At 53.6% G+C, this 70,995-nt stretch overlaps 2 protein-coding genes across 4 annotated transcripts in view; both read right to left on the bottom strand.

Moving 5' to 3' along the window:
* The window catches only part of trappc14 (trafficking protein particle complex 14), a 73,742-nt gene extending 68,090 nt beyond the window's left edge, over positions 1-5,652 (bottom strand). Inside the window, exon 1 of the mRNA XM_038786903.1 lies at positions 5,214-5,652. Coding sequence (XP_038642831.1) covers positions 5,214-5,651 — 438 coding nt within the window. The 5' untranslated portion in view covers position 5,652. The remainder of the gene's footprint in view (positions 1-5,213) is intronic.
* A 23,152-nt stretch (positions 5,653-28,804) lies between these two features.
* LOC119958407 (galactose-3-O-sulfotransferase 2-like) lies at positions 28,805-64,151 on the bottom strand. 3 transcript variants are annotated; one of them, XM_038786923.1, is made up of 4 exons: positions 63,970-64,151; positions 40,063-40,173; positions 34,044-34,353; positions 28,805-29,839 (listed from the first exon to the last, which is right to left on the bottom strand). In XM_038786923.1, coding segments are annotated over exons 1-4 (1,233 nt in total). In that variant the 5' UTR covers positions 63,972-64,151; the 3' UTR covers positions 28,805-29,029. The 3 variants fall into 3 exon arrangements, with proteins under 3 accessions (XP_038642851.1, XP_038642850.1, XP_038642852.1); XM_038786922.1 differs by lacking the exon at positions 63,970-64,151 and adding an exon at positions 47,155-47,366; XM_038786924.1 differs by lacking the exon at positions 63,970-64,151 and having other exon boundaries at positions 34,044-34,355; positions 40,064-40,173.
* Between the last annotated feature and the right edge of the window lie 6,844 nt (positions 64,152-70,995).

Here is a 70,995-nt window from a genome sequence, read left to right as displayed (position 1 = left end):
GCTTACGATGCGAAGACAGTCACTAGGTAGTGTAGAACTTGCCTCCCGCCAGGTTATCTAGGCCACATATCCCAACAACTGGCTGATCGAATCAAATGGCTTTCGTACGGACCGTACTGAACAGCCCTGGGCTGGCATGGCCTGGTTTGCTGACGGCACGATCGTAGTGGGTCGGATCTCAAACAACGCCGAGTCAGAGTACAGGAGGGAGCTAGAGAACCGAGCGGAGTAACAACAACAATCTCTCCCTCGGCGTCAGAACAATCGAGGAGCGGATCATCGACTTCAGGAAGCGGAGTATCGCACACACCCCTGTCTGTATCAACGGGGCCGAGGTGGAGATGGCTGACAGCTTCAAATTCCTAGGTGTGCACATCACCAACGATCGGTCCTGGTCCACCCACGTCGACGCTACGACCAAGGAAGCACAACAGCGCCTCAACCTCCTCAGGAAACTAAGGATAGAATTTGCAATAACAGATTCAAAAACAGCTTCTCCCCCACTGCTTACGGGGTGAATTAATCTCTCGACACATCTTCTCGACTGAATAGCACTCCAGTCCGTATGCTTCAGCCGATTTCTGTGTCTATGTATCGGCATTGTGTGCCTATCGTACGTCCTGTTTTTCACGTATGGAACGATATGTACATGCAGAACAATACTTTTCACTGTACCTCGGTACACGCGACAGTAAATTCAAATCTAAATCAAAAACAAAATGTCTATTATCCAGATATGATTCTGTGCTGCACAATCCTGAGTGCGCTACTAGCTACCTGAACAACCAATTTCAGATAATCCCTCGAATTGTAACGTGGCTCATTTACACTTGCTCGAAGCTACGCACATTCATAGCAGGGGCCCAATCTCTGCCAACAAAAGGAACATGCTCAAGCCCTGTTCAGATCTTGGAAGTGAAAGGGACAGTCTCTCTCGCTGAAAAACTGCTCTGTTGTTCTAAAACCAGCGAGTGCCCGGCGCATCCATTGCTGGAAGCTTGAACTAATCCAGAATCTGCAGAGAGGGTAGACAACCTTGCCAGAGAAAAACCAGTAAGAAGTCTCGCAACACCAGGTTAAAGTCCGGCAGGTTTGTTTCGAATCACTAGCTTTCGGAGCGCAGCTCCTTCCTCCTAGGGGCTGGTTTAGCTCACTGGGCTAAATCGCTGGCTTTGAAAGCAGACCAAGGCAGGCCAGCAGCACGGTTCGATTCCTGTACCAGCCTCCCCGGACAGGCGCCGGAATGTGGCGACTAGGGGCTTTTCACAGTAACTTCATTGAAGCCTACTCGTGACAATAAGCGATTTTCATTTCATTTCATTCAGGTGAATGAGAAAAACCATGTCAAGGTTGGAAGTACAGAAATGAAAGGTTGAACTCCAAAAAGGAATGAACAGGAATCCATCCCAGTGCATCCACAAAATAGTTTCTTCCTCTCTGAATCATCTTTCTCCCCCACTGTTTATAACATCTAATTTCACTTATCATAGAATTTACAGTGCAGAAGGAGGTCATTCGGCCCATCGAGTCTGCACCGGGCCCCGAGGAAAGAGCACCCCACTTAAGCCCGCACCTCCACCCTATCCCTGTAACCCAGCAACCCCATCTAACTTTTTTGGACACCAAGGGGCAATTTACCATCGTCAATCGACCTAACCTGCGCATCTTTGGACTGTGGGAGGAAACCGGAGCACCCGGAGGAAAACCCACGCGCGCACACCCCACACAGAGTGACCCAAGCTGGGAATCAGACCTAGGACCCTGGAGCTGTGAAGCAATTGTGCTAACCACTATGCTACCATGGCTAGGATTGACGGCATACTCGCGTGACTACCTTACATGGATGGCCCCCAATTCTGGACCTGGCCCCACAGTGGAAACGTCCGTCTCGATGTTTGCCTCTTTATTGGCTTTTCACAGTAGCTTCATTGCAGTGTTAATGTCGGCCTACTTGTGACGCTAATAAAGATTGTTATAATTATTATATCAGGTGACGATCAACATTCTCCTCGAGTGTAAAGCGGCCCATCCTTTAGTCTGCCTTCACATGAGGAAGCTGGACAAGTGCTTGAAAAGGTAGAATCCAAAAAGAGACACAGGGAGGGGGAATCAGCTGAAAGAACAGTATCCAGGACAAGGCTCACTCGACAATGCACCCCCCCCCCCCCCCCCCCCCGCCCCCCGCCCCCTGCACTACAGCCAATGCAGTGGCTGTGGCAAGCCCTATTCTTCTGCTTATTTTCCTTGCAAATACAATTCAGGAAAGATTTCAAGTCCTGTGACCAGGATACAGGATGCGCACATCCTGAAGGAGAGGACTGGATTCTGGGTCAGAGGCTGCAGAGCGAACAGGTGCTGCAGGTGGGATCGATGGGATCTTCCCGATTTGCACTCGGGCTCGGGGGGGGGGGGGGGGGGGGGGGGGGGGGGCTTCTTCAAACACGTGGCGCAGGCAAAAAATAAAATGGGCGCGATGGCCTGCCCTTGCCCCGCATCAGGAGATGGCAAGGGACTAAGTGGTGCAGAACAGAAAGGAACACCGCCACTTGCACAACGTGTCACTGTGCCCTCATTGAGCGCTTTATGACTAATTAATTACTGTTGAGTCAATAAACAAGACGGGCAAATTTGCACACGCAGGTCAATCCCACAAAACACAAGTGAACAAAACGATAAAGCAGATGGATCAGTTCAGGGTGTTAGTTGACGGAGGATTTGCCAAGGCGGCGCTAGAGAATTTCTATTACGATGCGGCACAGGATATTTTGCGTCCCCCCCCCCCCCCCCCTCTCCCGCCGCAAACCCAGGCAGATGGGAGTTTGCGATGCAAAACGTTCATTTGCAAAGTGTCTGCCTCTGCTCTGTCCTCAAGTCTGAAACGGGGTTCGAAGCCACCAGCACTGAATCAGAGCCGGGAATGTGACCGGCCAAACCGGTTTCTGGTGTGGGAGGCATCCAGCTACACAGCGGGCCACTCGAAGGAAGCTGGGCTCTTAACCATTTATTACACAAGGAACATACCTCTCCATTCACCTGAGGAAGGAGCAGCGCTCCGAAAGCTCATGTTTGAAACAAGCCTGTTGGACTTTAACCCGGTGATGCAAGACTTCTCACTGAATCCACCTACCCTGCACATCTTTGGGGAGCAAGACCCACGCAAACACGGGGAGAATGTGCAAACTCCACACGGACAGTGACCCAGAGCCGGGATGGAACCTCGGCGTCGCGAGGCAGCAGGGCTAACCCACTGCGCCGCCGTGCTGCCCTACACTGGATGTGCGAACCAACCCCTGGACTGCGGATGCCACATTCTCCCTCTCGTCCCAAGTGGAGGCAGATTAACCGGCTGGAAGTGGAAATGATAGCGGTTTACTCTGACGGGTAACTACACGTCCCAATTCTGGCGGAGTGTCTTACTTCAGCACACATGGATCAATGGTTCTGGAGTGCAGACACTCCAGATACTCAAATACAATAACCCCTCTTCATTTTGCACTGCCTGATGTGGGAATGTCAACAGCTGAAAATAGATGCAAAATGCCATCAAAATGAGGCAACAAACAAACTTTGATTTGTACTAACGCTACAAACACGCTGGAAGGCGCACAATTCTCAACAATGAGGAACCTCAGTGACTGCAGGGAATCATCCCAAGTGTTACCAATACCGAGGATAAACCAGGAAGTGGGGTCAACCCCAGCCAGTTTCATTAGTCAAGTCAACAAATACATCTCTTCAGGCAAAAAGAGGTGTTCACCAACTTAAGGCGGCATTTGAAAAATGAATGAAATTAAAATCGCTCATTGTCACGAGTAGGCTTCAACAAAGTTACTGTGAAAAGCCCCTAGTCGCCACATTCCGGCGCCTGTCCGGGGAGGCTGGTACGGGAATCGAACCGTGCTGCTGGCCTGCTTGGTCTGCTTTAAAAGCCAGCGATTTAGCCCAGTGAGCTTGAACCACAGAACAATTAATAACCTTCACAGACACCCCACTGCCAACACTCCAGACAGGATTAACTGGTGTCAGAGCATGAAGTTCTTAAACTGGAGGCATCCTCCTGTTAACGTCAGTACAGCTGTGCCAACACCATGTAGACACATTCAACCACCCACCAGCACCGTGACAGGGTTTGAAGCAACAGGCACCAACCAGGAGACTTCAGCACACAGACAATCAGCTGGCACCCTGCCCTCCACCCAATGTGCCCAGATGTCACACACCCACATTGCCACCCAGCTCTCACTTCCCCCCCCAATCGCCACCCAGCCCACACTTCCCCCCCATCGCCACCCAGCCCTCACTTCCCCCCCCCATCGCCACCCAGCCCTCACTTCCCCCCCCCATCGCCACCCAGCCCTCACTTCCCCCCCCCCAATCGCCACCCAGCCCTCACTTCCCCACCCAGCCCTCACTTCCCCCCCATCGCCACCCAGCCCTCACTTCCCCCCCATCCCTCACTTCCCCCCCATCGCCACCCAGCCCTCACTTCCCCCCCATCGCCACCCAGCCCTCACTTCCCCCCCCATCCCCACCCAGCCCTCACTTCCCCCCATCCCCACCAGCCCTCACTTCCCCCCCATCCCCACCCAGCCCTCACATCCCCCCATCCCCACCCAGCCCTCACTTCCCCCCTATCCCCACCCAGCCCTCACTTCCCCCCTATCCCCACCCAGCCCTCACTTCCCCCATCCCTCCCCAGCCCTCACTACCCCCCAATCCCCACCCAGCTCTCACTCACCCCCCATCCCCAGCCCTCACTACCCCCCAATCCCCACCCAGCTCTCACTCACCCCCCATCCCCACCCAGCCCTCACCCACCCCACCCTCAGCCCCTTCTCCCCCAATCCCCACCCAGCCCTCACTACCCCCCATCCCCAGCCCTCACTACCCCCATCCCCAGCCCTCACTACCCCCCATCTCCAGCCCTCACTACCCCCCATCTCCAGCCCTCACTACCCCCCATCTCCAGCCCTCACTACCCCCATCTCCAGCCCTCACTACCCCCCATCTCCAGCCCTCACTACCCCCATCCCCAGCCCTCACTACCCCCCATCCCCACTCAGCTCTCACTTCCCCCCCCCGTCCCCACCCAGCCCTCACCCCCATCCCCACCCAGCCCTCACCCCCTCCCCACCCAGCCCTCACCCCCATCCCCACCCAACCCTCACCCCCCTCCCCTCCCCTCACCCCCCCCCCCCCCGGGCCCCACTCACCGGCCTGCCGCCGCCCTCCTTGCCGTCCCCCCCGGCTCCGTGCGCCAGCAGCGGGCGGCAGTCCCGGAAGCCGCCGGGCTCCCTCCTGCCCCCCGGGCGCCGGTGGCGGCTCCTGTCCTCGGGCAGGGAGGCCCCGCGGAGGCCGGGCCGCTCCTCGTCCTCCTCCTCCGGCTGGGCCTCCTCCTCCTGGGCCCGGGCCGGCTCCCGGAGCCCGGGGCTGACGCTGGCCAGGGCGGACAGCGAGGCGCACAGCTGGGGCCAGCCAGCCGCTCCCCCCGGCGGCGAGCCCTCCTCCCCGGGCCGGCAGCGCACCACCAGCACCAGGCGCGCCGTCTCCCCCAGGTACAGCTGGGCCCGGCGGGGGAGGCTCCGGTAACGGCTGTAATCCGGCACCGGGCCGGCCGGGAAATACATCAGGTACTCGCACAGCGACTCCATCAGTGCGCATGCCCGGGGCTGACCCCGCCCCCAGAGCCCGGGCCCCGCCCCCAGAGCCCGGGCCCCGCCCCCAGAGCCCGGGCCCCGCCCCCCAGAGCCCGGGCCCCGCCCCCAGAGCCCGGGCCCCGCCCCCAGAGCTATAGCCCCGCCCCCCGGCACCTGGCCCCGCCCCCAGAGCCCGGGCCCCGCCCCCCGGCACCGGGCCGGCCGGGAAATACATCAGGTACTCGCACAGCGACTCCATCAGTGCGCATGCCCGGGGCTGACCCCGCCCCCAGAACCCGGGCCCCGCCCCCAGAGCCCGGACCCCGCCCCCAGAGCCCGGACCCCGCCCCCAGAACCCAGGCCCCGCCCCCAGAGCCCGGGCCCCGCCCCCAGAGCCCGGGCCCCGCCCCCCGGCACCGGGCCGGCCGGGAAATACATCAGGTACTCGCACAGCGCCTCCATCAGTGCGCATGCCCGGGGCTGACCCCGCCCCCAGAACCCGGGCCCCGCCCCCAGAGCCCGGACCCCGCCCCCAGAGCCCGGACCCCGCCCCCAGAGCCCGGGCCCCGCCCCCCGGCACCGGGCCGGCCGGGAAATACATCAGGTACTCGCACAGCGACTCCATCAGTGCGCATGCCCGGGGCTGACCCCGCCCCCAGAGACCGGGCCCCGCCCCCAGAGCTATAGCCCCGCCCCCCGGCACCGGGCCCCGCCCCCAGAGCCCGGGCCCCGCCCCCCGGCACCGGGCCGGCCGGGAAATACGTCAGGTGCTCGCACAGCGACTCCATCAGTGCGCATGCCCGGGGTTGACCCCGCCCTGAGAACCCATGCCCCGCCCCCAGAGCCCGGGCCCCGCCCCCAGAGCCCGGGCCCCGCCCCCAGAGCCCGGGCCCCGCCCCCAGAGCTATGGCCCCACCCCCCGGCACCGGGCCCCCCGCCCCCAGAGCCCGGGCCCCGCCCCCCGGCACCGGGCCGGCCGGGAAGTACATCAGGTACTCGCACAGCGACTCCATCAGTGCGCATGCCCGGGGCTGACCCCGCCCCCAGACCCCGGGCCCCGCCCTCAGAGCTAGGGCCCCGCCCCCAGAGCCCGGGCCCCGCCCCCAGAGCCCGGGCCCCGCCACCGGGCCGGCCGGGAAGTACATCGACTCCATCAGTGCGCATTCACGGGGCTGGCCCCGGCCCTAGAGCCCGGACCACGCCCCCAGAGCCCGGACCCCGCCCCCAGAGCCCGGACCACGCCCCCAGAGCCCGGACCCCGCCCCCCTGCACCGGGCCGGCCGGGAAATACATCACGTACTCCATCTGTGCGCATGCCAGGGGCTGGCCCCGCCCCCATAGCCGGGGCCCCGCCCCCTGCACCGGGCCGGCCGGGAAATACATCAGGTTCTCGCACAGCGACTCCATCAGTGCGCATGCCCGGGGCTGACCCCGCCCCCAGAGCCCGAACCCCGCCCTCAACCCCGCCCCCAGAGCCCGAACCCCGCCCCCAGAGCCCTCAACCCCGCCCCCAGAGCCCGAACCCCGCCCCCAGATCCCGGACCCCGCCCCCAGAGCCCGGATCCCAGAGCCCGGGCCCCGCCCTCAACCCCGCCCCCAGAGCCCGGACCCCGCCCCCAGAGTCCGGCCCCGCCCCCAGAGCCCAGGCGCCGGCACCAGGCCGGACGGGAAGTACATCAGGTACTCGCACAGCGACTCCATCAGTGCGCATGCCCGGGGCTGGCCCCCGCCCCCAGAGCCCGGGCCCCGCCCCCAGACCCCGAACCCCGCCCCCAGAGCCCGGGCCCCGCCCCCAGAGCCCGGGCCCCGCCCCCAGAGTCCGGCCCCGCCCCCAGAGCCCGGGCGCCGGCACCAGGCCGGACGGGAAGTACATCAGGTACTCGCACAGCGACTCCATCAGTGCGCATGCCCGGGGCTGGCCCCCGCCCCCAGAGCCCGGGCCCCGCCCCCAGAGCCCGGGCCCCGCCCCCAGACCCCGAACCCCGCCCCCAGAGCCCGGGCCCCGCCCCCAGAGCCCGGGCCCCGCCCCCAGACCCCGAACCCCGCCCCCAGAGTCTGGGCCCCGCCCCATTAACCGGGCTGGGACTGCTGCCCCCCCGCCCCTTTGTCCTGGCCCCGCCCCATTGTCTGGGTCCCGCCCCCTTGTCTGGGCCCCGCCCCTTTGCCCAGGCCAAGCCCCCTTCTCCAGGCCACGCTCCCTTGTCCGTGTCCCGCCCCCTGTCTGGGCCCCTCCCCTCTTGGTGACGAAAAAAATGTAACATGCTCTGAGTCTATTTGTAGTTGGTGATGAAAGTGTTGGGGGGGGGTGGGGAGGTCCCGCGCGATGTTTAAACTTTCCTCCCCGCGGTGTGGGCATCGCTGACCGGGACCTGCGTTTATTGCCCGTCCCTCTCTGCCCCTCGGCTAGGTGGTGGGTGAGCCGCCACCTTGAGCCGCTGCAGTCCCGTGTGGTGTAGGTACACCCCCTGTGCTGTTAGGGAGGGAGTCCCAGGATTTTGGCCCCAGCGACAGTGAAGGAACGGCCGATATATTTCCCAGTCAGGGTGGTGGAGTGACTCGGCCGGTGTGAATGCTGCCCTGCGCAACATCTAGTTCTTGACTAGTTTAAATAATTTATTAGAAAACAGAAGCGTGGTAAAGATAACTGCAATAAATATATTACCACTGCTAACACTAACTAATGATTCTTGAACTTCTGCAAAATACGTCTGTCCACAAACACCACTTACTCCCAACTCCCCAAGTTTTATGGGAGGGGCGTTTTCAGAACCCCAAAATGTATCATGCAGTTCAATCAACCCCCACCTTTAATGTATTGTTGCTTTTGAAGCACGCGGCTTGTTCTCCAGGTGTGGTATTACAATTATGGACACGTGGGTTTTTAAACACAAAACAATGTTTATTCCATGAATTCAACTTAACCCTTTTAAATAAACATTGGATCACTTACCACCCCTTTCTTCAAAGATAACCCCGGAAATAATTCAACACTAAATAATCCCTCAAAATGTTCCTTCAAACCTCCAAAAGACTTAACACCTTTAAACAGAAACACATCAGGTTGAAGACATTACTATTATGAGTTTAAATCACCCAAATGATTCAGAGATAGTCTTTCCTGGCAGAGATCACAGCAGATCCAGCTCACTGCAAACACAGACACATCCAAGCTCTTTTTCTCAAAACTGGCTTGCTCCTTTCAAACAGCTCACAGCAAACCAGCCAGGCACTTTTCAGCTGCTCTCTCTCAAAACTGAAACCAAAACTCCCAAAAAGCAGAAGTGAGCTCAACTCAGCCACCCTACACTCTGACATCACTTCAGGAATATGAGCTGCTTCATTTCTTAAAGGTACATTGCTTAAACATCCATTTCTTAAAGGTACTCACATGACACAAGGCACTTGGTAGACCTACACTGCCACCTGCTGGTCGGAGGTTGTTTACATCATTATATACCAGATTACTTATGCATATGACAGGAGGGGAAACTGTGGCTCTGAGAGTTGGTATTGCACAGGTTGAAAATAAATGTCTCTCTGTCTTTATTTCAAAAGCTGTTTCCAGACTGCTTGATAACTTAAAATAAATAATTGTTTTCTGGAAGGAACTCAAACTTGCTGTTTTGGAGAGGAAAGAAAAGCATCCATACCAGGTTGTGTGCTGGGCTACACATTTGAAAAGGACTTTCTGGTTCTACTTGGATTTTGTTATTGAATTGGAACAGTTAAGGGGGAATTCATTAAGGGTTACACATAGATTACTGTAGCTGTGTGGAGTATTTACGTTTGTAGTTGACAGTGTGTTTATACAAATGTTAACTAAATTCATGGAATAAAGCTTGTGTATTGATTAAAAGCGCCTAAGAACTCTGTTGAATAACACCTGAAAGACAGGCTCTTGTGCTCATTGCAACCAAAATCAATAAACAGTTGTAGGTCAGGTGAACTCCATGATATACTCTGGGGTTTTCTAAACCTTGGCCCATAACGATGGAATTCCAGTATTACTGGTGTCAATATTGCTGATTTCATGATATTGGATAGCCACAGGGAGCACACCAGAATGACATTGAGTTGGATAGCTCGATCTTTGTTTCAGACAATGCTCGGCACAACATCGAGGGCCGGAGGGCCTGTTCTGTGCAGTACTGTTCTATGTTCCATGACGGAACGCTGTCTTTCTTTCTGGGACTTGAGTAGCAAAGAACTTGCTTTCCAATTACCAGTGCTTCACGATGATGGAGATGCCAGACGACCAATGGGAAAGTGTACAGCGGTGGGCCTGGAGGCCAGAGCAGGCACAGCATGCACAGGCAACCTCCCGGGATACGCAGGGCAGAATTGGCAGCCCAAGCAGCAACTGGGATTGCAGACCCTCCAGGATTGGCCTGGAGTCTTCAGTAATTGAAGGTCGATCCGCCGGACACTGCTGTGTGAATACCCGCAGGGGCCGTTGAGAAACAGTTGTGTCACTTCCTCTGAACCTTTCTCTTCAGCAGATACTGAAATGATCCAGAGATAGTCTTTGGATGGCAGAGATCGAAATTGGAGGGGGGAGGAAAGGTTGCTTGGCTGACACACCGGCGATAACAGCTTTTAATTCACGTTTTCAATGTTTTTTATATTTGGTAAGGAGAAAGGAGCACGGTAGCATGGTGGTTAGCATCAATGCTTCACAGCTCCAGGGTCCCAGGTTCGATTCCCGGCTGGGTCACTGTCTGTGCGGAGTCTGCACGTCCTCTCCGTGTCTGCGTGGGTTTCCTCCGGGTGCTCCGGTTTCCTCCCACAGTCCAAAGGTGTGCGGGTTAGGTGGATTAGCCATGCTAAATTGCCCTTAGTGTCCTAAAAAAAATAATGTTAATGGGGGTTGTTGGGTTACTGGTATAGGGTGGATACGTGGGTTTGGGTTGGGTGATCATTGCTCGGCACAACATTGAGGGCCAAAGGGCCTGTTCTGTGCTGTTCTAATTCTAAAAAATGTTCGGGAAATGCCAAAATAATAATAATAATCTTTATTGTCACCAGTAGGCTTACATCAACACTGTAATAAAGTGACTGTGAAAAGCCCCTCGTCACCACATTCCGGCGCCTGTTCGGGTGCACAGAGGGAGAATTCAGACTGTCCAATTCACCTAACAAGCACGTCTTACTGGACTTGTGGGAGGAAACCGGAGCACCCGGAGGAAACCCACGCTGTCATGAGAATGTCGCTTTAAGAAATGGTTGGCAAGGGCAGCACGGTGGCCTAGTGGTTAGCACAACCGCCTCACGGCGCTGAGGTCCAAGGTTCGATCCCGGCTCTGGGTCACTGTCCGTGTGGAGTTTGAACATTCTCCCCGTGTCTGCGTGGGTTTCGCCCCCACAACCCAAAAATGTGCAGAGTAGGTGGATTGGCCACGCTAAATTGCCCATTAATAGAAAAAATAATTGGCTAATCTAAATTTAAAAAAAAAGAAATGGTTGACTGCTCATGTTACTGCAGTGATGTCAGAGTGTGGGTGGAACTGAGCTCCGGTTCTGCTTTTTAGTTTCACTTTAAGAAAAAGCTTGGGTGTGCCTGGGTTTTCCAGTGAGCTGCAGCTAAAGTTGTCCTGTTGATCTCGGCCATCCAAAGACTATCTCTGGATCATTTGGCGAATTCAGAATTATAAATGTTCTCAATAGTGAATGTGGAGCTAATGTGCTCCTGTTTAAAGGTTTGTTAAGTCTTTTGGATGTTAAAAGAACAGCTTAAAGGATTACTTAGTGTTGCATCCTTTGGGGGTTGTATTTGAATTAATGGTTGCTAAGATATTCACTGTTTGTTTTAAAAAGGTTAACTTGAGTTCATGGAATAAACATTGTTTTGTTTTAAATAAATACTGGTCCATTTCTGCTGTACCACACCTGTAGAGTGGGCCGTGTGCTCCCCATACCGCAATCTATTAAAAGTTGTGGGTCAGGGGAACTCTATGGTACACTTTGGGGTTCTCTAAACACTGGCCCATAACAAGGCAGACACGGGGAGAACGTGCCGACTCCGCATAGACAGTGACCCAGCGGGGAATCGAACCTGGGGACCCATGAGCTGTGAAGCAACAGCTAATCACTGTGCAAACTAACGCCCCAATGATTGTTCTCCAGGCCTGCACACAGCAGTGTTTTGGAGATTGATTTCAATTTGTGGAGACTCCAGGCCAGTGCTGGTGGGTTGACCATCATCCAACTGGGTAATGAGTATTTGTGAGTTCCAATTGGCATTGGAAGTGATTCAGATGAAGGAACACGCTCCTGACTTCAGGCCGGGGCTGGCTATTCTGCAGCTTGGGGACAGAGATGATTCGAACCTGTACATGTTACCTGTTTGGGCAGCATTGTGGATAGCACAATTACTTCACAGCTCCAGGGTCCCAGGTTCAATTCCGGCTTGGGTCACTGTCTGTGCGGAGTCTGCACATCCTCCCCGTGTGTGGGTGGGTTTCCTCCGGGTGCCCCGGTTTCCTCCCACAGTCCAAAGATGTGCAGGTTAGGTGGATTGGCCGTGCTAAATTGCCCTTAGTGTCCAAAACTGCCCTTAGTGTTGGGTGGGGTTACTGGGTTATGGGGATAGGGTGGAGGTGTTGACCTTTGATAGGGTGCTCTTTCCAAGAGCCGGTGCAGACTCGATGGGCCGAATGGCCTCCTTCCGCACTGTAAATTCTATGATAATCTATGATAAAAGAATGTGCTGGCTATGACCGATTTCAGAAGACATTTATTTCTGATAATCATTTTCAGAGAGAGAGACAATCTAGTTAGTAGTTTAGGAAAGTGTGCGTTATTTCAGTCCACATATAGCCCCATCCATCACGGGCAGAACGGTAGCACAGTGGTTACCGCGATTGCTTCACAGCTCCAGGGTCCCAGGTTCGATTCCCGACTAGGTCACTGTCTGTGCGGAGTCTGCACGTCCTCCCCGTGTCTGCGTGGGTTTCCTCCGGGTGCTCCGGTTTCCTCCCACAGTCCAGAGATGTGCAGGTTAGGGTGGATTGGCCGTGATAAATTGCCCGTAGTGTCCAAAAAGGTTAACTGGGGGCTGCTGGGTCGCGGGGATCGGGTAGATACCTGGGCTTGAGTTGGTTGCTCTTTGTAGGGGCCGGTGCAGACTCGATGGGCCGAATGGCCTCCTGTGCTGTAAATTCTATGACATCAGAGGAACAAGAAACTAACGCTCACTGTTAAACCATTTCTATTCATTATTCCTATTAATCATTTCTGCTGTGAAATCAGTTTAGTTTGGGTTGCAAAGACAGATATCCCATCACATGTTAAATGCTTGGTCGGCATATAAACACCAAACGTACTTTTCCATTTTGATATTCTAGCTTCAGTGCCGACTTCGCAACACAATGCTTCTAAACTTTCAGCAGCACAAAGGGGATATTGTCCGTCCTCTGCTGGAAGGGTTTTGTGGAAGCGTTACAGTTGCCAGTTTTATACAGTTTCAAAGCTCTCCCAGACAGCTCTCCCACCTTCGACTCTCCATAACCTTGAGACCAGAGGTCACAGTCTCAGGATAAGAGGGAGCAAATTTAAAACAGATTTGAGGAGCAATTGCTTCTCCCAAAGAGTTGTGAACCTGTAGCATTCGCTACCCCAGAGTGCAGGGGGTGCTGGGACAGTGAGTAAATTTTAGGAGCAGTTGGGGCAGCTCGGCGGCGCAGTTGGTTAGCACTGCTGCCTCACGGCGCCGAGGTCCCAGGTTCGAATCCCGGCTCTGGGTCACTGTCCGTGTGGAGTTTGCACATTCTCCCCGTGTCTGCGTGGGTTTCGCCCCCACGACTCAAAGATGTCCAGGGTAGGTGGGTGGGCCGTGTGCTCCCTATACCACAATCTATTAAAAGTTGTGGTTCGGGGGAATTCCATGATACACTTTGGAGTTCTCTAAACCCTGGCCCATAGCACTATCCTGTCAGATTTCACCCTCCAGCTCTTAATTTGTAGCCCTGTAGATAACAGCACCTCAAGCACAAATCTGGTGTTCTTCGCTCATAAGGGGATTTCTTCATTAATAAGGGGATCGGGGGTTATGGGGAGAAGGCAAGACAATGGGGATGAGAAACATATCAGCCATGATTGAATAGTGCAGCAGACTCAATGGGCCAAATGGCCTAATTCTGCTCCTTATTGATTTACGGATTGGATTGGATTGGATTTGTTTATTGTCACGTGTACCGAGGTACAGTGAAAAGTATTTTTCTGCGAGCAGCTCAACAGATCATTAAGCACATGGGAAGAAAAGGGAATTAAACAGAATTCAAGAAAATACATAATAGGGCAACACAAGATATACAATGTAACTACATAAGCACCGGCATCGGGTGAAGCATACAGGGTGTAGTGTTAATGAGGTCAGTCCATAAGAGGGTCGTTTAGGAGTCTGGTGACAGCGGGGAAGAAGCTGTTTTTGAGTCTGTTTGTGCGTGTTCTCAGGCTTCTGTATCTTCTGCCCGATGGAAGAAGTTGGAAGAGTGAGTAAGCCGGGTGGGAGGGGTCTTTGATTATGCTGCCCGCTTTCCCCAGGCAGCGGGAGGTGTAGATGGAGGCAGGTTTGTGTGATGGACTGGGCGGTATTCACAACTCTCTGAAGTTCCTTGTGGTCCTGGGCCGAGCAGTTGCCATACCAGGCTGTGATGCAGCCCGATAGGATGCTTTCTATGGTGCATCTGTAAAAGTTGGTAAGGGTTAATGTGGACATGCCGAATTTCCTTAGTTTCCTGAGGAAGTATAGGCGCTGTTGTGCTTTCTTGGTGATAGCGTCGACGTGAGTGGACCAGGACAGATTTTTGGTGATGTGCACCCCTAGGAATTTGAAACTACTAACCATCTCCACCTCGGCCCCGTTGATGTTGACAGGGGTGTGTACAGTACTTTGCTTCCTGAAGTCGATGACCAGCTCTTTAGTTTTGCTGGCATTGAGGGAGAGATTATTGTCGTTACACCACTCCACTAGGTTCTCTATCTCCCTCCTGTATTCTGACTCGTCGTTATTCGAGATCCGGCCCACTTGTAGATGGAGTTGGAACCAAGTTTTGCCATGCAGTCGTGTGTGTACAGGGAGTAGAGTAGGGGGCTAAGTACGCAGCCTTGCTGGGCCCCGGTATTGAGGACTATTGTGGAGGAGGTGTTGGTGTTCATTCTTACTGATTGTGGTCTGTTGGTCAGAAAATCGAGGATCCAGTTGCAGAGTGGAGAGCCAAGTCCTAGGTTTTGGAGCTTTGATATGAGCTTGGCTGGGATTATGGTGTTGAAGGCAGAGCTGTAGTCAATAAATACGAGTCTGATGTAGGAGTCTTTGTTTTTGAGGGGGGGAAGGGGGGGGGGGGGTGGGGGGGGGTGTTGGTTACCGCTGACTTTTGAGTTCATATAAATGATTTAGACTTGAATGTGGGAGGGTTGATCAATAAGTTTGCGGATGATATGAAAATTGGCGGGCTGGTAAATAGTGAGGATAGCCTCAGATACAGGAGGATACAGCCGGCTGGTCAGATGGGCTGATCAGTGGCAAACGCAGTTCAACCCGGATAAGTGTGAGGTGATGCACTTGGGCAGGACAAACAAGGCAAAGGGGAAGACATGATAAACGTTAGAACCCTGGGAAGCACTGAGGATCAGAGGAACCTCAATGTGCATGTACACCGGTCAATTAAGGTCACAGGGCAGGTGGATACAGTAGTTAAGAAGGCTTATGGTATAATTGCCTTTATTAGCTGAGTCATAGAGTTGAAGAGTGTGGTGATATGCATTAATGTAAATACACTACAACTAAGTAAACACTAGAGGGAGCACCGGAGATGTCGTGACATGCAGACATACAGCTAATGAACACACAGGATAGGACACGACCAATGGGCAGTCAAGACACCCAGAGGTGACATTACCACAAGGGGGCATTACACAACCCATATATAAGGACAGGGCACACATGCTCTGTCTCTTTCCACAGGCGACACTTAGAAAGTAGGACAGGGGCAGATCAGAAGCATCACACCCACCACATGGCTTAGAGCAGACTAGTTAGTTAGACTGAGTTACTATAGCAAGATTAGCAGGAGAGTCGAACCCAAGTAGGAGAATTGTTAACTGTTCAATAAATGTGTTAAACCTATCTCCAAGTCTGAACCTTCCTTTGTCAGAGCATACATCAAGGAAGCAGCTTATGCTACATGAAGAAGCAGAACACAGCAAAGAGCGGGAAGGTTATGATGGAGCTGTATAAAACGCTGGTTAGGCCGCAGCTAGAGTACTGCGTGCAGTTCTCATCGCCACTCTATAGGAAGGATGGGGTTGCGCTGGAGAGGGAGCAGAGGAGATTTACCAGGATGTTGCCTGGGCTGGAGAGTTTTAGTTATGAAGAGAGATTGGATAGGGATTGGGATTGGATTGGGATTGTTTTCCTCAGAGCGGAGGAGACTGAGGGGGGATTGAGATGCATAAAATGATGAGGGGCACAGATAGAGTCGACAGGAAGAAACTTTTCCCCTTGGAAGAGGGATCAATGCCCAGGGGGGCAGAGATTTAAGGTGAGGGAGCAGGAGGTTCAGAGGGGATGTGAGGGAAAACCTTTCCCCCAGAGGGTGGTGGGAGTCTGGAACTCGCTGCCTGAAAGGGGGGGAGAGGCAGAAACCCTCAGAACGTTTCAGAAGTATTTAGATGTGCACTTGCGATGCCAGGGCGGGCACGGCAATGGGCCAAGTGCTGGGAAATGGGATTAGGACATATAGGTGGTTGTTTTTGACCAGCGCAGGCTCGATGGGCCGAAGGGCCTTTTCTGTGATGTCGACCGCTATGATTCTATGACTATATCTATGCAAAACATTGTCAAATTACTGGATTCATCAATGATAAACCCCGTAGAGGGATGCAGGATGTAAACAGTAGCCAGGACTGGTTAGCGAGTTACTGTGTCAGTCAAGCACCCCTCCAATTGGTTAATGAGTTTTTTTGCTTTCCAAATGGGGTTGGAAGGCCGTGCCTCACAAGGAGGGATGGCTAATGGCGGGATAGTCATGTGACGAGACCTCCAGGAAGACATTCAATTCGCAGTTGGCAATCCCTTTGAAAGTTCCTTTTGAATTTTCTTCCACCAACCTTTCGGAGAACACGTCTCAGATTGGAACATCTCGCCGCACATCAATTTTTTTTCCCTCAGGTCCCCTCCGGCTCCTGGTCCAATTGTTAAATCTGTGTCCTCTCTGGAATTGGAAACCGGTCCTGGAAGATCAGAGGGGTTCCGGACATGTAGAAAGCGGCGAAGGAAACTGTTCAGCCCATCACATCGACGCCAACCAAAAAGGCGGTCAGCGCGCCTTTCAGCTCTTGGTGCTTAGCGTGTCGGTAACAACACTGCTAATCCTTATCACCCCCGCCTCCCGTTTCAGGCAGCAAGTCAATAGACCGATTCCTGAAGGGGTCACCTCATGAGGAAAGGTTTTGGAGGTTGGGCCTATACTCATTGGGAGTTTACAGAGGGGGTGAAGCATATCAGGGGGCCTGACAGCACGGAGGCTGAGGGGATGTTTCCACCCATGAGGAAATTGAGAGCTACAGGAGCTAGAGGTTCAAAATAAGGGGTCTGCCATTGAAGACAGGTTTGAAGGGAGGATTCCATCTCTCAGAGGATCATTTAGTGTCAGGAATCCTCTCCCCCGTGGGACAGTGCGGACTGGGTCATTGGGTCTATTCAAGGTCGAGGGAGGGACAAGGGAGTCAAGGGTTATGGGGTGCGGGGGGGGGGGGGGGTGGAGACAGGCAGGAAATTGGAGTCAACACCACAATCAGATCAGCCATGATCGTATTGCATGGCAGAGCGGGCTCGAGGGGCGTTCCCGTGTGTGCGTGGGTTTCCTCCGGGGGCTCCGGTTTCCTCCCACAGTCCAAAGATGTGCAGGTTAGGGTGTATTGGCCGTGATAAATTGCCCTTAGTGTCCAAAATTGCCCTTAGTGTTGGGTGGGGGTTACTGGGTTATGGGGATAGGGTGGAGGTGTTGACATTGGGTAGGGTGCTCTTTCCAAGAGCCGGTACAGACTCGATGGGCTGAGTGGCCTCCTTCTGCACGGTAAATTCTATGATAATCTATGATAGACTAGGGGCTTAATCTTTTACCTATAGAAAATAGCTGGCTTCTACAGCGAGGTTTCAGATGGAGAAGGTGGTGACTGACCCGGGGGGGGGGAGGGGGGGGTGATAGTAATGGGTGCTTTCGAAGGGAGGTTGGTGGTTCTGGTTAATGTACGCACCCCTGTAACAATAGACATAATGTATGGGAGATAATATAATGTAAATACTTCTTACCACTAGATGGGGATCAAGAGCAGTCACGTATATATCAGGTGACAACCCTTGATTCCGGGAGAAGGTATTTAGGTAGGTGTGAGATTGAGTAGTTGTGTATTTGAGAGTTCTGCAGTTAGAGTTAGCATAGTTTATTTGAGCGATCTTCTACTTTCGGAATGCGTTCGAAGCTTATTTAAGTAGTGGAAATAAATCAGCTTTATTAATTTACGCAGCTTGATGTTCTTTGTTCAACACTACGCATTCAAAACATCCAGACGAAGAAACCAGAGGATGTCACAGCCCTGAATTGAGACGACGTAGGGTTTATGAAGAAGATGTTGGCTGCCATATTGAATTTGGCTACGGACCGGTTAATACTGGGCGGGGGTAGGGGGCTGGAATACAGAACCAAATCCAAAGGTCGATAGATGCATGCCATGATTGCTGACCCCCTTGGGGGGGCGGGTGAAGGTATTGGTTGCGTTTATGAGGGAGGTGGGAGGGGCAGATTTTGCACCCACGGGAGAGGGAGCACCCGTTCTTATCGCCAGCACACAATATGTATTCATACAATTTACAGTGCAGAAGGAGGCCATTCGGCCCATCGAGTCTGCACCGGCTTTTGGAAAGAGCACCCTACCCAAGGTCAACACCTCCACCCTATCCCCATAACCCAGTAACCCCACCCAACACTAAGGGCAATTTTGGACACTAAGGGGCAATTTATCACGGCCAATCCACCTAACCCGCACATCTTTGGACTGTGGGAGGAAACCGGAGCACCCGGAGGAAACCCACGCACACACGGGGAGGACGTGCAGACTCCACACAGACAGTGACCCAAGCCGGGAATCGAACCTGGGACCCTGGAGCTGTGAAGCGATTGTGCTATCCACAATGCTACCGTGCTGCCGTGCAAACCTACTCTAGGTTTGACTTTTCTGTCATGGGGAAGACGCTGTTGGAAGGCAGAATATTTGGTGATTGTAATCTCGGACCATGCTCCACATTGGGTGGATGGGGTCCTGGAGAAGGAGCCAGCACAGAGGCCAGCCTGGAGGCCTTGTTGGCGGACCCAAATTTTTGTACCAATATGGGAAGGGTGATTGAGGACTATGTGGGGTTTGATAGGAATGGAGAGGTGTCGCCATCTCTGGTGTGGGAAGCGATGAAAGCAGTGGTTGGGAGGGGGGGGGGGGGGGGGAACGTCATCTCGTTTAAGGCTCAGGTGGACAGAGAGACAAGAAAGGAGCGGCAAAGGTTGGTAGAAGAAATTTTGGAGGGGGTGGAAGTGGAGGATCCGACTCTGCATCCTCTGGTGAGGGGGGGAAAAGAGCCGCTGACCAGGTTTGACTTTCTGTCCATGGGGAAAGGCGGTTGGGGTGGGCGAAGGAGGACGTGTACGAGTGTGGGGAGAAGGCCCGCTTGTTGGCGGGCCAGCTCTGCTGGCAGGAGGTGGCGAGAGAGATTGTTCGGATCCGGGACAGGACAGGGGGGGGTTATACATAGAACATAGAACAGTACAGCACAGAACAGGCCCTTCGGCCCTCGATGTTGTGCCGAGCCATGATCACCCTACTCAAACCCACATATCCACCCTATACCCGTAACCCAACAACCCCCCCCTTAACCTTACTTTTTAGGACACTACGGGCAATTTATCACGGCCAATCCACCTAACCCGCACATCTTTGGACTGTGGGAGGAAACCGGAGCACCCGGAGGAAACCCACGCACACACGGGGAGGACGTGCAGACTCCGCACAGACAGTGACGCAGCCGGGAACTGAACCTGGGACCCTGGAGCTGTGAAGCATTTATGCTAACCACCATGCTACCGTGCTGCCCTACTAGTGGGTTAGTGGTGGCACCGAAGCAGGTGAATAAGGTATTGGAAGAGTTTTCGAAGAACCTGTCTCAGTCGGGCCTCAGGAGGATGAGTCAGACATGAGGGAGTTTTTGGGGCGGTTGGAGTGTCCTGAGGTGGGAGAGGAAGAGGGGACAGGGCTGGAGGAGCCAGTGGGGGCGTAAGAAGTGCGGGTGGCAAGAGAGAAGATGCAGGCGGGTAAGGCACCAGGGCCGGATGGCTTCCCGACGGAATTTTCTAAAAGCTTTCGGATAAGCTGGTGCCGCTGTTGGTGGTGATGTTCGAGGACACGGTGGTTAAGGGAGGTACTGCCTGAGACAATGAGACAGGCATCCATTTCATTGTTGCTAAACGGACAAGGACCCGGTGGAATGTGGGCCGTACAGGCCAATATCTCAGCTGAACGTGGATGCGACGATCTTGGCGAAGGTGCTGGAGTTCTGATTGGAGGAGAGCCTCCCGAAGGCAATTGGGGCGGATCGGACGGGGGGGGGGGGGGGGGGGGGGGCGCGTAAAGAGACGGCAGCTGTCATCGAATGTGTGGCGTCTGTTGAACGTGGCGCTTTCTCTGGCAGAGGGGAGGGAGTTGGAGGTGACGTTGGATGCGGAGAAGGCGTTTGATCGTGTGGAGTGGAGCCATTTGTTGGCGGTGTTGGGGAGGCGTGGGATTGGCCCAAGTTTGTGGCATGGGTGAAACTGTGGTGTAAGGAGCCGAAGGCAAGTGTGCCAACAAATGAGGTGAACTCTGGGCACTTTCTGTTGCATAGGGAAACGAGGCGGGTTTTATTTCCCCTCCAGGTCTTTTTGCCGAAATTGTTTTTTGTGGGAGTGGGATAGGTTGGTCTTGTCGTTTATCTGGGCAGCTAAGGTGGCATGGATTAGGGGGGTGGGTGCTTCAGCCAGGGCGACAGTCGGGGACCAGGCCCTTCCGAACCGGTTAGGAGGACGCTGCCAACATGCACCGCTCCCGTTTTCCCCAGGGAAGATCTCGGGGAGTCCGGAGGTGCTGGCCAGGCTGAAAGGCAAGGTCCTGTCCACCTAGGCCTTAAATGAGATGACTTTAGGTTGGGGGTCGGGTCGAGGTTGATGCCGATACGAGCGAAGCATGGGTTTGAGCCAGCGAGGATGGATGAGAGGTTTCGGGGCTGAGAGGAGCAGGGGAGGGGGATGGAAATGAAGGATTTGTTTTTATAAGTTTGGAGGAGCTGGGGGGAAAAGTTTGAGATCCCACCTGGGGAGAATCTCAGATTTATGCAGGATTTCCGTGAGAAAGATTTTGCCGACTTGGCACTGCCCCTCCTTGTTGCTGGAAGGGGTGTTGTTGGTGATCGGGTTTTGGGGGGGGGGGGGGTGGGGGTCATCTCGGCGATCTATAGGAGGATTTTGGAGGAGGAGGGGTTTAAGGCCAAGTGGGAGGAGGAGCTGGGATCGGTGCTGGAGGAGGAGCTGTGTTGTGAAGTACTGTGGAGGGCAAATGCCTCAACCTCGTGTGCCAGGCTGGGGCTGATACAGCTAAAGATACAACACCCAGCACACCTGACCAAGGCGAGGATGTGCCGGCTGTTTGAGGGGGGGTGGAGGATATTTGTGAGCGGTGTGGGAGGGGCCCAGCCAACCACTGACGCATGTCTGGTCCTGCCCGAAGTTGGAGAACTTTTAGAAGTCGATCTTCTGCACGTCGGCGATCTTGCCCGTGAATGTAGAGCCAAGTCCGCTGGGGGCTAATTTGGCTGGGGCAACTGATGCGGGTTCTTGTATTTGGAAAAGGTGAAGTTTGCTCTGGGCGGCAAGGTAGCACAGCGGTGAGCACTGTTGCTTCCAAGGTCCCGGGTTCGATTCCCCGCTCGGGTCACTGTCTGTGCGGAGTCAGCACGTCCTCCCCGTGCGTGCGCGGGTTTCCCTCCGGGTGCTCCGGTTTCCTCCCACAGTCCAAAGATGTGCAGAGTAGGCGGATTGGCCGTGCTAAACTGCCCCTTCGTGCCTAAAAAGGTCAGGTGGGGGTTACTGGGATAGGGTGGACTTAAGTAGGGTGCTCTTTCCAAGGGCCGGTGCAGAGTCGATGGGCCGAATGGCCTCCTTCTGCACGGTACATTCTGCGGTGCTATAATTCCACAAGAGGTGGGGTTCATTGATACCACAGTTCATGGAGCTGGTTGGCGTCAACTGCTTGGGGGTGGAGGGGGGGGGGGGGGGGGGGGGTCGGGGGGGGGGGGGGAGGTAGTGAGTGGGGCTGTTGGTTGGTGTGTGTGTGTGTGGGAGGGGGGGTCGGCTTTGGAGTGTTGTGTGGGCCACACGTCATGTGTTGTAAACGTTAAAAATCCGACTCAAAACACTTTGCGAAAGAAAATAAAGATCTCCACAGCGCACCAAAGAGCCTATTCTTTCGGATTATGATTGATATTATTTTAATAAATTAACATTTGAAAATGTTTCTTCATTACAGTTTTCCACACGGTGAGTGAAGACATGCCACGACCATTTAAATATCTGGATTAAAAACAATTGTTAAATGGAATTCGCATTTGCATAAGCGTATTAGACTTCAAATTACAAAAATATTTCCGCCACGATTATCCAAACGGTATGGACATAATTTAATCTTTATACAATGAGTGTTAATAGGATCCCTGCATTGTTTCTGTTTCTCGAAAGGGTTATTTCCTGTACAGTGCTTACAAGTCAGTAACTAATGAGGAATAGGTACACCCAATTTAACTTGTCAATGTACAGACAGAGGCATGCATTAACAATATTCATAGTTGATCCTCAAGCCAAAGATGCGCTGTTGCTTTATCCGAAAGGGCGATCCTACTTGCATGGAGCTGACTAGATTTCTTTGTGAAGACGTTCGACCATTTGAAGGACAGCTGGCGGGATTCTCCCCCCCCCGGCCGTGTAGGGGAGAATCCCGCCCAGCATTTCTCCTCATCTCCGTCTTAAAGGGGCGACCCCCTTTTTAAAAAAACATTAACCCCCGCCATTCTAGATTCGCCCACAAGAGGAAACATCCTCTCCACATCCCACTCTGTCAACACCCCCTCAGGGTCTTCTGATCTGAATTCCCAGATCGATGGGACTCATCGATCCTGACAGCGCAGCCCCGCTCGCAAGTCTCCCAGCAGCGTGGGGTGGCCCCAGTGAACGACAACACCCCCCCCCCCCCACCCCCCCTCCCGCCGAGAAACACGCGACTGGGGGACCGGAGTATCCATAATCATAATAATAATCTTTATTGTTGTCACAAGTAGGCTTACATTAACACTGCAATGAAGTTACTGTGAAAATCCCCTCGTCGCCACATTCCGGCGCCTGTTCGGGTCACTGAGGGAGAATTCAGAATGTCCAATTCACCCAACAAGCACGTCTTTCGGGACTTGTGGGAGGAAACCGGAGCACCCGGAGGAAACCCACGCACACACGGGGAGAACGTGCAGATTCCGCACAGACAGTGACCCAAGCCGGGAATCGAACCCGGGACCCTGCTGCTGTGAAGCACCAGTGCTAACCACTGTGTGCTATTGCCCTTAGTGTCCAAAGATGTACAGGTTAGGTGGGGTTATGGGGAAAGGGCGGGGGAGCAGGCCCAGGTAGAGTGCTCTTTCAGAGGTCAGAGGTCAGTGCTAACCACTGTGCTACCATACCGCCCAACCCGTACATCTTTGTGGGAGGAAACCGGAGCACCCGGAGGAAACCCAGGCAGACACGGGGAGAACGTGCAAACTCCACACAAACAGTCACCCGAGGCCGGGAATCGAACCCTGGTCCCTGGCGTCGTGAGGCAGCTGTTCCACCATAGCTCCAGGATTTAGATCCACCACAATCCAGAACCAAACCCCAAATAATTCAGAAGTTTTTGCACAGAAATAAATGGGAGGATTTGCATTTATGTTGCCTCACTAAAACATCCCAAATGGCTTCACAGGAGCATCAACCTACAAAAATAAATCGGGCCCGACGTTCAAACTGAAAGAAAAAAATATTTTTCCCCCTCAGGAATCTTTTCTGGCTCCTGGATTTGTGGCTTGTGCGGCCACATATCCTCTCGCTAAAATCCTCTCGCATTTCCCGTTGGGTTTGAACCCTCGGAGTCAATAAGAACCGTTGGTTGCTGAAATGGCAAAGTTGTGATGTCAGAGCTTCCCGTCTCGCATTCATCACGACAAATGCAAGAGTACCAAATTTCAAACAATCACAACGGTACGTTCTGCAGAAGGAAACGTTTCAGCTGTCGCGATCGTTATGAAATTTGGCATTCTTGTGTTTGCCCTGAGGAGATCAAGACCATAGAAAGCCCTCAGTGACGCATCACCCCTTTCCCAACAATATGCCTAAAGTGACTGTAAAAACAGTTTGCCCCTCTCTGCCCCATTTCAGCAGCGCGTTTCGCAAACGATCATCTCTCACGTCCGTGCATAATGCTCAACGATTGTCAACGCTGGTTAAAGTTTGACCCCTCACTTCGCAACTGTGCCCCCAAGTTCAAGATTGCCCCCACCAGCAGAATCACCCGCTCAGCCAAGTTCTGAAATAGACCGATTTTTTTTTAATCGGGAAAGGGAATCGAGGGTCACGGGGATAAAGGCGGGAAAGTGGAGTTGGGGATTGTCACGTCAGAGCAGTCGCAATCTCATTGAATGGCGGAGAGTGCGTCTGAAGGGGCGGGGCACGGTGGCGCAGTGGTTAGCACTGCTGCCTCACAGTGCCAGGGAGCCGGGTTCGATTCCGACCGCGGGTGACTGTGGAGTTTGTGACTGACCTGAAAGACAGCCCCTCTGATAGTGCAGCACTCCCTCAACAACAACCTGGCTGCTCCAATGATTGTTGAAAGCAGCGTAACTAGACGCTAAAGTGAATGTTGCAGATGCTGCCATATCTTGTCATACCATAACGTCAGACAGTTTTGAAAGTTTCACATTGTCTATCTCTGAGCAATTTCAGACCGTAAACCGTTGCATGTGCATCTGTGTATTTGTGCATGCATGTGTATGTATATGCATGTGCAAGCTCATGTATTTGTATGTGTGTGTACGTGTGTGTGTGTGAATGTGTGCCTGTGCATATATGTATATGTGTGTGCATGTATGTGTGCATGCGTCTATGTGTGTGTGTGCATGCGTGTCTCTGTCTGTGTGTGTGCATGTTTGTGTGACTGTCCGTGTCTGTGAGTGTGTTTGTCTGTGTGTATGCATCGGTGTGTGTGTGTCTGTGAGTGTCTGTGTGTGTGTGTGTGTCTGTGAATATGTGTGTCTGTTTGTGTGTGTGTCTGTGAGTATGCGTGTCTGTTTGTGTGTGTGTGTGTGTGTGTGTGTGTGTGTCTGTGAATATGTGTGTCTGTCTGTGAGTGTGTTTGTCTGTGTGTGTGCATCGGTCTGTGTGTGTAACTGTCTCTGGGTGTGTCTGTGAGTATGCGTGTCTGTTTGTGTGTGTGTGTGTCTGTGAGTGTGTGTGTGTCTGTGAGTATATGTGTCTGTTTGTGAGTGTGTATGTCTGTGTGTGTGTGTCTGTGTGTGTGTGTCTGCCTGTGAGTGTGTGTGTGTGTCTGTGCGTGCGTGTTTGGCTGTGCCTATGCGTCTGTGTGTGTCTGTGAGTATGTGTGTCTCTCTGTGAGTGTGCTTTTGTCCGTGTGTGTGTGAGTGCGTGTGTCTGTCTGTGAGCGTGTTTTTGTCTGTGTGTGTGTGTGTGTGTGTGTGTCTGTCTGTGAGCGTGTTTTTGTCTGTGTGTGTGTGTGTGCGTGTGTGTGTGTGTGCCTGTGTACATGAGCATGTGTGGCCCATTTGAAGCATCCGTCAATTGAGTGACAAGCTAAAGACTTGGGAAAATCTAATCAGGGACCCAGCCAGTTGATCAAATGAACGAGGAACATTTACTCTCAGTCGAATTAGTCAGTTATTATCGGCTATCAATTTACCCTCCTCGATAGTACCAGCTGGCTGTTGACCTGATAGAGGGAGTTAACATTGTGCAAGGACGGAGCAGATGTAAAGAAGGTGTTTCCACTGAGGGGGGGGGGGGGGGGGTCTTCAATATGGGATAATCACTAATAAATCCGATAGGGAATTAGTGACGTCCGTAAAACGACCATCGACTATTGTCAAAACCCACCTGACTCACTAATGCCTTTCAGGGAAGGAAAGCTGCCGTCCTTACCACGGTCCGGCCTACATGTGTCTCCAGACCCCTCGGCAAAGCGGTTTGTCTCTGCTCCCCCCCCCCCTCCCCTCCCCCCCCCCTCTGAAATGGCCGAGCTCAGTTCAGGGGCAATTAGGGATGGGCCAACAAAGGCTGGGCCTCGCCCCCACGACGCCCGCACCCCCACGAAAGAATTAAAACAAAATGGACGGGCGTGCAAGCGAGAAGGTGAAGCTCGTCACCGCGGGCTGCGGCGGATGGTAAGGGTGCCGTGGAGGGGGAAGCTGGATAAACGCCCGAGGGAGAGGCTGAGATGAAGGAGGGTGGAGGGAGGTTCACGTGGAGCAGAAACAGCAGCACGGAGAAGATGGGCTGAATGGCCTGCTTCTGCATCGAAACGTATCTTACTGCCGGTAGAATCCTTTTCCTGAGGAAAAGGTCACTTAAGCTCACCGACGTGGGACTTATTAAAATATATTTCCACTTTCTTTTGCATACACGTGGGGGACATGAAATTAAATGATGCATCCCATAATAGCTCTCCCGGAAATGTGACTCCGACCAGTCAACCGAAGCTACGCCTCGACTTTGTTAAGGTATGCTCAGCAATCTCATCCCACCATCTTGAGGATTTGACGTGGATTTGATCATAGAATTTACAGTGCAGAAGGAGGCCATTCGGCCCATCGAGTCTGCACCGGCTCTTGGAAAGAGCACCCTACCCAAGGTCAACACCTCCACCCTATCCCCATAACCCAGTAACCCCCACCCAACACTAAGGGCAATTTTGGACACTAAGGGCAATTTATCACGGCCAATCCACCCTAACCTGCACATCTTTGGACTGTGGGAGGAAACCGGAGCACCCGGAGGAAACCCACGCAGACACGGGGAGGGCGTGCAGACTCCGCACAGACAGTGACCCAAGCCGGGGAATCGAACCTGGGACCCAGGAGCTGTGATGCAATTGCGCTAACCACTGTGCTACCCTGCTGTATGGAGCGTAGCTACACGTCCCAAAGCGGGCCAACACAAACGGTTGTGGTAGGGGAACTGCCCCTGGGCCACGTCAGGAGACGCTGGCGGACAGGCGACCTGAAGCTCGGTCAAAGAGGTCGATTTTAAGGAGGGTCTTCGGGGAGGAGGTAGGATTTGGGGAGCTTTAGGGAGGGGGGGGGTGGGTCAGTGCTAACCTCAGGCAGTGAGCTGGGCCCATCTCGACGCACCATGAGAGGGGGGGGGGGGTAGCTTAATGGTAATATTACTGGCAATCTAGAGACCCCCCCCCCACCCCTTCCATCTGACCAACACCTCAGAAATATGGGTTCAAAACTCATCACAGCAGCTGGGTGGGGGGGGGGTTTAAGTTGAAGGGTTATTGGCCATAATTGACATTAACAACCCATCTGGTCCACTAATGTCCTTTAGGGAAGAGGAAATCTGCCTTCTTTACCCAGCCTGCCCCACATGTGACTCCAGAACCACAGCCAACGTGGTTGACTCTCAACTGCCCCTCTAAAAGATCCACTTGGTTGTGTCGACGGCAAGGGGGGGGGGGCGCGAGAGGTCAAATAAAGCACCGTGGGTGACAGCACATCCCGTGGGCAGCAGCGGCTCGTGAAGGGGGCTCACCACCATCTTTTCAAGGCGACAATTGGGGACGGGCAATAAATGGCGGCCTTGCCAGTGATGTCCAATGCCACGCACTTGTGGCATAGGGGGAGGTTGGCCCGGCCATTTTGTTTTTTGGAGGGCAAGTGTGGGCAGCTTCTGTGGACAACCGGCAGCTCACTGGTCACTCTTGACCAATGCCAGCCCTTTTACACGCCTCCAGACCAGCGGCATACTCGCAACGCCCCGGTACCCAGCATTCCATGGCTATTGCTTCAATGGCCGCTGGTTGCCCTTTGCCCCCCATCTCATGCGTGGTTCGATAAAAGCGACCCCATCATCAATAAATAGAAAACATTCAAACATCTCCTGGAAGCATTTAAACATCGAGCTGGAACGAGATCGCCGTTCGGGAAATGGGAACACAAGGAAGGAGAAACATCCCTCGGCAGTGCAGGGTTGACCGTCACATGAAAGAAAAGAGACATGCCGTCGAAGCTTTTGCTCTTGCACTCACCAGGACAGATGCAGGAATGCCAAATTTCAAAGGGGGCGACACTTTACACGGCATCGGAAAAGGGGGCTGTTTGTTTGGGGTCTGATTGATCGAGTCGTTCCCACGGAGATTGCACCATGGGAGCTACTGCCCCTCATGCTTTTGTTTAATTTAAAACGAGCGCAGCGCCTGGACACGTCCCTTTTGTCTGCAGAAGACAGGCCCTTGTATATGATTATATGTAGCTTCTAGCTAGCATAAATCCAACTGTCCATTTGTGGGCCACTGTCTTCACAATCTTCAATTGGTTGTTAGTGTGATTCATTGCTTCCTTTGAAATTTGGAATTCTTGGGTTTGTCCAGATTATGGTGCAGTGGTAAAACCTCACTGGACTAGTAATTGCGCGACCCAGGCGAATACCTGGGAGACAGGCTCAGAGGGATCCCTCCATGGCAGTGGGTGGGATTCGAACGCAATAAATAAATCTGGAGCTGAAAGCTATTCTCAGCAATGGCGACCATGACAACTACGATCGACCGCCGTAAACACTCGACTGGGTTCAGGGAAGGAAATCCGCTGCCCTTACCCAGGCTGGCCTACACCTGACTGCGGTTGACCCTTGAACTACCCTCTGAAACGGTCAAACGAGCCGCTCACAGTCGGGGGGGGGCAATTGGGGTTGGACGCTAAATGCTGTCCTCGTCCAGGAACGCCCATGCCCCGAGAAAGGACGAATAAGCAAATGAAAGAGAGAGTCAGATGAAAAGTCTCTTTTTTTTTTCAGCAAGACTGGTGGATAAATACTTTGATGTAACAATGGTTCGGAGTTGGAACGGGGCACTGCCCCACTCATGCCCAACGCTGTCGAAGTGGCAGTGAGGAACGTTGCTTTTGGAAATTGTCAGCCTAATCTTGACGTAGATGTACAATAACTGGAGGGTAGTTGGGACAAAAGGAGGGTCAATCCCTTCCCGGTATACGTTCACAAACACTGCTATGATGTCTGTAGACCTTTGCCCATGGAGGTCAGGGGGAAGAGCTTGGCATCGAGCAAATCCTTGTACTGAAGTTCAGGCATGATCATGCGCAAACATTTCGCCCTGCTGCTGTTGTCGAGGTTCGGGTTAAGGTTGTAGCCCATGATCTGGGCACGTCCGTACTGGAAGGGCTTGATGTTCTTGTCCTGGATTTGGCTAGCCTCCACTGGCCTGCTCCCCTGGAGGCAGAGGTCCACCAGCCTCTGGCGCTTCTGTTGCAGGGCCAGCACGTCGTTCCGCATCCTCAGCCGCCCGTACTCCTCCACCTTCTGCCAAAATGTCCGGTTGAAGTGCAGGTAGAGCTCCCAGTCCAGCGCGTTCCACGCCTTGGCCCGCCCGACCGTCTCGGCGGACAGCTTCCTCACCGTGACGTTGCTGCGGAAGTTGAGCTTGAAGGAGACCACGTCGTCGAGCTCCCAGCAGAGGGCTTCCTTCAGCAGGACCATCGATTCGTCAAAGTACTCCGACAGGAGGATGAGGTGGAAGGTGTTGCCAATCTCCTTGAGGACCAGGTCTAGATAGTCCCTCGTGTCGTTGGCGTTGTGGTCGAAGCCAAAGTCGAACCACATCAGGTTCCTGGCGTACTGGTTGCCACGGTCCCTGGCCGAGTAGTACTTCCACGGCTCGCTCAGGAACTGCTCCAGCGACTCCACCCTCTTGAACGCCACGCTCGAGCCCTTGTAATAGGAGAAGGAGGACTCGGCCAAAGTCACCGGGTTCCGCAAGATGGAGAAGTAAAAGGTCCCCCTTGCCATCACCTTTTCAACCTGTAGCGGAGAAGAGAACGGAAACAGTGAATCTGCCACTGACAGGTGGAAGAAACTAAGAGAAGGAATTGAATTGATGGGAGGTGGTCGCAGCTCTAGAGGCCCAGGGTTAATGCTCTGCAGACAGGGGTTCAAATCCCGCCAAGGCAGCAGGTGATGTCTAGACCGGGCGGCATGTGGCGCAGTGGTTAGCACTGCGATTGCGGCGTTGAGGACCCGGGTTCGAATCCCGGCCCTGGGTCACTGTCCGTGTGGAGTTTGCACATTCTCCCCGTGTCTGTGTGGGTTTCACCCCCCAGAACCCAAAGATGTGCAGGGTAGGGTGGATTGGCCGTGATAAATTGCCCTTAGTGTCCAAAATTGCCCTTAGTGTTGGGTGGGGTTATGGGGATAGGGTGGAGGTGTTGACCTTGGGTAGGGTGCTCTTTCCAAGAGCCGGTGCAGCCTCGATGGGCTGAATGGCCTCCTTCCGCACTGTAAATTCTATGATAATCTGTAAATTCTATGATAACCCTGTCTCACTTAGTCTGATCTGTAATCTCTACCAGCAATCTGAGCTGGTACTTTATATTAGAAATGAAAATGAAAGGGCAGCACGGTGGCCTAGTGGTTAGCACAACCGCCTCACGGCGCTGAGGTCCCAGGTTCGATCCCGGCTCTGGGTCACTGTCCGTGTGGAGTTTGCACGTTCTCCCCGTGTCTGCGTGGGTTTCGCCCCCACAACCCAAAAATGTGCAGAGTAGGTGGATTGGCTACGCTAAATTGCCCCTTAATTGGAAAAAAATAATTGGCTAATCTAAATTTATTAAAAAAAAAAGAAAAAAAAAAAAAAAAGAAATGAAAATGAATACAGGACATTCAGAGACTCACTCAGGTGTGTAAGATTTCTATATTGAATATAAAACTTAATTTAGTACTAAAATTAATTTTACTACATCCGGCTAGTCGCTCTCTCAATTAATTATTTCAAATTTAAAGCACCCAATTCTTTTTTTCCCCCACAATTAAGGGGCAATTTAGCGTGGCCAATCCACCTACCCTGCACATCTTTGGGTTGTGGGGTGTGAAACCCACGCAGACACGGGGAGAATGTGCAAACTCCACACAGATAGTGACCCAGAGCCGGGATCGAACCTGGGACCTCGGTGCCGTGAGGCAGCAGGGCTAACCCACTGTGCCACCGTGCTGCCCAGAAATAATTCAGTGGTTAGGTTTGGTTCTTAATCCTTCTGTTGCCTTTAGTGTGTGCGGAAATGCTAGGGTTTGTACATGAGAGAGAGATACGGAGAGATGGAGGGAGAGAGAGACAGAAAGGATGAGAGAAAGGAATTTAGAAAGGATGGGGAGAAAGAGACAGAAAGGAGAGACCAGAGAGAGAGGTAGGGAGAGGGAGAGAGAGAGAGAGAAAGAAGGTAGAGCGAGATGGAGAAAGATTCACTGAGCGTGACAGAAATCATCGAGTCTGCACTGGCTCTTGGAAAGAGCACCCTACCCAAGGTCAACAACTCCACCCTATCCCCATAACCCAGTATCCCCACCCAACACTAAGGGCAATTTTGGACACTAAGGGCAATTTATCATGGCCAATCCACCCTAACTTGCACATCTTTGGACTGTGGGAGGAAACCCATGCACACACGGGGAGGATGTGCAGACTCCGCACAGACAGTGACCCAAGCCGGAATCGAACCCGGGACCCTGGAGCTGTGAAGCGATTGTGCTATCCACAATGCTACCGTGCTGCCCTAGATAGAGAGATAGAACGAGAAAGGGACGGAAGGAGAGAGAAAGGGCCAGAACGAGAGGGTGAGAGAGCGGGAGAGGGAGGAAGAGAAACAGAGGGGGAGAAAGGAAGTGAGAGAGAGGGTGGGAAAGTGGGAGTTGAAGGGAGAGAGATGGAGAAGGAGAAAGAAAGGAAGAGAGAGAGAGAGAGAGGGTGGAAGAGGGAGGGCGAGAGAGGGGGACAAAAAGCAAAAGTGATGGAAGGAGGGTGGGAAAGAGAGGGAGACGGAGAGAGAGGGAGGGAGAGAGAGTGAGAGATAGAGAAGGAGAATTAGAGTCAGGGAGAGAGGGTAGAAGATGTAGGAAGAGGGAATCTATCAAATGATAACCAAAGTTTTCTCGATTTCTTCTCCATGTCTACTGTATCAGCTCAGAGCATCTTACATCCAGTGAAATGAATTGTTACGGTGCAGAAGGAGACCATTTGGCCCATTGCATTGACACCAGCTCTCCGCATGAGCAAACCACCCAGCGCCACTCCCCTGCCTTCTTCCCGTTACCCGGCACACTCTTCCTTTTCAGATCACGGGCTGTGGTGATGGTCCCTAGCACAGCAGGAGAAGGGCCACCTAACCTGGGTGACAATTACTCTGCTGTGTTGCCCTTCGAGGGCCAATCACCACAACTCTCCAATTCCCTTTTTGATCCTGCCTCCACCACACTCGCAGACAGTGCCTTCCAGCCCTTCTGCCGAAGAGGAGTCTCTCCTCAGATCGCTTTTGCATCTTTTACTTAAATCTGTGCCCCTCTCGTTCTCGATTCTTTCACGAGCAGGAACAGCTCCCCGTCTACTCTGTCCAGCCCCCCCACAATTTTGAACGCCTCAAATCTCTGGGCGAAGACATTTCTCCAGAATTCTCCACGGGATATATTCACGTTTTTGAAGAATATCTTCGCACGCACATGATTTAGGGAAGGATCCCCATTGAATTGTGGGAGAAGTGCTCCCTCCATGGTCACAAGTCCTGGTGTTGGGTGCGAACCCCGAACCTCTGGATCAAAGATAGGGGGCGCTACCACTGTGCTTCAAGGCCTACTCCTACAGGATTCATTCATTACTGTTATACACTGATTAATAACTTTAGTTCTGGTCTTCCGAACAAGAGGAAAAATCTAAAATAAAAACAAAATACTGCAGATGCTGCAAATCTGAGATAATAATGGGAAAAGCTGGAAAAACTCAGCTGGTCTGTCAGCATCTGTGGAGAGAGAAACAGAGATAACGTTTCGGGTTCGGCTGACTCATGTTCAGAAGAGGAAAGATCTTTTCTCCACACCAACTCATCGAGTCAGAGAGTTTGACAGCACAGGAAGAGGCCCTTCGGCCCATCGTGTGTGTGCCGGCCATCCAGCCCCTCTCTATTCTAATCCCGTTTCTCAGCACTTGGTGCGTCGCCTTGTTTGCTGTGGGAGTTTCAATCGCTCATCAAAATGCTTCTTAAATGTTGTTCCCGCCTCTCCCACCCTTTCAGGCAGCGAGTTCCAGATTCCCAGCATCCTCTGGGGGGAAATGGTTTTTCCTCAAATCCCCTCTAAACCTCCTGCCCCTGACCTTAAATCTCTGCCCCCTGGTTATTAACCCTCTACTAAAGGGGAAAGTTCCTCCCTATCCACCCTATCCATGTCCCTCATAATATTGTCCACCTCAATCAGGTCCCCCCTCGGCCTTCTCTGCTCCAAGGAAAACAACCCCGGCCTAACCAGCCTCTCCCCATAGCTGGGACACTCCAGCCCAGGCAGCATCCTGGTGAATCTCCTCTGCTCCCTCTCCAGCGCAACCACATCCTTCCTATAGAGTGGCGACGAGAACAGCACTCAGTACTCTAGCTGCGGCCTAACCAGCGTTTTATACAGCTCCGTCATAACCTCCCTGCTCTTACATTCTATACCTCGGCCATATGCCCTTTAATTTTGTTTTGATTTTCCCAATTAAGGTGGCCAATCCACCTACCTCACACATCTTTGGGTTGTGGGGGTGTGACCCACGCAGACACGGGGAGAATGTGCAAACTCCGCACGGGCAGTGACCCTGGGCTTGGATCGAACCCGGGTCCTGGGCGCCGTGAGGCAGCAGCGCTAACCACTGCGCCACCCTGCCGCCCGTATGCCCCTTCCTAACCACCTTATCTCCCTGTCCAGCTGCCGTAAGGGATCAATGGACATGCAAACTCCCTCTGTACTTCCAATCGTTCCATTATTCATTGCGCGCTCCCTTGCCTGGTTAGACTTGCCAAAATGCATCACCTCGTACGTTCGGGGGACAGGTCCATTCGCCACTGCTCAGTTTACTTAAAGACCGCTATCGGGTCATCGCCACCCCCCCCCCCCCCCCCCACCCACCACCCCCCCCCCCCCCCACCCCCTCCCCGCGCCTTCTTTTCTCTGCAGTAAAGAGGCGCACGCAGCCTGTGAGTTGCTTTACCTGTGGTCGGAAGAACCTCATGTGGTTGCATATTATGTGGTACTCTTGTGTTTTCATTGGGCTGTAGTACTTAATCTTCCTGGTGCTGAAGAGCAAGGGGTAGCCAAACTGGTAAGAGTTGGGCAGAGCGAACGTCAGGTTCCGCGCCTCCCCGAAGCGGTACAGTATGTTGAGGATTGTGCTGCTGGCTGTCTTGTGCGTCTTTAGGAACATCACGTGCGTCTTGGGCTGACAGGGTTTCCGCGGCACCCCTTCGTCCCGAGGGGTCAGCGACAAAACCCGAGACTGGTCGAGCTGGCTGGACATTACCCTGGAGAAACGGAACAGCATCCAAAATGAAAAAGTCAGCCGGGGCGCCGGTATAAAAATGTCTTCGACAAGATTGGTTTCAGCAGAATCACAGCGAATGGACAGGTAAATGGACCCCCCCCCCCCCCCCCCCCCCCCCCACCCCCCCCCCCCCCCACTCCCCCGGTCTGACGGTGAAAACGCAAATCCCTTTCTCAAATCATTGAATCCCTACAGTGCAGAGGGAGGCCATTCGGCCCATCGAGTCTGCACCGACCCTCTGAAACAGCACCCCCCCCCCCGTCATAGAATTTCATAGAATTTACAGTGCAAAAGGAGGCCATTCGGTCCATCGAGTCTGCACCAGCTCTTGGAAGTTATTTACAGGGTGCAGCATTACTTGTGTCCATCTCCTACCGACTAACCCAGTGTCCCGACGGTCTCTCTTTATAGGTGCTCGAAGTACTTAATCAATCAATCCCCTTCACCTTGATCATGCAATTAACGTACAATGAATGTACCCTTAATACCTACAACATAGAGATGGGACATTGGTCAAAATGGGCAACTGGTCTGTGTTGGGATTCATGAATCTCTCGCCCAACACACTATCTTTCTGTTCCTTTCTCCCTCAGGGGAGGCCATTCTCCCACTGGAGCCTGCTCCGCCATCCAACTCCCCCTTCCCACTCTGTCCCTCATATTCCTTCGGCTTTATTATGCGCCTGAGCATCCACTGCCCTCTGGGGTAGAAAGTTCCAAACCTTACGGGAGGAGACATGTCTCTTCACCTCAGCCTAAAATGGCCGACCCCTTATCATCAAACTGTGATCCCCCCCCCCCCCAAACACTGCTAATTCTGGACTCTCCAACCAAGATGCCTCTCAGCATCAACCCTGCCAAGCCGGGCAGCACGGTGGCCTAGTGGTTAGCACAACCGCCTCACGGCGCTGAGGTCCCAGGTTCGATCCCGGCTCTGGGTCACTGTCCGTGTGGAGTTTGCACATTCTCCCCGTGTCTGCGTGGGTTTCGCCCCCACAACCCAAAAATGTGCAGAGTAGGTGGATTGGCCATGCTAAAAAGCCCCTTAATTGGAAAAAATAATTGGGTAATCTAAATTTATAAAAATAAAAAAAAATAAAAAACCCTGCCAAGCCTGGCTCAACTCCAGGGGTGGAGGGGGTTGTCTTATGAGGAGGGCGGTAGCACAGTGGTTAGCACTGCTGCCTCACAGCTCCAGGGTCCCAGGTTCGATTCCCGGCTTGGTCGCTGGCTGTGTGGAGTTTCCTCCGGGTGCTCCGGTTTCCTCCCACAGTCGAAAGACGTGCAGGTTAGGTGTGGCCTGGCCGTGCTAAATTGCCCCTTAGCGTCCACGGGATGTGTCGGGTAGGTTAAAGGCTACTCGGGATGGGGCGGGGAGGTGACCTTGTGTGGCGTGCTCTCTCGGGGCAGGGCAGACTCAATGGGCCCGAATGGCCTCCTTCAGGACTGTAGGGATTCTATGATGAACGGTTGAGCAGGTCGGGCAAACACTCGTTGGGAGTTTAGAAGAACAAAAGATGATCTTATTGAAGCTTCTGAGGTGCTGAGGGGATGTTTCGTCTTGTGTGGGAAACTAGAACGAGAAGGACCAAAAATAAGGGGCCTCCCATTGAAAATAGAAGCAAAGAGAGATTGTTTCCCTCAGAGGATCATTAGTCTGTGGAATTCCGCGCCCCCCCCCCCCCCCCCGCCCCATCCTAGAGAGCAGTGGAGGCGGAGGGTCATTGAATATATTCAAGACTGAAGTTAGCCACATCTTTGATTGACAAGGGAGTCGAGGGTTAATGGAGGTCAGGCAGGAAAATGGAGTTCAGACCACAAACAGGCCAACCAGGATCTTATTGAGTTGCGGGGTAGGCTCAAAGGGGCCGAATGGCCTACTCCTGCTCCAATTTCATTCAATGGGGGAGGCCGTGGCGTAGTGGTGTTAGTAATCCAGTCATGCTCTGGGGAACTAGGTTCAAATCCTGCCACAGGACTTAAAAAGTCTAATAGTGACCATGAAAACATCGTCGATCGTCGTTAAAAACCCCACCTGGTTTGCTAATGTCCTTTAGGGAGGGAAATCTGCCGTCCTTACCTGGTCTGGCCTACATGTGACTCCAGACCCACAGCAATGTGGTTGACTCTTAAACACCCTTAGGGATGGGCAATAAATGCTGGCCCAGGCAGCGAGGCCCACATCCCAAGAACAGGGCCTGAGGCCTGAGGCCTGAGGCCTGAACCCAGCTCTTTTCTATTCAAGTCGCCGCACTGCCGCCTCCGCAACCCACCCCCTACCGCTGCTCTTTTCCCATAAGCCCTGCCAAGTTCCGGAACTTTCCTCACATTTCTCAACATGTCTCAGCACACGCTTAATTTGTAATATTAGCCCACACTGTCAAATTAATGTCAAAACAGACATGCCTCTGAGGGGGCTGTGGGAAACGCTCTAATTATGCGGTAGCTCAATGCATCAAGGGAGGAAACGGTTTCCTGGCCTGCCTTTGCCCAGGGACATCGAACCTGCCAAATCCCTCACCTCTTTTCATCTGAAATAAACCTCTCGGTTGACTCGTTTTTAAGGTGTGCCCCTGGGGAAGGCGGTGACAGTAAGCCAACTTCTTGACAATCGGGTGGGTTTGTGGGGTCACTCCAGAGGTTACAGGCTTCGTGGGGGGGGTCTGGACTCACATGTAGGCCAGACCAGGGTGAGGAGGGCAGATTTCCCTCCCTAACGAGGTCATCAGTGAACCCAGACAGGTCTTTGCCGACAAACTGGCGGTCGCCATTCCATTTTCCTTCAGTGGGCGTGGCTGGCTGGTCCAGCGTTTCTTGCCCACTCCCTCATAACCCTTCAGCTGACCGCTTCAGAGGGCAGTTAAGAGTCAGCCACGTTGCCGTGCGTCTGGGGCAGAGGTGAGCAACCTACGGCCCGGGAATCACGTTCGGCCCACCCGGATTCGGAGCCCCCCCCCCCCAACGAGACATTTTGGTGACCGGCGCCCACGCGCGGGGTCACCACATTCCGCCAATTCCCGCCCGCGTGTTTTTTTCTCCCGACCGGTATAGCTGAAGTGATTCGCCCGTCAAGCGAGGGAGAGTGAAGTGAGGTGTGTGCCGATCCCTCGCAACACTGACTGTGAGAGCCGTGCACTCCCTCCGCTTCCAAAGAGTGAGTAACTGTTTCGTCTTGACCATTTGACGTTGATGACAGTTCTATTAATGTGTAAACGATTAAGAATTTCCTACAACCTGTTCTTAAATGTTTGGCGTGTATTAGTTAGCGTATTCAGTCTTGCCGCCCGCTATGATGAACGAGGGACAATCAAGAGGCCCACTCACTGGCCCAGGTTACCCAATACTGGTCTGGAGTCACATGTAGGCCAGACCGGGTAAGGATTTCCCTCCCTGAAGGACCATTAGTGAACCCGATGGGTTTTTTTTTTAACAACAAAAATTCATGATAGCTCTCACGGTCACTAAGATTAGCTTCGTAAGGGCAGCACAGTGGTGAGCACTGCTGCCTCACGGCGCCGAGGTCCTAGGTTCGATCCCGGCTCTGGGTCACTGTCCGTGTGGAGTTTGCACATTCTCCCCGTGTCTGCGTGGGTTTCGCCCCCACGACCCAAAAATGGCAGATGGAGTTCAATCCAGGCAAATGCGAGGTGATGCATTTTGGGAGATCTCATTCAAGAGCGGACTATATGGTCAATGGAAGGGTCTTGGGGAAAATTGATGTACAGAGAGATCTGGGAGTTCAGGTCCATTGTACCCTGAAGGTGGCAACGCAGGTTGATAGAGTGGTCAAGAAGGCATACAGCATGCTTGCCTTCATCGGACGGGGTATTGAGTACAAGAGTCGGCAGGTCATGTTACAGTTGTATAGGACTTTGGTTCGGCCACATTTGGAATACTGCGTGCAGTTCTGGTCGCCACATTACCAGAAGGATGTGGATGCTTTAAGAGAGGGTGCAGAGGAGGTTCACCAGGATGTTGCCTGGTATGGAGGGTGCTAGCTATGAAGAAAGGTTGAGTAGATTAGGATTGTTTTCGTTGGAAAGGCGGAGGTTGAGGGGGGACTTGATTGAGGTCTACAAAATTATGAGAGGTATGGACAGGGTGGATAGCAACAAGCTTTTTCCAAGAGTGGGGGTGCCAATTACAAGGGGTCACGATTTCAAGGTGAGAGGGGGAAAGTTTAAGGGAGATGTACGTGGAAAGTTTTTTACGCAGAGGGTGGTGGGTGCCTGGAACGCTTTGCCAGCGGAGGTGGTAGAGGCGGGCACGATAGCATCATTTACGATGCATCTGGACAGATGTATGAACGGGCGGGGAACAGAGGGACGTAGATCCTTGGAAAAGATCCCACAGAATCCCGGCCACAATACATTTGTGACGTTATGGGATTAAAATAGAGAACAATTCAGACCACTGTATGAGGAGTTTGTACAGCAAGGGCATCATCTCTACATTTTGAGTGGCAGTTCAGAATCGCTCAGACAAGAGGTTGGACTGATGTGGAGGTGAAGCGGGGGGGGGGGGGGAGATTTCTAGGATTTTTGGGGTGGATTAATGGTTTGTGGATCCGAGGCGGACCCGTGAATTTAAAATACATAGAATCCCGACAGCGCAGAAGGAGGCCATTCAGCCCATCGAGTCTGCACCGACCCTCCGAAACAGCACCCTACCTAGGCCCACTCCACGCCCTATCCCCGTAACCCAGTAACCCCACCTAACCTTTTGGACACTAAGGGGCAATTAATCTTGGCCAATCCCACCCAATCCGCACATCTTTGGACTGTGTGGGAGGAAACCGGAGCACCCGGAGGAAACCCACGCAGACACGGGGGGTGGGGGGGGGGCAGAATTGAACCCGGGTCAGCCATGATCAAATTGGCCCAGATCTGAGGGGCTGAATGGCCCCCTGCTGTTCCCATGTTTCTTTGTGAAGTGCGTTTCTCAAAACAGCGATGGGATGATATAACTAAGATCTGAATTCAGCAACGGTCAACATAGAATAGCAAATTAGCGTTTTCAAGTATTTCATGCACTTCACCTTTGACCTATTCCAGTAAGGTCCGTTAACATGCACCAACGTTCAAATTCCAGTATTTAAACTGTCACCTGGTAGAACGGAACGTGGATATTGCAGGAAAGAGACATGTTGAACACACCGGGACGAACACAAGAATGCCAAATTTCAAAGTCACAATCATGTTGAACGGGAGAAAAACAGGCCCCCTTTTTTCTTTCGTTATTCTTCCGCCAGATGTGGGCGTTGGCGGGCAAGGTCAGCATTTGCAGCCCAATTCCCCCCTAGGGCCCTTGAAATGAGTAGTTAGCTCGGCCTTGTCAGAGGGCGGTTAAGAGCCAACCCACACGCCTGTGGGTCTGGAGTCTCGTCCAGGCCAGGCATGAGGTGAACCAGGAACAAAATTTCAACAACAACAACAGTAAAAAATACGTCCCAGGTTTTACGAACTGAATTGAAATCCCACCAGCTGCCGTGGTGGTGGGGGTCCGAACCCATGTCGCCAGGGTTGGGCGTTCAATGCTGTTCCCAACTTCACCACCACATTCCCTACGGTATAAATTGTGAGCGTCCTGAGATTTGACGTTCTTGTGTTTGCCCTGATGAGTTCCAGGCGCGAAGCTTCGACAGCACTTGTCTTCTCCACAATCGTGATTGAAGCAAAATGTAAAATGACCTTTTTTTATCCGTGATGCCGAGCGTCTGGATTGCCAGCCCAATAGCCATTAGGATCACCACAGTCATCCATAGGACACTGAGTGTACACCACTGGAGTAACCTTGGCTTCCTGAAAGAAAGAGGTGGTGTGTGAGAAGGTGGACAGGAACATCCTTTCAACCTGGCCCCGATAGTCAAACCTTGATCCAGAAGAGAGAGCAGGACCTCACGAACCACAATGACACACTCTTGACACAATGACGAACGGATTATGAGCGGGAGTAGGCCACTCGGCCCCTCGAGCCTGCTACCCCATTCAATAAGAGCGTGGCTGATCTGATAGGACCCTCAAACCCCCATTCCTGCCGACCCCTCTGATAACCTTTCACCCCGCTCCCCCCCACCCTGTTAATCAAGAACCAATCCAACCGTGCCTTAAAGATTCTGCATCCGCTGCTTTTTGTTCCAGAGTTCCAGAGAGTTCCAGAGACTCCGCCCTAGGGGAGAAAATATTTCTCCTCATCTCCGTCTTAAAGGGGCCACCCCCTTATTTTTAAACAGTGACCCCACCCCCCCCCCCAACCCCGGTTCTAGATTCTCCCACAAGAGGAAACGTCCTCTCCACATCCCCCCCCCCCCCCCCCCCCCCCCCCCCATGTCAAGACCCCTCAGGACGTTTATTTTTTTCAAAATAAATTTCATAGCTGCCTGTGAGACCTTGCCGTGCGCAAATTTGACTGCTGCGTTTCCCACAATCCAACACTCCAACGGACCGTAGAGCGCGGGTAGACACCCCCGAGGATGCGAAAGGCGCTACGGAAATGCAAACGCCTCTCAGCGAAGCAAATTTTGGTTAAGATGTCGAATAGTTGCCTTCCGAACACTTTGGGGGCCAGGATTTTACCCCCCTGCCCCCCTCCCCCTCCCCCCCCCCCCCCAACGCACCTCCACTGGCAGCAGAGTCTTCCAGTCCCCTCGATAGCTATGCCCTTTTTGCCGCACCACCGGGGAACCCGCTGCCTGGGTGGGGCATTCGCCAATGGCAGGACTGGATGTTCCCACCGGGGGAGGGCGTGTGGAGGGGAGGGGGAGGGGGGTCAGATATATCTGACACTCCCTGGGGTACCTTATTTCACACTTTGAAAAGGCAGTGTCAGCCCGCCCCACCCCCGCAACTGGAAACAGCTTTTTCACCGCACGAGACAAGTTATCGCGCCGCAAATAATTTGCGGGAAAGTCAGCAATTCGGAAAAATGCTAAAGAGTTTGCGGAGTGGGGGGCTGGGGGGGGGGGAGAGAAAACCTGAAGGATGTGGAAGCTTTGGAAAAGGTGCAAAGGAGATTTACCAGGATGTTGCCTGGAATGGAGAGTAGGTCTCAACGAGGAAAGGTTGAGGGTGCTCGGCCTTTTCTTATTAGAACCGAGAAGGATGAATGAAAATGAAATGAAAATGGCTTATTGTCACAGTAATGAAGTTACTGTGAAAAGCCCCTAGTCGCCACATTCCGGCGCCTGTCCGGGGAGGCTGGTACGGGAATCGAACCGTGCTGCTGGCCTGCTTGGCCTGCTTTCAAAGCCAGTGATATAGCCGAGTGAGCTAAATCAGCTCACTAAATGAGGGGTGACTTGATAGAGGTTTATAAGATAATCAGGGGAATAGATAGAGTAGACAGTCAGAGACTTTTCCCCCGGGTGGAACACACCATTATTTTTTTTTTTTTATAAATTTAGATTAGCCAATTATTTTTTCCAATTAAGGGGCAATTTAGTGTGGCCAATCCACCTACTCTGCACATTTTTGGGTTGTGGGGGCGAAACCCACGCAGACATGGGGAGAATGTGCAAACTCCACACGGACAGTGACCCAGAGCCGGGATCGAACCTGGGACCTCAGCGCCGTGAGGCGGTTGTGCTAACCACTAGGCCACCGTGCTGCCCTGGAACACACCATTACAAGGGGACATAGATTTGAGGTAAATGGTGGAAGATATAGGGGGGATGTCAGAGGTAGGTTCTTTACCCAGAGAGTAGTGGGGGCATGGAATGCACTGCCTGTGGAAGTAGTTGAGTCGGAAACATTAGGGACCTTCAAGCGGCTATTGGATAGGTACATGGATTACGGTAGAATGATGGGGTGTAGATTAAATTGTTCTTAATCTAGGACAAAAGTTGGGCACAACATCGTGGGCCGAAGGGCCTGTTCTGTGCTGTATTTTCTATGTTCTATGTTCTATCACAGGGCGGCGAATCCTGCCTCACAGGATTCTGGGTTCGAGAACTTCCACAATAGCAAGGCAACAGAACAGGAGGCCATTCGCCCTGTCACATTCCTGCTAGCTCCCTGGAAGAGCAACTCACCGCGTTCCCCCCCCCCCCCCCCCCCCCCCCGCCCCGCCGGCAGCTCGGCAAATTATTTTTCATTCCCTGATAATTATCCGATTCGCTTCGGAAAATAGCACCTTTCACAACGTCCCGGCTGAAGTGCTGTCGCGCGGGCAACGTGGCAGCCAATCTGCGCACAGCAAGATCCCGCGCAAACAGCAAAAAGTGATAATGACCCGGATCGCCCACTTTCATTTTGGTGATTCATTCCAGGTTCCGAAGTAAAGAAGCGCCGTGAATCGTGTACAGAACACTTTGGGATGCAGGCTTCAAATCCATTGGCATCTTCCCTGAACTGTACTCATGCTCACCAGTGTCCTGCACAACTGAAACGTACTCCCTACTTCTGTCATTTGGAAGCACAATAAATGATAGCATTGGCTTTCCCAATTACTTCTGGTGCCTGCATACGCACCTTTTGTGATCCGTGCACTAGGGCACCCAGATCCCTCTGAAATATGGGTTTATATTGCCCTTTTCATGACCATAGAATCCCTGCAAAGCAGAAGCAGGCCATTCGGCCCACCATGTCTGCACCGACCCTGTGCTAGAGCACCTTACCTCAGCCCACTCGCTCTGCCCTATCCCTGTAACCCCACCTAACCTGCATATCTTTGGACACTAAGGGACAATTTAGCATGGCCAATCTACCTAACCTGCATATCTTTGGACACTAAGGGCAATTTAGCATGGCCAATCCACCTAACCTGCATATCTTTGGACACTAAGGGACAATTTAGCGTGGCCAATCCACCTAACCTGCACATCTTTGGACACTAAGGGACAATTTAGCACGGCCAATCCACCTAGCCTGTACATCTTTGGACACTAAGGGGCAATTTAGCACGGCCAATCCACCTAACCTGCATATCTTTGGACAGTAAGGGACAATTTAGCACGGCCAATCCACCCTAACCTGCACATCTTTGGACACTAAGGGGCAATTTAGCACGGCCAATCCACCTAACCTGCATATCTTTGGACAGTAAGGGACAATTTAGCACGGCCAATCCACCCTAACCTGCACATCTTTGGACACTAAGGGACAATTTAGCATGGCCAATCCACCTAACCTGCACATCTTTGGACACTAAGGGACAATTTAGCACGGCCAATCCACCTAACCTGCACATCTTTGGACACTAAGGGACAATTTAGCACGGCCAATCCACCTAACCTGCACATCTTTGGACACTAAGGGGCAATTTAGCACGGCCAATCCACCTAACCTGCACATCTTTGGACACTAAGGGGCAATTTAGCGTGGCCAATCCACCTAACCTGCATATCTTTGGACACTAAGGGACAATTTAGCACGGCCAATCCACCTAACCTGCACATCTTTGGACACTAAGGGCAATTTAGCACGGCCAATCCACCTAACCTGCACATCTTTGGACGCTAAGGGGCAATTTAGCACGGCCAATCCACCTAACCTGCATATCTTTGGACACTAAGGGGCAATTTAGCATGGCTAATCCACATAACCTGCACATTTTGGACTGTGGGAGGAAACCGGAGCACCCGGAGGAAACCCATGCAGACACGGGGAGAAAGTGCAAACTGCACGCAGAGGCAGCGGTGCTAACCCCTGTGCCACCGTGCCGCGCATTGGATATCATGAAGAACTTTACAGCCAATAAACTACGTTTAGACGCAAACCCTGTTGTCATTCAGGAAGGACAGCGGCCTTTTGAGCGCACAGGAAGATCCCGCAAACAGCAACGCGATAGTGATAGTAATCATCTGTTCTCGCATGAGGGGTACATATTGGCCCCGGGAATAACTCCCTTCCTATCGGATCTTTTACCACCTCTGCTGAGAGGGTCTCAGTTTAATATCTGCTCTGGGTGAGGGCGGTTCAGTGCAGCAGTCCCTCAGTGTCCCTCAGTTTGAATGTCAGTCTGGGTTCTTTCGCAACTCAGGTCCTGGAGTGGCACTTGAACCCAGAACCTGAGGACACAGAGATACGAGGGGCGACCTCCCCCCGCAAATTGCACCATCTTAGAAATGTGGGAAATAAGGAGCAGCAGGAGGCGACCATTCGGCCCTTCGATCGAGCTCCGCCATTCATCATGATCCTGGCTAATCTCAGCAACATCCTCCAGCTTTCTCCCCCCCCCCCCATGAACCCCCTTGACACCCACCACCCCCATGAACCCCCTTGACACCCCCCCACCCCCATGAACCCCCTTGACACATCCTCCCCCACCACCCCCATGAACCCCCTTGACACCTGTATTGTCTAAAAATCCATCCACTTCCTTCTTAAATACATTCAGTGTCCTCCACAGCCGTCTGTGTTCGAGAGTCCCACAGGGTCACCACCCTCTGAGTGAAGACATTTCTCCTCATCTGAGTCCGAAGTGGACAACCCCATATCCCGTGGCTGTGACCCCCTTGTTCAGACCCGCTGCCCTTAAATCTCTGCCCCCTGGTTATTGACCCCTCTGCTAAAGGAGAAATGTTCCCCCCTATCCACCCTATCCATGTCCCTCATAATATTGTCCACCTCGATCAGGTCCCCCCTCGGCCTTCTCCGCTCCAAGGAAAACAACCCCGGCCTAACCAGCCTCTCCCCATAGCTGAGACGCTCCAACCCAGGCAGCATCCTGGTGAATCTCCTCTGCTCCCTCTCCAGCGCAACCACATCCTTCCTATAGAGTGGCGACGAGAACAGCACTCAGTACTCTAGCTGTGGCCTAACCAGCGTTTTATACAGCTCCATCATAACCTCCCTGCTCTCATATTCTATACCTTAGCTAATAAAGGCAAGCATCCCATACGCCTGGTGAGATATATTTAAGGAGGAAGCAGGGTAAACACATGAGGGATAGAGGAATAGGATATGTTGATGGGGTGAGATGTAGCAGTTGTGTGAGGAAGCTCGGGTACAGCAGAAATACCACTACAAAGTTGATGGGCCGAATGGCCTGTTTCTGTGTTGTACACTCCCTCCTCAGTCGAAACGACCTGATTGATGTTCATGTATTTCTGACTGGTGATTTGCTCTTTTCATCTTTCCTTTCAAATCCCTCCCTGGCCTCTTCCCCCTCCATCTCTGTGACCTCCTCCAGTCCAGGACGCACTATGATCTCCGCCCTCCTCCAATTCTACCCCAACCACCGCCGGAGTCCCATCGCTCCACCATTGGCGTCCCGTGCTTTCAGCAGCCCTGGGGCCTCCGAGATCCGGAGTTCCCTCCCCAAACCCACTCCATCTCTCTCGCCTGAAAACCAACCCTTTATAAAGGGGGGGGGGCACGGTGGCACAGTGGTTAGCACTGCTGCCTCACAGCGCCAGAGACCCGGGTTCAATTCCGGCCTCGGGTGACTGTGCGGAGTCTGCACGTTCTCCCCCCGTGTGTGCGTGGGTTTCCTCCGGGTGCTCCGGTTTCCTCCCACAGCCCAAAGACATACAGGTTAGGTGGACTGGCCGTGCTAAATTGTCCATTAATGTCCAGCGATGCGCAGCTTAATTGGGGTTCATAGAATCATAGAATTTACAGGGCAGAAGGAGGCCATCCGGCCCATCGAGTCTGCACTGGCTCTTGGAAAGGGCACCCTACTTAAGCCCACACCTCCACCCTATCCCCGCAACCCAGTAACCCCTCCTAACCTTTTTGGACACTAAGGACAATTTATCACGGCCAATCCACCTTAACCTGCACGTCTTTGGACTGTGGGAGGAAACCGGAGCACCCGGAGGAAACCCACGCAGACACGGGGAGAACGTGCAGACTCCGCACAGACAGTGACGCAAACCGGGAATCGAACCTGGGACCCTGGAGCTGTGAAGCAACTGTGCTAACCACTAGGCTACCGTGTCGCCTTACGGGGGATAGGGTGAGAGAGAGGGCTTGGGCAGGGTGCTCTTTCGGAGGGTCGGCGCAGACCCGATGGGCCGATTGGCCTCCTTCTGCACAGTAGGGATTCCAGGATGATTTCCTGAACCTCTACGAGGCACTTTCCCATATCGGAGGGGGGAGGGGGATGTTTTACAATTTTTTTTGTTGCGAGCTAGACAGATACTCCAGGGGATGAATTGATGCAAACATTTATTTATTCACAGGGCAGGGTAGGGGGGATGGGGGGGGGGGGGGGGCCGAGGTGGTATCAGAGACAAGAGCTGCCCCCCCCCCCCTCCCCCCAGCTACCAACTTAAATCTCTGCCTCCCTCCCACCCTCCCTCTCCAATGTGTAACTGGAGAGTGGACAGAGACAGCAATGCCTGCTCTGGGCTGCATTGGAATCTAGATCCGAGATGGAGGAGAGGGGGGTGATCAGATCCATCCCCAGTCCCCCCAAAAAAACCCCAGCTGGTGAAAGGAGGGAGGTGGGGGTGAATTTTAATCCTGTCGTGTGCCCCCCCCCCCCCCCCCCTCCACACGCCAGAGCTGGGCATCCCACAGTCTAGCCTTGAGCATTATTAATTCATCACAAACCCCCATATTGATTGATCCCCCCCCCCCCCCTTCTCCCCTCTGTGCAAAATCCTGCTGCAATTATTTAAGATTGCCCATTCTGCATTCATACATCCCCCTCCCTCCCCAGCCCTGATTTCCCCCCCTCCTCCTCATCCTTAATTCTGAGCCTGGAGGAGAGGTTTTTGTTCAACAGCAAGTCCCCCCCCCCCCCAGAAATTGCACCTGATCAATTTCCCATTGCATGTCAATTTCACAAGCATTTCTCCCCCCCCCCCCCCCCCCTCCCTTTAATGGGACACTCACTTGCGACGTCTTCGCCTGAACATCTCCACCAGGTTGATCTCAGAGGATGCAACTTCGCCACAGCTTCCGAAGGTGACAGAATGTCCTTTTTATCTTTAAAAGATGTATTTAAATTGTGGCCTCTCTTCCCCCTCCTGTTCAACGCGATTGCAACAGAGAGAGAGAGAGAGAGAGACAGCCTGGCCACTCTGCAGTGCAATGATCTGACTGCAGATTCCCAGTTGGCACAGACACTGCCAGCCCCCTACACGGTCCTCCCAGTGTAGATAATAACCCTGAGCAGACACCTCTCTCTCTCTCTCTCTCACACACACAATTCCCCACCCCCTCTTCTCTCTCTCTCTCGGCTTTAGCAGGAGCCAGGAATTGAAAGTGCGTGGGCTGCTTGTAAACTGGGCGTGAGGGTGAATTCGCAGCCTGCAGAAGGGTTATAAGTGAAGGGAGAAGGGAAGCACGGTAACATTGTGGACAGCACAATTGCTTCACAGCACCAGGGTCCCAGGTTCGATTCCCGGCTTGGGCCACTGTCTGTGCGGAGTCTGCACGTCCTCCCCCGTGTGCGCGTGGGTTTCCTCCGGGTGCTCCGGTTTCCTCCCACAGTCCAAAGATGTGCATAGAATCATAGAATTTATAGTGCAGAAGGAGGCCATTCAGCCCATCGAGTCTGCACCGGCTCTTGGAAAGAGTACCCTACCCAAGGTCAACACCTCCACCCTATCCCCATAACCCAGTAACCCCACCCAACACTAAAGGCAATTTTGGACACTACGGGCAATTTAGCATGGCCAATCCACCCTAACCTGCACATCTTTCGACTGTGGGAGGAAACCGGAGCACCCGGAGGAAACCCACGCACACACGGGGGAGGATGTGCAGACTCCGCACAGACAGCGACCCAAGCAGGATTGTGCTATCCACAATGCTACCGTGCAGGTTAGGGTGGATTGGCTGTGATAAATTGCCTTTAGTGTCCAAAATTGCCCTTAGCGTTGGGTGGGGTTACTGGGTTATGGGGATAGGGTGGAGGTGTTGACCTTGGGTAGGGTGCTCTTTCCAAGAGCCGGTGCAGACTCGATGGGCCGAATAGCCTCCTTCTGCTCTGTAAATTCTATGAAGTGGGGTGAGCAAATCGTGGATTTCCCCTGCAGTGCAGAAGGGGACCATTCGGCCCATCAGGTCAGCACCGACCCCCTGGAAGAGCAGCCCATTCCCGCCCCACCACCCACCCGCGCGCCCTATCCCCATAACCCCACCCAACCTGCGCATCCCCCGCACACGATGGGGCAATTTATCACGGCCAATCCACCCGAACCTGGGCAGCACGGTAGCACAAGTGGATAGCACTGTGGCTTCACAGCGCCAGGGTCCCAGGTTCGATTCCCCGCTGGGTCACTGTCTGTGCGGAGTCTGCACATTCTCCCCGTGTCTGCGTGGGTTTCCTCCGGGTGCTCCGGTTTCCTCCCACAGTCCAAAGATGTGCAGGTTAGGTGGATCGGCCACGCTAAATTGCCCTTCGTGTCCAAAAAGGTTAGGAGGGGTTATTGGGTTACGGGGATAGGGTGGAAGTCGGGGCTTAAGTGGGCCAGTGCAGACTCGATGGGCCGAATGGCCTCCTTCTGCACTGTATGTTCTATGTTCTAACCTGCACATCTTTGGACACTAAGGGGCAATTTATCATGGCCAATCCACCTAACCTGCACATCTTTGGACTGTGGGAGGAAACCGGAGCACCCGGAGGAAACCCACGCAGACACGGGGAGAACGTGCAGACTCCGCACAGACAGTGACCCAAGCCGGAATCGGAGGAGCGCATAGATCTTAGTGCATTGTGGGACTTGGAGGAGGTTACAGAGATTGAGGGGAGAGGCCACGGGGGGATTTGAAAGGAAGGGTGAGAAAAGAAAATCTCTTCTCAGCAGCAGGCAGGCATTATTTCGACTTAGGGAGAAGGTACAGCACAGAAACAGGCCGTTCGACCCATCTGCTCCGTGCTGGTGTTTCTGCTCCGCATCTGCGCCCCCTCTCGTCATCTCCCCCTGTCATCGCATCCTTCCATTCCTTTCGCCCTCCTGTGAGTTCTTCCTCTCTGAGGGTCGTTGGCCTCTGGAATCCGCTTGCCTCAGAGAGCAGCGGAGGTAGCTGGACAGGTTGCTGATCGAGGGGGGAAGTGGAGGGTTGTGGGGGTGGCGAGGGGGGCGGGGATGGGACAGACGAGAAAGTGGGGGGAAAGGTTACAAACATTTCAGGCATGCTTATATCGAATGGAGGCGTAGGCCCGTGGGGCCGAACGGCCTCCTCCTGTTCCGATTACTGGTGCCCCTATTCGTGTATGAAAGGATTTGCATTTCTGTAGCGCCCTTAACTGCCTCAGGGCGTCCCGAAGCACGTTGCAGCCAACCAAACACGTTCAGAAGTGGGGCTGGTTTAGCTCACTGAGCTAAATCGCTGGCTTTTAAAGCAGGCCAGCAGCACGGTTCGATTCCCGTACCAGCCTCCCTGGACAGGTGCCGGAATGTGGCGACTAGGGGCTTTTCACAGTAACTTCATTGAAGCCTATAAGCCATTTTCATTTCCCTTTTTTTCATTTCATTATTGAGGAAACGGGCAGCACGGTAGCCCAGTGGTTAGCACAGTTTCTTCACAGCTCCAGGTTCCCTTCCCTGGCTTTGGGTCACTGTCTGTGCGGAGTCTGCACGTTCTCCCCCCCGTGTCTGCGTGGGTTGCCTCCGGGTGCTCCGGTTTCCTCCCACAAGTCCAAAGATGTGCAGGTTAGGGTGGGTTGACCGCGCTAAATTGCCCCTTCGTGTCCAAAAGGGGGTGGGGTGGGGTTCCCGGGTTGCGGGGATGGGGTGGAGGTGTGGGCCCGGGTGGGGTGCTCTTTCCGAGGGCCGGTGTCGACTCGATGGGCCGAATGGCCTCTTTCGGCACTGTAAATTCTACGGTTCTATGATAAACCTGGGCATAGCAAGCTCCCACAAACAGCCGTCATCATCTGTTTGGAGAGATGGTGGCTGGGGGGGATCAATATTGGCGCCTCTGGGACATGGGGAGAACTCGGCTTCAATGAACGTTACAAGCCTGGGTGAGCGATGAATATTGCTTGCATTACAAATGTATTGAATCTCCTCAGAGATCTCCTCCTTGACCAATGTAAAAACTTGAAAAATCGTTGTGCTTCCTGTGACGGCCATTTTGAAACGCTTGTGACGCTATTTCGCAAATAAAGTATGCATTTGTAGTAAAAGAAAAAGAAGGATATGTTGCCACGGGAGAATTTCCCTCGGCTCTCCTTCGAATAGTGGCCACGATGGTATCATTGACATCCACACAAGATGGCCTCGGTTAAGGGTCTCACAGATGGCACCTCTGACAGTCCAGCGTGACACCGGAGTGCCAGATACATTTATCGTGCTCAGAGGGAGGGGGGAGCGGCACGGTGGCGCAGTGGTTAGCACTGCTGCCTTACTCTAAATTGATGTGAGAAAAATTGTTGTGTTCGGCCCTCTGGCGCGGGGATTTGAACCCACGGCTCTCTGACTCCGAGGCGAAGGGGGGGATAGAGGGCAGCACGGTAGCATTGTGGCTAGCACAATTGCTTCACAGCTCCAGGGTCCCAGGTTCGATTCCCGGCTTGGGTCACTGTCTGTGTGGAGTCTGCACATCCTCCCCCGTGTCTGCGTGGGTTTCCTCCGGGGGCTCCGGTTTCCTCCCACAGTCCAAAGATGTGCAGGTTAGGGTGGATTGGTCGTGATAAATTGCCCCTTAGTGTCCAAAACTGCCCTTAGTGTTGGGTGGGGTGACTGGGTTTTGGGGATAGGGTAGGGTGGGTGGGGGGGGGGGGGGGCGTGTACCTTGGGTAGGGTGCTCTTTCCAAGAGCCGATGCAGACTCGATGGGCCGAGTGGCCTCCTTCTGCACTGTAAATTCTATGATAATCTCTGATTAATCTAGGACAAAGGTTCGGCACAACATCGTGGGCCGAAGGGCCTGTTCTAGAACATAGAACAGTACAGCACAGAACAGGCCCTTCGGCCCTCAATGTTGTGCCGAGCAATGATCACCCTACTCAAACCCACGTATCCACCCTATACCCGTAACCCAACAACCCCCCCTTAACCTTACTTTTTCAGGACACTACGGGCAATTTATCACGGCCAATCCACCTAACCCGCACATCTTTGGACTGTGGGAGGAAACCGGAGCACCCGGAGGAAACCCACGCACACACGGGGGAGGACGTGCAGACTCCACACAGACAGTGACCCTAGCCGGGAATCGAACCTGGGACCCTGGAGCTGTGAAGCATTTATGCTAACCACCATGCTACCATGCTATGTTGTATGTTCTAAAGTGAGTGCCGCCCACTGACTCACAGCTGATGCACAGGAATCACTCCATGGAAAGGCACAGCATCCGAGAGAGGCCATTGGGCCCATTGCCATGCTGGCCCCCTTCCGAGGTACGGTAAGGACCAGTGCACTTGGGCAGATTCGAGACTGGATCATTAAAAAATAAACTCGAGGCCTCTTGAGTGGTTTTATTGAAGGATGGTGCGGGGTAAGTTAATTATTACAGGGCTCTGACATATGGCAGCTGAGTTGTGTGCGAGAGAAGGCGCTGATCGAGATGGGAGAGGGTGAGGTCTGTGTACATTCTGCTGATTGACAAAAGGCCAAGTATGTGGAATACCGGGAAAGTATTACCTTAGGCTGTAAATTCCTCGTTCTGACGTTACTGTCAGCGGTTCGCAACATTACAGATTAGGTAAGTTTCCGGGATCTCCCTGCTCCTCCACCTCTTCGTCTCTGCCAACGCCAGCCCTGCCTTCAGCCGCCTGGACCCCGACGCTCTGGAATTCCCTCCCGAGACCCTCTCACCCGGTCACCTGGCCTCCTTCCAGACACCCCTCGCGACCAAAATTCTTTTGAGCCAGCTTTGAGTCGCCCGCCCCAGCCCCCGCCTCAGGTGGCGAGGTATCGAATTCTGTTTGACCACGGTGATCCTCGCCGTGTTACGGGCCAGGGAGGGGCGCGGCAGGCAGCTCCCGCCAATGTTTTGTTACGGGCGGTGCTCAGTACTCGCCCCGCCAGGCAGTAGCTTCCGCACTGGCGACACGGAGCCCTCTGCTGTATTCCGTCAAGGGGGGGGCTCACCAATGAGGTGCGTCGTTGATTGGGGGGGTGGGGGCCTTTTCTCATTAGAACAAAGAAGGATGAGGGGAATAGATAGAGTAGACAGTCAGAGACTTTTTCCCCGGGTGGAACAAACCATTACAAGGGGACATAAATTTAAGGTGAATGGTGGAAGATATAGAGGGGATGTCAGAGGTAGGTTCTTTACCCAGAGAGTAGTGGGGGCATGGAATGCACTGCCTGTGGTAGTAGTTGAGTCGGAAACGTTAGGGACCTTCAAGCGGCTATTGGATTGGTACATGGATTAGGGTAGAATGATGGGGTGTAGATTAATTTGTTCTTAATCTAGGACAGAAGTTCGGCACAGCATCGTGGGCCGAAGGGCCTGTTCGGTGCTGTATTTTTCTGTATTCTATGTTCGAATAAGGGACTAAAGGGCGGCACGATAGCACAGTGGTTAGCACTGATGCTTCACAGCTCCAGGATCCCGGGTTCAATTCCTGGCTTGGGTCACTGCCTGTGCGGAGTCTGCACCTTCTCCCCGTGTCTGCGTGGGTTTCCTCCGGGTGCTCCGGTTTCCTCCCACAAGTCCCGAAAGACGTGCTTGTTGGGTGAATTGGACATTCTGAATTCTCCCTCTGTGTACCCGAACAGGCGCCGGAATGTGGCGACGAGGGGATTTTCACAGGAACTTCATCGCAGTGTTAACGTAAGCCTACTTGTGACAATAAAGATTATTATAAAAATTTATCACGGCCAATCCACCCTAACCTGCGCATCTTTGGGCTGTGGGAGGAAACCGGAGCACCCGGAGGAAACCCACGCACACACGGGGGGAGAACGTGCAGTCTCCGCACAGACAGTCACCCGAGGCTGGAATCGACCCCGGGTCCCTGACGCTCTGAGGCAGCGGCGCTAACCACTACGCCCCCGGCACGTTGCTCGGACTGGGAGCTGAGTTGTTCAGACGGTGCGAGTGATAACCCGTGTTGTTGGGTTGAGCTGGGCATCCACAGGACTGGTGTGGGCATTGACGGTGCCGGCTCTGCGGTTAGCGCGCGGCAGACTCTCTCATGGGTCACCAAGTGAGGTGTTGACCTTCCCCACTCCAGACACTCGAGTACATAATTCGAGGCTGACACTCCAGTGCAGGACCGAGGGACTGCTGCGCTGTTGGAGGATCTGTCTTTTGAAATGAAAATGAAAATCGCTTATTGTCACGAGTAGGCTTCAATGAAGTTACTGTGAAAGCCCCTAGTCGCCACATTCCGGCGCCTGTTCGGGGAGGCTGGTACGGGAATGAGGTCATTAAAACGTATAAGATTCTGAGGGGGAAAGGTGTGGGGGGGGGGGGGTGTTTGAAAGGGTGGATTCTGAGAGGATGTTCCCCCCTCGTGAGGGAATCCAGAACGGGTAGGCCGCAGTTTCAAAATAATGGATCTTCCCATTTCCGACTCGGGATGAGGCTTCCCTCAGAGACTGGTTCGTGTTTGGAATGCCCTTCCTTCGACAGAGGTGGGGGCGAGGTCATCGACTCATACTGGAGCGAGGCGCATTGTTGAATGGCGAGGGGGGGGTCAAGGGTCGCGTGGGGAGAGGAGGAACAGGCGGGAAGGTGGAGTTAAGGCAACAAGCGGGCGGGCCACGATCTTAGTCAAGGGCGGAGTGACTCGAGGGGGCCAAGAGGCCTACCCCAGCCCCCGTTTCATTCGGCCTCACGCGTGTTAAATCGAGACCCCCTCTGCCCCCCCCCCCCTCCCCCCCCACCAGAAGCCTGTAAAATATCCGTGGGCCGTCATGTCAAAGGCAAGTGGATCGCTGCACATTTCTCTCGGGACGATATCCATCGCTCGATCGACATGACCCGAATAAAACAGCCAAAACGGCCATTATCCCGGCGCTGTATATGGGATCTTGCTGTGCGCCGCCCGACTGCCATGCCTCCCACTCTGCGACAGCGGCTGTGCTTACAGAGGGCTCGATTGGCTGACAAGTGTCTGGCGAGGCCCTGAGGGCACCGGAGTGCAGGAATCCCTCACGAACTCTCAGCGCGATAAACTCAATCGTGTCAAGAGACCGTCAATAGTTAATTACAGCAGTTACAAATTACGGCCTTGATTATTAATTATGGCGGAGGCACTAATTTTCTCTCCACGTGCGTAGTCGAATCGAAAACGGGTACGGTTCGCCACCGCGGACAGCGCAGAATTTATTTGAGATGTGAATGTGACAAGGGTACTCGAGGGTGCCCGTGGACATTGCCTGCTCCCTGTCCAGGGCAGGCAGTCCGGACGGACGACTCCCCTCGGTCGCCCGCTGCCAGGACCCGTTAATGGCGGGTTTCACCAGGCCCAGGAACAGATTCACTGACTGGTGACGATTTAACCTGGGGGTCACCACGCCTCAGGCGAGGGGCAAGGGTGAGAAGATGGGGCCTTCACGAATAACCTCAGCCGGTACGGGAATTGAACCCGCGTTGCTGGCCTACGCTCTGCATCACGAACCAGCCGACTGAGCTAATCCGGCTACGGCTGAGCAGAGGAGGAGGCTACAGCATAACGGAAATGATGGTGCGGGGCCAAGAACTGAGTGACAAAAGTTACAGAGAACAGCGACAGGCAATCGTCCCTGAATGCAGTCATAGAACATAGAACAGTACAGCACAGAACAGGCCCTTCGGCCCTCGATGTTGTGCTGAGCAATGATCACCCTACTCAAGCCCACGTATCCACCCTATACCCGTAACCCAACAACCCCCCCCAACCTTACTTTTTAGGACACTACGGGCAATTTAGCACGGCCAATCCACCTAACCCGCACATCTTTGGACTGTGGGAGGAAACCGGAGCACCCGGAGGAAACCCACGCACACAGGGGGAGGACGTGCAGACTCCGCACAGACAGTGACCCAGCCGGGAATCCAACCCGGGACCCTGGAGCTGTGAAGCATTTATGCTAACCACCATGCTACCGTGCTGCCCCAATAATAATCATCACTTATTGACACAAGTAGGCTTCAATTACTGAAAAAATTACTGTGAAAAGCCCTCAGTCGCCACATTCCGGCGCCTGTTCGGGGTGGCCGGTACGGGAATTGAACCCGCGCTGCTGGCATTGTTCTGCATTACAAGCCATCTGTTTAGCCCACTGTGCCAAACCAGCCCTTAGTCAAGGAGGAAGTAGACGGATTTCTAGGCTCTGGGCGTCAAGGGGAAAAGGTGGGTGTGTGGCATCGAAACAGAGGATTAGCCAGGATCATATTGAACGGTGGAGCAGGCTCGAAGGGCTGAATGGCCTCCTCCTGTTCCTATTTTCTACGTTGCTCTCCATGGAAGTCAGAAGGTGCATTCATTTGGCGCCCGCCACGGCCTCGGGACGTCCCAAAGCGCTTTGGGGCCGCCAAAATACTTTGGGAGTGCTGGAAGGTAGGCAACATGGCCGCCGGTTTGGACGGCAGCGAGATCGCGCCAACAGCCACGCGGTATATGAGCAGATAATAGTGAAGTTGCCTGGGGACACCGGGGAGCTCACCCTCTTTTTCAAAATGGCGGCGGCGGGGTCATTTGTCTGACCTGTGTTCGGGCAGGACAGCTGGCTTGACGGGCGCAGCAAGCCGCCGGACTGGAGGCGATCAGGACGCCACCTGATATCACCGTCGCTGGGACTCCCCTCCTCGAGAGGCAGTGGATGCAGAATCTTTGCTCAACTCCGAGGCAGAGCCAGATAGATCCTCGGCCAGTGAGGCAGGGTGGAAGGTCACAGAGGGGGTCGGCAGGAATGTGGGGTCGCGGTTACAATCAGATCAGCCAAGACCTGATTGAATGGGGTAGCAGGATTGAGGGGCCGACTGGCATCAATTCAACCATCAATTCACCAGACACGTGTTTTCCGATATGAATATAGGCTTTAATCTACTTACTACAGAGCCAGCCTGTTACCCGTTGATGAACTCTCGGTGAACTGCAGGCTGACTCTGGACAAGGGTATTTATACAGCAGCACAAGGCGGAGGAGTCGTGGGCGGAGCCAAGGGTGGAGCCCTGTACAAGCACCTGAGCAGTCCCAGAGCTACTCCCCCTAGTGGTCGGATAACGATACTACGCTTACAAAGATACAGTGTGAATTACCATGTTACATTCACCACAGGGATATAAAGTTTAGGCCCAGGATGCACCTTGTTTTTCATCCAGTAGAATCTTAAACCTGAGACGACAGACTTGTGTCAAAGTTTTAGTCCATAAGACATAGGAGCAGAATTAGGCCATTCAGCCCATCGAGTCTGCTCCGCCATTCAATCATGGCGGATATTTTTCTCATCCCCATTCTCCTGCCTTCTCCCCATAACCCCCTGATCCCCTTATTGATCAAGAACCTATCTATCGGGCAGCACGGTGGCGCAGTGGGCTAGCCCTGCTGCATCACGGCGTCGAGGTTCCAGGTTCGATCCCGGCTCCGGGTCACTGTCCATGTGGAGTTTGCACATTCTCCCCGTGTCTGCGTGGGTTTTGCCCCCACAACCCAAAGATGTGCAGGGTAGGTGAATTGGGCACGCTAAATTGCCCCTTAATGGGAAAAAAAATGAATTGGGCACTCATTTATTAAAAAAAAGAACCTTTCTATCTCTGTCTTAAAGACACTCAGTGATTTGGCCTCCACAGCCTTCTGCGGCAAAGAGTTCCACAGATTCACCACCCTCTGGCTGAAGAAATTCCTCCTCATCTCTGTTTTAAAGGATCATCCCTTCAGTCTGAGATGGTGGCCTCTGGTTCTAGTTTTTCCTACAAGTGGAATCATCCTCTCCACGTCCACTCTATCCAGGCCTCGCAGTATCCTGTAAGTTTCAATAAGATCCCCCCTCATCCTCCTAAACTCCAAAGAGTACAGACCCAGAGTCCTCAACCGTTCCTCATACGACAAGCTCTTCATTCCAGGGATCATTCTTGTGAACCTCCTCTGGACCCTTTCCAAGGCCCAGCACATCCTTCCTTAGATACGGGGCCCTAAACTGCTCACAATACTCCAAATGGGGTCTGACCAGAGCCTTACACAGCCTCAGCAGTACATCCCTGCTCTTGTACTCTAGCCCTCTCGACATGAACATTGCATTCGCCTTCCTAACTGCCGACTGAACCTGCACGTTGACCTTAAGAGAATCTGGAACTAGAATTCTGGCCGTTGCGCCGACAGCGACCTCCTCTTCTCCCCCTCCCACCGGTGCTCCACCCCCCCCCCCCCCCCCCCCCAGTAGAATGTCAGGCCACCGGTCCCTGGCGGACATCCTCCGCAAGACATCACCGACGGTGCAGCAATCCCTCAGGACCGCGCTGGGAGGGTGGCCCCATTGTCTCCGGAGTGGCATTTGAGCCGCGACCACAAGAGGGCGCTGCCGAGCAAACGACGGCCGACACCGGCAGCTAATGAAGCGACCCGACAGCTGACTGGGTGCGTGGTCTGCTGAGCTGGGAGGGGCGGGGGTGGGGGGGGGGGCTTCCGGAGTGCGATCTCCGCGTAGCACCGTGGAGAATACTGGCCGCTGTCAAACTCGGAGAGAAGCTAACAACATCAGCTGCCGTGTAGCTGTTGGATGAGTTTGGAGACTGAGAATATTCCGACAGGGCTGGGAAATTTATTTGGAAGGAGGACATTTTATTTTTTCTCACAGGTATGTTTTCCATTAAAAACATTGCCCGGCCCCACGTGCGGACATTCCCGCCAACGTGGACCAGGGTACGCTGGAAAACCGACGGCCGAGAATGAATTACAGGGAAGATGGAAAACCGGGAATGAATAACGAGTGCGGAAGAATGAACGGCAGGCAGTCTTCAATGAAGTTACTGTGAAAAGCCCCTAGTCGCCACATTCCGGCGCCTGTTCGGGGAGGCTGGTACGGGAATCGAACCCGTGCCGCTGGCCTGCCTTGGTCTGCTTTCAAAGCCAGCGATTTAGCCCAGTGTGCTAAACCAGCCCCAGTACAATACAGTGGGAGGCTATTCGGCCTGCCTTGTCTGTGCTCGCTCCGTGCCAGAGCAACTTAGTCAGGCCTATTTCGCCCCCCCCACCCCCCTCCCCACTGACGTTCTCCCCCACTCCCCTCCCCACTGACGTTCTCCCCCACCCCCACCACCCCCGTAGCGCTGCAAACGGTTTCCTCTTCAGCTAATAATCCAATTCCCTTGAGAAAGTCTCAAACTAGCCTCCTTCTCATTCTCGGGCGACCCATTCCAGACGCTAACCACTCTCTGCCTGAAAGAACAAAAGTTTTCCTTTTGCTCTCGCGTTTTGCCTCCGGTTCCTTTTTCGGCAATCGGCTTAGATCCCCTGTCCCCCGTCCCTTCCGCCGACAGGAAATAGTTACTCCCCGTTTACTCGGTCCGGCCCCGCCCCTCATGACTTTGATCGTCACCATCGAACATTGTGGGGATGTGGAACTCGCTACCGACGCATTGAAGGGACGGGGTGGAGGGAGGGTGGGGGGACTGGGTAAGCTCGTGAGGGGGGAAAGGAAGAAATAGAAGGATACGTGAAATGAAATGAAAAAATGGAATGAAAATGGCTTATTGTCACGAGTAGGCTTCAAATGAAGTGACTGTGAAAAGCCCCCTAGTCGCCACATTCCGGCGCCTGTTCGGGGAGGCTGGTACGGGAATTGAACCGTGCTGCTGGCCTGCCTTGGTCTGCTTTAAAAGCCAGCGATTTAGCCCAGTGTGCTAAACCAGCGTAAACCAGTATTTCCGGGTCCATGGCCGCAGCATGCGCACGGCGGCAGCCTGTAGCGGCCGCTTCGTGCTCCATGGCAGACTCGAAAAAATAGTGCCCCCCCCTCCCTTCAGCCGCTCGCAACGCCCCGGACCACCCGCCCACAGCCCCGAATGAAGCCTGCCCGCGGATCGACCCTCCCCCCGAATGTGGCGGTGCTGGACTGAGTCAGCAGCCGCCACGCTGCGTCCGCGACGGGCGAGACCGCACGCGTCCCACGTCGCCGGGGACGGAGCATTGTATGGCGGGCGTCGTGGATACGCGATGCGGCGTACTCCACGAGTACGTCGCCTTTCAGGGGGCGGAGCATGGCGAAAGCGGCGCCGCCCCCCGATTTTGGTGTCAGCGGGGATTCCCCCCCCCCCCCCCCCCCCCCCCCCACCTCGCCGGACGCGATTTCGGTGTCGGGGAGCGGAGAATCCAACCCGTTATGTTTCAATCGTATCTCCTCTCATTCCTCTGACCTCCAAGGACTCAGATCCAACTTTTCCCCGTCTGGCAGCCCATCCATAACCCGGGATCATCCGAATAGACCTCTGCTGCGTCGCCCCCGGGAATATAGAAATTCTCCAATTCGCTCCGAAGCGCCAGGTCGTAAAAGAGCGAGGGGGGAGCGAGGGAGAGAGAATGAAAGAGGGAGAGAGAAAGAGAGAGGGAGAGAAAGAGAGAGGCTGGAAAATCTCGTTGTCAGTGACAGCACGCCGGCGAGGAATGCGCGGCTGGGGGAGTGGGGGGGGGGGGGCACGGAGAGTTCACCCTCACTGTTTCCACGGGCCGGAGGGTTGGGGTAACCGGAGGGATGGAAGATGGAAGACAAGCTGTGAAAGTACCGGGGGAAGAGGGGGAAGGGGTTGAGGTTTGAGGAGAGGGGGCGAGGAGCACTTGTTTTTTGACACAGCCGAGTTGCCGTTGATCTGGAAGGCGCTTCCCGAGAGGGGCGACGGCGGAAGAAGGTTGCGTGGGGATTTTCGGGAGGTGTTTGCCGGGAAGCGCGCAAGGAAAGAGTTTGTGGCGCGACAGGGGGTTGGGGGGGAGGGGGGGGGGGGGGCAGAGAGAGGGCGCGGAGTGGGCGGGAATGTTACTACTTGGACAGCTCGTCCGATGAGCTAGCACAGGCGTGATGGACCGAATGGCATCCCCCAGTGCTGGGGAGGGGGGGGGGGGGGGTGTGGCGCAGAAAGCATTCCTCTTTGGAGAACCCCGTTTAAGATGCCACAGCGCGCAGCACGTTCCTTTATGAAAAGAAATCTGTTCCAGATTGCCGCTTAGGTATGTGTGTGTGGGGGGGGGGGGGGGGTTTGGGGGGGGGGGGGGCACGTGGTCTCCTTGGCAACATAATTAAGCTGATGTTTAAAAGGATGAAAGGGAGGCAAGGGTTTTAATTTGAAGTGTTGGAGTTTAATTGAAGGCACAAGGCCCTGGTGACTCAGAGGAGCCGTTCCCACGGCGAGGATTAAAAGGAGCGAGCTCCAGCGTCACGTGTCTGAGGGATACACTCGAACGGAGAACCTGCTGGGATTGAATTAGGTGACGGGGGGGGGGGGGCAGCTCCGGGGTCCCAGGTTCGATTCCCGGCTGGGTCACTGTGTCCGTGCGGAGTCTGCACGTTCTCTCCCCCGTGTCTGCGTGGGTTTGCTCCGGGCGCTCCGGTTTCCTCCCACAGTCCAAAGACGTGCAGGTTAGGGTGGATTGGCCGCGCTAAATTGCCCCTTCGTGCCCAAAAAGGGTGGGTGGGGTTACTGGGTTACGGGGATAGGGTGTGGGTTTCAGTAGGGTGCTGATTGAGGGGCCGGTGTGGACTCGATGAGGCAAATGGCCTCTTTCTGTGCCGTAAATTCTATGATTCTATGAAGCACTTCGACCCTTGGGCCTGTGATGCCTTCCCACATGTACTTTCTCCACAGGCCCGGGGGGGTCAGGGAGCGGGGGGTCAGGGAGCGGGGGGTCAGGGAGCAGGGCGGGGGGGGGCGTAAAATGCTGGGGGGTGGGTAAAATGCTGTCTGTTCTAATACAGATGCTTATTTACACAAGGGCTGTGTCGACTGCTGTTGTGCAATCACTCGTACATGCGTGACTCGTGCTGTTGTCGCCCCCACGCACTCGACTGCCTGGACGCACTCCTGACTAATCTCCCACATTCCACCTTCCGTCAACTGGGATCATCCGAAGCTTTGCTCCCGGTGTCTTTTGACTTGCGTTCAAAATGTCCCAGCCCCCTGGTCGTGCTGGCCCCCCCCCTCCCCGCACCCGACCGTGCTGCCCCTCCCCCCCGCACCACACCGTGCTCGCCCCCCCTCCCCGCACCACACCGTGCTGCCCCCCCCTCCCCGCACCACACCGTGCTCGCCCCCCCTCCCCGCACCACACCGTGCTCCCCCCCTCCCCGCACCACACCGTGCTCGCCCCCCCTCCCCGCACCCCACCGTGCTCGCCCCCCCCGCACCACACCGTGCTGCCCCCCCCTCCCCACACCATGCTGCCCCCCCCCGCACCACACCGTGCTCGCCCCCCCTCCCCGCACCCCACCGTGCTCGCCCCCCCCGCACCACACCGTGCTGCCCCCCCCCTCCCCACACCGTGCTGCCCCCCCCCCCGCACCACACCGTGCTCGCCCCCCCCCGCACCACACCGTGCTCGCCCCCCCCCCTCCCCGCACCACACCGTGCTCACCCCCCCCCCTCCCCGCACCACACCGTGCTGCCCCCCCCCCCCCCCCGCACCACACCGTGCTCGCCGACCTGGCAATCGATTCCCAACCAAGCAACTCTTTGATTTAAAAAAAAAAAATCTGATCCCCAACTATTGTGGCATCGAAGACCATTGGGGGAACCATCATTGAACCCTCTGCCGTGGGACCCTTGGAGTACGAGCTCCCCAGGTAGGTGGCAAAGACCACTCGCCCAGGGGGTGGGTTGTGGACTAATCTAACAGCCGGCCCAAAGCAGGGCCTGGTGTTTGTTAGTTCGCGAGGACTATACTGGGAGCGATAATCTGCCTGGAGCAGAGCTCTGGAAATGGTTCAATAAATTCATGTACTGATGAGCCATCAATTGCACAAGAGACGAGTTGCGTTACAAAAGTTAGGCTTTAATAAACTAGAAATTAGCCCTGCGGTTGACTACAATAAAATGGACGACCGCCGGGCGTTCCGACTATTTATACCTCGGTATGGAGGCGTGGTTAACTCAACCTCTCGACCAATCGGAGAGCCGTCACATGACTGGTCTCAACCAATCAGTCGAGAGGCACATGACCGACCAGGGCCAATGGTAAGCCGGTGTTCTGCACCAATGGCAGAGAGCTATGCAAATCAACCCACCACATGTACCACCAGCATCCGCAAATTACTCAAGTTTTCAAATCCCTCCCTGGCTGTACCCACCCACCGAACACCCCCCCCCCCCGCGACCACCAACCCCCACCACCCCTCCCTATCTCTGTAACCTCCTCTTCAGCCCCCACAACCCTGTGGGATTCTGCGCTCCTCCAATTCCAACCTCTTGGACATTCCCGATTTTAACCGCTCCATCATTGGCGGAGATGCCTTTGGTTGGCTGGGCCCCCAGATCCTGGAATCCGCTCCCTACACCTCACCAGCTCACCCTCCTGCTTCAAGACCCTCCTTAACCCTAGCTCTTTGCAATTTTTTTTTTAACTTTCCGACCAAACATCTGCTTTAATGCGACTCAGTATCTCACCTTTTTAATAATTCCTTCACGGGATGTGAGTGTGGGTTGTTAGGGCGGCATTCACATCCCCAATTTGGCTTTGAGAAGTTTTTATTTTTTATTTTTCCAATTAAGGGGCAATTTTAGCGTGGCCAATCCACCAACTCTGCGCTTCTTTTTGGGTTGTTGGGGGGGGGGGGGGTGAGACCCACGCAGACACGGGGAGAACGTGCAAACTCCACACGGACAGTGACCCAGAGCCGGGATCGAACCTGGGACCTCGGCGCCGTGAGGCAGCAGGGCTAACCCACTGCGCCACCGTGCTGCCCTGTGCCTGCCGATCCTAACCCCCCCACCCCGTGGACCACCCCATCCCCGCCCCTCTCTCATCTCCATTGGGAAATTCTTTAAAATCGACCTCATGGGCAACACGGCATTGCTGGCTCACGGCGTTGAGGACCCGGGTTCGAATCCCGGCCCCGGGTCGCTGTCCGTGTGGAGTTTGCACATTCTCCCCGTGCCTGCGTGGGTTTCGCCCCCCCACACAACCCAAAAGATGTCCAGCGTAGGTGAATTGGCCCCTTAATTGGAAAAATAATAATTTATTTAAACAAAAAAGATCAACCTCATAACTCCCCCCCCCACCAAATAAACTTAAAGGAAACTATTAATTAAAACGCGGATCAGCGTGCGTGTGTTTGTGTGGGGATGGGGTGGGGGGAGGGGGTCTGCAATCTCCCCGGCTGAACCCCGAACAAGTCTGGACCAGCCGGGGCGTTGAAGACCCCCTCCTGGCGAAAAATGCTCGGAACTCGAATTTCTCCTTTCTGTTCCTGACCCGCAAGAGCGGGAACAATTCCTGCCCAGGTCTCCGTACAGACTTCGCTCTGACATTTGCTCCCGTTCCCATTTCCCAGCGCTCCAGATATTTGACACAAAAGGCTTGATGCTGCCTTCATGTGGTCAGGGCACTCTCTCTCTCTCACACACACACACACACACACACACACATCGGCATTCTAAAAGCGTCCTGTGGTCATAAAAGCTTTTATGGCGTGCGATTGGATTTTATCCAGCCCGCGTATGGCCGAGGGGCGATTTATCCAGGAAAGGTTATAAAGTAGGATTGGCTTTTCCACGCACGTTTCCAGCCATTCTAGATCTCACACAGGTTCGGCTATGGGCTCTCTTAGCTGTGAAACAGAGATCTATTGTGTCGCCTTTATAACCTCCCCCTTTTACTGACAAACAAGAGACTTACATTTGGTTACCAGCTCAGCAAGTCACGTAGCACTTTTCTGCCATGGATGACGGGGTACAGGAGCAAGCAGAAATGGGACGGAGTGTCGCTCTCGGATGGGGGCTGCTGCTGAACGTAACCCTGGCCTGCTGGAGCTGGCATGATGTTTAACAGTCCTGCTATTTCTGTCTCTCGCCCTGGCAAGTTCTGTCAGGACGAGAAACACCCAGAGCTGCTCCTCACGCAGACCAAGCATGCCGCTGTCTCTCAAACCTGTCTGCTCAGCCCCACTTTCTAATCAAACACCAGCCCTGATTTCTCTCCCGTCTCCTCTTACACACCGGCGAGCTTTCGACAAGCACAGCATTGTACAAGAAGCCACACTGAGGTGCTCAGGCACAGATAAGACGCCCTGTTAAAGGCCGGTCGTCCTTTTCCCCTTAATCACACAGGGAGACGAGCAGGCGCTTGTTCCGCTGATCGTGGCCTCAATCTGCCCCCCTGTCTGTGCGGAGTCTGCACGTTCTCCCCGTGTCTGCGTGGGTTTCCTCCGGGTGCTCCGGTTTCCTCCCACAGTCCAAAGACGTGCAGGTTAGGGTGGATTGGCCATGATAAATTGCCCTCAGTGTCCAAAATTGCCCTTCGTGTTGGGCGGGGTTACTGGGTTATGGGGATAGGGTGGAGGTGTTGACCTTGGGTGGGGTGCTCTTTCCAGGAGCCGGTGCAGACTCGATGGGCCGAATGGCCTCCTTCTGCACTGTAAATTCTACGAAATAACCCTGTTAAGTGCTGTTAGGTGAATTGGACATTCTGAATTCTCCCTCCGTGTACCCGAACACGGGTGGGACTAAGCCCCACGTGCCGTGCGGCTCGTCGAGCCTTCACCGACCCTCCGAAAGATCACCTTGTCTAGGCCCGCTCCCCACCCTATCCCTGTAACCCCACCTAACCTGCACATCTTTGGACACTAAGGGGCAATTTAGCACGGCCAATCCACCCTAACCTGCACATCTTTGGACTGTGGGAGGAAACCGGAGCACCCGGAGGAGACCCACGCACACACGGGGAGGATGTACAAATTCCGCACAGACAGTGACCCAAGCCGGAATTGAACCTGGGTCCCTGGCGCTGTGAGGCCGCAGCGCTAACCGATTGTGCTACCCGGACTTTTTTGTTTCATTGAAATCACCATCTGCCGTGGTGAGCTTCGAACCCAGATTCCCAGAACATTGCCCTGGGTTAGTAACCCAGAGACAACACGCTCACGCCACCCTCTCCTCCGTGAGCGTAACAGCGTACCAAATGTAGCATAAAAACTGGGGGAAGCCCAAAGATGTGCGGGTTAGGTGGATTGGCCATGCTAAATTGCCCGTAGTGTAAGGTTAATGGGGGGATTGTTGGGTTACGGGTATACGGGTTACGTGGGTTTAAGTGGGGTGATCATTGTTCGGCACAACATCGAGGGCCGAAGGGCCTGTTCTGTGCTGTACTGTTCTATGTTACAAGCCATTCAGCCCCTCAAGCCAGCTCCAGACCACCCAATTCGAGGGTGATCTACATCCTAACTCCATTTATCCCTGTTCGGTTATCAAGTTATGGGGAGGGGGAGGGGAGTGCAGGAACTGACCCCAGGACTTCCTAGCTCAAAGGCAGGGAACACTGTGCTTTTATTTACGATGCCCCAGAATGCTTTGCAGCCAATGAAGTGTGTGCCATTATGGGAAATGTTCAGAGTACAAAGGGTTAATGTCGTATCATAACTAGCCACTAGATGGAGCTGGATGCAGAACTATATAAAGCAACGATTGAACATAGAACATAGAATATACAGTGCAGAAGGAGGCCATTCGGCCCATTGAGTCTGCACCGACCCACTTAAGCCCTCACTTCCACCCTATCCCTGTAACCCAATAACCCCTCCCAACCTTTTTGGACACTAAGGGGCAATTTATCACGGCCAATCCACCTAACCTGCTCGTCGTTGGACTATGGGAGGAAACCGGAGCACCCGGAGTAAACCCACGCAGACCTGCGCATACCCACGCAGGAGAGCTAGAGAGAGCAGCAGTAGAGAGGGCAGGACAGTTATGGATATCGTGTAGATACTAGTGTTAGTTTAGTGTCGATTGTAGATGACTAGGCTATTGTTTACTGGAGGAGTAAGTGCTCGAGCTTTAGTAAGTAGTGTAAATAAACGTTAGCTCTGTTGATGAATTTATCTTCTGTGGACTTTGGAAATGCAACAAAATCCATGCTGAGAACAGAATCACAAAGAATCCCACAAAGTGGTCCCTGTAGTACAGACAGATGAACACTAGATGGCAACACTAACAGGACCTATATAAGGAGTTTCCCGCTCTTTCTGTAGGTTAGTGTGTGTAGTGCAGCTAGGGTAAAGATGTGACAGATCAGAGTCCGTATTATCATAATTGTTAGTTTAATCTAATCTTAGTTAATTATATTACTAGTCAAAGTAGTATAGTGAAAGAACTCACGAGTATCTTATTTTATTACTCAATAAATAATTTGCCATCAACTGGAAGACTTTGACTGTTTATCATCAAGTTAAATACAACTCGGCAAGACAAATGAGTAATATTTATGTTACGTTTCAGTAATCTAACAGCCCCGAGGTATAGTTCCTGTTGAAATGTAGGGCATACGACAGCTATTCCATACACAGCAGGATCCCAATGACAGCAACGTGATCAACGGGCGCGATTCTCCGCACTCCCGACGGTGCGGAGAATAGCGTGGCTCGTAAAATTTTACGGCCACGCTGTTCCGACGCCCTCCCGCTATTCTCCCCCCCCCCCACGCCCGACTCCCGATACGAATCGCTGCCGCCGTTTTTTTACGGCCGGCAGCGATTCTCAGCTGATCGATGGGCCGAGTTTCCAGCCCTTTACGGCTGTTTTTACGAACGGCAAACACACCTGGTCTGGCCGTTCGTAAAAACGGCCGTAAACTGTCGATTTTTATAACCATGGCACCGATTGGCACGGCAGTACCACGGCCGTGCCAAGGGTGCCATGGGCCCGCGATCGGTGGGCACCGATCGCGGGCAGCGGGCACGATGCCCGCGCACTCTTTGTCCTTCCGCCGCCCCGCTGTATCACTTCGCGGGGCGGCTGAGGGGCATCCCGGCCCGTGCATGCGCGGGTTTCGCGCAAATGCGCGATGACGTCATCCGCGCATGCGCGGGTTGGAGTCTTCCAATCCGCGCATGCGCGGCTGACGTCATATGACGCGTCAGCCGGCGCTAACTCTGGCAAGCGGGCTTAACGAAATTCGTTAAGCCTGCGATGCCGGAGTTTACGGCGTCGGGATGCTAGCCCCGACCGGGGACCAGAATCGGTTCCCGGTCGGGAAGGGGGGGGCTGGCGTCAAACCCGCCCGGATTTGACGCCAGCCTTACGATTTCTCCCCATATGGGAGAATCGCGCCCAACGTCCCAGATCGTTCCAGCTTTACGTTGATCGAGGGGCACCGGGGAAAAGCTCTCTGGGTTTCTTTGAAACAGCAGCCCTGGGGAACACCAGGCCCACAGGAGAGGGCAGGCTGGGTTTCGCGTCTCAATCGATAGACGGCACCTCTGACAGTGCGGCGCTCCCTCAGTGTCGTCTCTCTGGAGTGGGACTTGAATCTACGGAACTCTGCCTCAAAGATAAGAGGGAGGGAAAGCGAAGGACAGGCAGGGAGAGAGAGAGAAAAAGAGAAAGAGCGAGAGAGGGAGAGAGAGAAAGAAAGAGAGAGCAACAGAGAGGGGGAAGAGAGAGGTGGAGAAACAGAGGGAGAGGGAGAGAGAGACGGAAAAGAGAGGGAGAGGAAGAGAGGGGGAGAGAGAAAGAAAGAGAAAGTAAAAGAGGGTGTGTGAGAGGGAGAGGAACAGAGAGAGGAAGAGATAGGGAGTGAGAAAAAGAGAAGGAGAGAGAGAGACAGAGAGGGCAAGAGAGAAGGAAAGAGAGAGCGAGAGAGAGAGAGAAATGGAGAGGGAAAGAGCGAGAGAAAAAGAGAGAGCAAAAGAGAGAGAGAAAGAGTGACCGAGAGAAAGTGAGAGCGAGAGAGAGAGAAATGGAGAGAGAAAGAGCGAGAGAAAAAGAGAGAGAAGGACGGAGCAAAAGAGAGAGAAAGACCCAGAGAAAGTGAGAGCGAGAGAGAGAGAGAAAGAGCGAGAGAAAAAGAGAGAGAAAGACAGAGCAATAGAGAGAAAGGGAAAGAGTGCGAGAGAAAGAGAGGAAAGCCTGAAAGAGAGGAAAGCCTGAAAGAGAGAGGAAGAGAGCAGAGAGAGAGAGAACCTGCTACCCACAGAGGCACGGCTGATGGGTCAGGGTGATGAAAGGCTCTGAGAGTAATTCACACTGTGAGGGAAATATAAAATATTTGCTGTTTGACCAGATCGTGACGAACACAGCATCGCTTTGTCATGGATCAACGTATCGATAAAGTTCAACTCACAAAACAATTTGAATGTTTCAGGGTTTCAGCTCACTGAGTCTCTTGACCTGTGATTGTGCTGAAACAGTCCCTTGGGCAGTAAATCCCATTCTCCAGTGAAACATGAACTCCGACAGAAGCTGCACAAGTGTTATCCAGCCACAGGATCCAAGATGCTTTTATTCCTGGGCCCGGCATTTGCAGGCAGGGAAGAGGCAGCCATTTCATTCCAAATAGAAAATGGGCAAAATCCAACGCAGGCCCATTTGCGGGCTGCACCGAACGATGCTTCAGGACTGCGCATTTCAAGGAGTGTTTGTCCTGTCAAACCGTATTGGACATTGGCTTACTTTCACACAGGAACATCAGAACTAGGAGCAGGAGTCAGCCATCTGGCCCCTCGAGCCTGCTCCGCCATTCAGTGAGATCATGGCTGATCTTTTGTGGACTCAGCTCCACTTTCCGGCCCGAACACCATAACCCTTTATTCTTCAGAAAACTATCGATCTTTACCTTAAAAACATTTAATGAAGGAGTCTCAACTGCTTCACTGGGCAGGGAATTCCATAGATTCACAACCCTTTGGGTGAAGAAGTTCCTCCTAAACTCAGTCCTAAATTTACTTCCCCTTATTTTGAGGCTATGTCCCCTAGTTCTGCTTTCACCCGCCAGTGGAAACAACCTGCCCGCATCTATCCTATCTATTCCCTTCATAATTTTATATGTTTCTATAAGATGCCCCCTCATCCTTCTAAATTCCAACGAGTACAGTCCCAGTCTACTAAACCTCTCCTCGTAATCCAACCCCTTCAGCTCTGGGATTAACCTCGTGAATCTCCTCTGCACACCCTCCAGCGCCAGTACGTCCTTTCTCAAGTAAGGAGACCAAAACAACACAATACTCCAAGTGTGGCCGCACTAACACCTTATACAATTGCAGCATAACCTCCCTAGTCTTAAACTCCATCCCTCTAGCAATGAAGGACAAAATTCCATTTGCCTTCTTAATCACCTGTTGCACCTGTAAGCCAACTTTTTGCGACTCATGCACTAGGACACCCAGGTCCCTCTGCACAGCAGCATGTTTTTATATTTTATCATTTAAATAATAATCGTGTTACTATGTTTGTTTATTTAATTTTAATATTTTTAAAGTTCTTTTGTTGTTCATTAGGGTTGGGGGGGGGGGGGTGGGGGGGATGTGATACATGCGCCGATACGGTCTGGGGGTGTCACAGTTATTATGGGTTATTTTGTTGCATTTCATTGTTTGTCGTTATGTTTTATATTTTCTGTAAAAAATTCCAATAAAAATTATATAAAAAAAAAAAATAATAATCGTGTTTGCTGTTATTCCTACCAAAATGGATAACCTCACATTTGTCAACATTGTATTCCATCTGTCAGACCCGAGCCCATTCACTTAACCTATCCAAATCCCTCTGCAGACTTCCAGTATCCTCTGCACGTTTTCACTTTACCACTCATCTTAGTGTCATCTGCAAACTTGGACACATTGCCCTTGGTCCCCAACTCCATGGACACATTGCCCTTGGTCCCCAACTCCATGGACACATTGCCCTTGGTCCCCAACTCCATGGACACATTGCCCTTGGTCCCCAACTCCATGGACACATTGCCCTTGGTCCCCAACTCCATGGCCACATTGCCCTTGGTCCCCAACTCCAAATCATCTATCTAAATTGTGAACAATTGTGGACCCAACACTGATCCCTGAGGGAAACCACTAGCTACTGATTGCCAACCAGAGAAGTACCCATTAATCCCCACTCTTTGCTTTCTATAGACTTAGGGTTAGGGTTAGGGTTAATTAGGGTTAGGGTTAGGGTTAGGGTTAGGCTATTCAGCCCTTCGAGCCCATTCTGCCACTCACCCAGCCCCATCTGCCTGCCTGTGCCCCCACATCTCGGGTTCCACCCATGTCCATAGTCCACCCAAGACTATGGAGCTCAGATTTCTAAGTTTCAACTGGGTTTTTGTTGGTGAGGTGGGGGGGGGGGGGGGGGGGGTCTCCTCTGAGGAAGCATTTGCGCCCGAGAGCAAGGTGGTGAAGGGACTTTGAGAGGGCGCAGAATAGAATCACGAGAGCGCCTCCAGAGGCGAGGGACTTTGGTCACGTCGGTCGACTGGAGATGTTGGGAACCTTCTCCCCACCCCCCCCTTCCCTCCCCCGGAGAAGGGAAAGCCCAAGAGGACATCCGACCGAGGTGCTCAGACTCACGAGGCGATCCGGGATAGAGGCGAGAGGGCGGATCAGGAGCCGGAGGGGCCATAAGGCCCAAGGTGATTGGAAAAACGGAAATGAGGAAATCCAGGCAATGGGGAAATCCAGGAGAAACTTCCTTCCACGCGGGGGTGGGGATACGAGGAGAAGGCCGAGGGGGGGAGGGGGGGGGCAGCGTTGGGAGTGACGCTGGGCCTCACTGCTCAATTGGAGAGCAGGAGCAGACGCGTTGGCCCGAATCCCGCCCATTTGCGATAATTCTGTGACTCCGCGGCTCCTCCGGAAGGGAGGCTTTTTGAGGGGATGACCTCTTGACCTCGGACTGCCCACCCACCCACCAGCGACGTAAAGCTTTCCCTCGTTCA

This window comes from Scyliorhinus canicula, chromosome 29 (genome assembly GCF_902713615.1).
Source record: "Scyliorhinus canicula chromosome 29, sScyCan1.1, whole genome shotgun sequence".
Classification (NCBI taxonomy): domain Eukaryota; kingdom Metazoa; phylum Chordata; class Chondrichthyes; order Carcharhiniformes; family Scyliorhinidae; genus Scyliorhinus; species Scyliorhinus canicula.
This window is presented reverse-complemented; position numbering and strand designations above follow the sequence as displayed.

Coding starts and splice junctions, on each gene's coding strand:
- LOC119958407 (XM_038786922.1), bottom strand. CDS start 47,177: ATGTTCAGGCGAAGACGTCGCAA. Junction 34,354..40,062: donor GGCATCACGGATAAAAAAAG/GTCATTTTACAT, acceptor CCGTTTCTCCAG/GGTAATGTCCAGCCAGCTCG. Junction 29,840..34,043: donor TGAGGTTCTTCCGACCACAG/GTAAAGCAACTC, acceptor TCTCCGCTACAG/GTTGAAAAGGTGATGGCAAG.